This window comes from Micromys minutus (genome assembly GCF_963924665.1).
Source record: "Micromys minutus genome assembly, chromosome: 6".
NCBI classification, from domain to species: domain Eukaryota; kingdom Metazoa; phylum Chordata; class Mammalia; order Rodentia; family Muridae; genus Micromys; species Micromys minutus.
Genome location: NC_137975.1, coordinates 24,194,191 through 24,255,138, shown reverse-complemented (window position 1 = coordinate 24,255,138; position 60,948 = coordinate 24,194,191). Strand labels below are relative to the sequence as shown.

General features: G+C 49.4%; 2 protein-coding genes across 6 annotated transcripts in view; one reads left to right on the top strand and one right to left on the bottom strand.

The window, feature by feature from the left end:
- Positions 1-2,279: 2,279 nt before the first annotated feature.
- Positions 2,280-37,557, top strand: TMCC2 (transmembrane and coiled-coil domain family 2). Of its 5 annotated transcripts, none has more exons than XM_080917811.1 (5): positions 2,280-3,045; positions 12,700-13,215; positions 32,853-33,793; positions 35,149-35,284; positions 36,065-37,557. In XM_080917811.1, the coding sequence occupies exons 1-5, from the start codon at positions 2,839-2,841 to the stop codon at positions 36,374-36,376; spliced, it is 2,112 nt and encodes a 703-aa protein (XP_080773937.1). In that variant the 5' UTR covers positions 2,280-2,838; the 3' UTR covers positions 36,377-37,557. The 5 variants fall into 5 exon arrangements, with proteins under 5 accessions (XP_080773937.1, XP_080773936.1, XP_080773939.1 ...); XM_080917810.1 differs by having other exon boundaries at positions 12,691-13,215; XM_080917813.1 differs by lacking the exon at positions 2,280-3,045 and adding an exon at positions 3,998-4,134 and having other exon boundaries at positions 12,691-13,215.
- Positions 37,558-60,380: 22,823 nt separating this feature from the next.
- NUAK2 (NUAK family kinase 2) overlaps positions 60,381-60,948 on the bottom strand; it is a gene marked incomplete at its 5' end in the record, with an annotated part of 15,866 nt that continues 15,298 nt past the window's right edge. Inside the window, one exon of the mRNA XM_080917828.1 lies at positions 60,381-60,948. This exon is cut by the window's right edge and continues 511 nt beyond it. Within this exon, the coding sequence (XP_080773954.1) occupies positions 60,411-60,948 (538 nt within the window). The 3' untranslated portion in view covers positions 60,381-60,410.

The following is a 60,948-nucleotide window of genomic DNA, read 5'->3' as shown; positions in this document are numbered from 1 at the left end:
TGCTTGCACTGACTTGCCAGCACATCTATTGGAACCTACTTCTTCAAGATTCTAGCTTATGCAGAAGACCAGTGGAAGCAACTAGCCTCATGGAACTGAGCAACTACTAAATTCCCATTCACAGCTGACCCACTGTTGGGTTAGTTGATGTGTAGACTGTACATCATTACAATAAATTCCCTTAATATACAGAGACATTCCAAAAGTTCTGTGACTTCAGAGAACCCTGACTAATACAGACATAATAAATATATAATACTGTAAAAATCAAACTTAAGAAGCCAGATGCTTCTAATTTCAACCCTCAAAGGCTGATCAGTTTAGAAGGTAGCCTGAGCTACATAATGAAGCAGTGCCTCAAAATCAAACCTGGATGATCATTGATTTGTTAGAGAAATGAAGCATAAATAAAAAGTATGATGTTTTCTGCTTCCTGGGGGTATTTAAGTTTTGATTATGTATTTATTTACTGTATTTTCATCTATAAAGTGCTTTGCCTGCATGTATGACTACATACCACATGTGTGCCTGATGCTTGTAGCCCAGGCAGGCCAGAAGAAATGGCCAGAGAAACTGTTGGGTCCTTTGGGATATAAGTTGTTAGCTGCTGTTTGGGCTCAGAGAATCGAACCCAGGTTCTCTGGGGGAGGGCCCAGTGCTCCTAACTGCTGAGTCACATCTTCAGCCCCATTCTTGAAGGATTCTTGAAGAACCCTTTCTGGTTTTCTTCAGCTTAGAGTGAAGGAGGACCCACTGTGTGTTCCAAACTCCTGCCACCCAAGACTTGCCCAGGATTTCGGTGCCCCGACATGTCTCCCAGCTCAGGCAGAGAGGAATGTGCGCCTCTCCTCTGCACCATGTACCAAGGGAATCTGCCCCCCACCGGCTGTCGAGTCCTACCCAGGATCTGTTCTGGCCCTCTGCCATTCCTTACCATTGAAAATTTGAAAGGCTTATAGTTTTGCATTCCCAAATGATGCCTGATACCATGTAGTGGATGTGGGGGGGTGGCTTTTTTTTTTTTTTTTTTTTTTTTTTTTGTGCATTCCCAGCCCATTCTAAATTCCTGTCTTCTAAAAACAGAGCAGCTTAGTTTAGAAAGTGGTTCCTTAAATATAGTAAATTCTTAACAACTTGGTCTCTTGTAGGATACACATCAAAATAAGGGATTGGGGTGCGGGGGAGGGGGGGAGGCTTAACAGGAAACTCACAGACTAGTGGGACCGAAGTGAGGCTAGAATGGTTTGGTGAGTGTGAAAGAGATTGATAAACTGTAAAATCCTTCAGGAAAAGCTCTGTGACTCACAGGGGAAGGCTCCGCCTTTCACTGGAGCCCAGGCCAGTATTTCTCAGATGCGTGAGAATTATCAGAAAGGCTTGTGAAACACGGATCTTTGGGTCTATAACTTTTGACTTAGTAGTATCCAGGAATTTGTATTTCTGTCTGGTTCCCTGGTGGTGGTGATGGTGGTGATGGCGATGATGATGATGGTGGTGGTGGTGGTGGTGGTGGTGCGGGTGTCAGTCTACGCCTTGAGAACTACTGGCTGCTGACTAAGAGCAACCCATCAATGCCAAAGAAGGCATACGGTTTGCAGAAAGAATGGGAATTAATATAGTAGAAAACTACCACTCTCCATTTTTTTGGTAACCCCAACATCTGCTCTCCTCTTCCAAAACTGCTCAGCGATAGTATGGGGCAAACGTAACGTTCCTTTTCTACTCGGCAGCACGTATCATTAATACCTAACTATTAATGCCCATTCCTGTTGTAAAGCTGCTTTCGGTGAGCAGGGGACTCTCGCGTGTATTTTGGCACCTAATTTCTGAACTTAAAGCCCACGTTCTTAAGAGATGTGTATTTAAAACAGAGAAAGGGGCGATGTGGCAGAACACTCCCTCTCCTTTGCTTTTGTAGCTAAGAAGGTAGGCATGGGTTTGTGACTCAAACCACGTAATCTAGGAGGGACCAGCCTGTCCTTACCTGAAGGGATGCATATAACATAAGGTGCAAAGTTAGGGGAGTGATGACAAACACCTTAATGTGCCCCCAACAAAGCGAATGGGCGGGGTGATCGTGAAGGCCTAGCCTGGGAAAGGTCGCTCCAAAGCCGGCCCAGCGCTGAGCTCCTACACAGCCCAGACCCTCCCGGGGGACGCGCGGTGCAACCAAGCCTAGAGCGGTGTCCGCGCGCCGTCGCGCAGCCCTCCGGCCTTCCCATTGGCGGGCGGCGCCATCGGCGCTCGCCTCGCCCTGGCGCCAGCGGGCGGAGGCCCGGGCGGGGTAGGCCGCGCTCGCGGCGGGCTGTGGCCGCAGCCTTGCGCCGCGGCTGGCGAGGAGCGGGGCGGGAGGAGGCAGGCCCATGTGGGGCGGCGGCGGGCGGCGGGGCCCGGTGCCCAGGGCGGCCCTATGGGACCCGCCCGGCCGGCTCCCGCGTGCCCTGCCTGGCCCAGCAGTCCGGCCTGCGGGCGGGGATGCGCGGTGTGGTCCAGCTCCCCGCCACCCCGCGGGGCCCTGAGGCAGAAAGTTTGGGGGGGTTCGGGAGCGGCCCACCTCCCGCGCCAGTGACTGTCTAAGGACCGCTGCAGCCCGGCTTCGCCCGCGACCTGCCTCCGCTCCCCAGGTCGGAATGAACTATCCCAAGGCTCCCCCTCTTTGCCCCTCCCTCGTCCTCCTTTAAAAAAAAAGATAATTTCTTAAATTCAAGAACTCGTGATCTGCCTACTCCCCTCGTCCATAATTTAAACCCCAGGTCTTTTGAGTGCAAGAGGGGGTGCGGTCTCTCCCCAAGATAGCACGCTAGAAGGACAGATTCCCCTTGCCGACCCACTTACACCATGAAGAGGTGCAAATCGGACGAGCTGCAGCAACAGCAGGGCGAGGAGGATGGGGCTGGGATGGAAGACGCGGCTTGCCTTCTGCCAGGCACGGACCTCCGGCATGGGGAGGCCTCGAGTGCTAACTCCGCTGGCGGGCCAACTTCAGATGCTGGCGCTGCGGTGGCACCCAACCCGGGTCCCCGAAGCAAGCCTCCTGATTTAAAGGTGAGCGCAGACCGTCTCCAGGCAAGCCCAGCCCGCCACGTTGCTTCCCCCCACCCCTCGCAGAAGTGTCTTAGCCGAGTAAAAGTGACGGGGAAGCTCGCAGAGGTCAGAGAGGATGAATGATGTTCAGCTAGGTCCGGAGGGGAAAGCTAGGTACCATTTGTTCCTGTCTATCAGCTCCATCTCAGGCCTCTGTGTTCTTCATTATTCAGCAAACGTTCTAATGACTCACTCATCTGAGATTGTTTGAAGAACGTGTGTGAAACGCTATTTGCAGACAAAGGGCTGGAGAGATCTAAGATGCTAACTTAGAAAGTTCTCAGTACTCTCCCTTCTGTAGGAAGGTTAGAGAAGAAGATTGTAGCTTGGGAAGCTAAATAGGTGACCGTTACCTTCCTATGCCAATTAGCCACCTCCGAGTGCGATTTTTTTTTTTTTTTTTTTTTTTTGAGCACCTTACTGAACGAAGCTCAGTTTGTTCATCTATGAAAGGGGGGTGTAGATGTCTTGCCGTTAGGTGGAGCCAGAGGTTAAGCTAGTGCTTGGAGATCCCTCTCTGCCTCCTGAACCAACCCCCAGGGTGGAGAACTGACAGGTGGCAGGGCAGAGCCTGGGCTGATTGGGGCCTCGGTTCAAGTTGCACACATGCTGAGCCGGCAGCTAGAAACAGAATTGGAAAGGGCCGTTCACATGGAGCTGTTTATTTTCCAGCCCGAGTTCTTCTAGACAATTGGCGAGCTGTATTGAATACATCTCTGTATCAATTACAGCAGCAGCCAGGATAAATAATGCGCCTTTGCTGGAGTTACCACCGGGGCTGCCAGCTCAGGCCCCTCAGGCCAGCTCACAACAGGGCCGAGAGAGATGTCAGCCCCAGGAAGGAACGTAAATGCCTTGGGGATTGATGCCTTGGCAGTTTTCTCCAGAAAGGGTGCAGGGTCTGGGATAGGGGAGAAGAAAGGACTCCCGTTAGGTTAAAGCCTGTGTACGAATGGATGTGGGCAGTTTGCTGTGGGCCCTGAGGAGCTCACTAGAATAAGCTAATGACATTCCTCCTTTGGCCTGAGCAGCTCAGAGTCAGGAAGCCAGGTGAGTGCATGTGTGATTTTTATGTGCGTGCGTGCCGTTTTGTCCCTTGGGGGAAGGGAGCCCACTCACTCCTTGTGTGGACTTGTACATTTTGGCAGAAGTTTTGCAAACCTGACCTCTTTCCATCCACCTTATACCTAATGATGGGTTCTGTTGGACACCTAGGCTTTCTTCACAAAGCTTGTGAAGAAAAGCTTCGTTAGGCTCTGAGAAGTGTTGCTCCCTCCCCCAAGTGACATGTTTTCTGTTTTAAATGAGGTGGCAAGCACAAAGAGGTGCCTTTAATGCTGCTGAGAGGATCAGGGGGTGATCCTTTGGCCTCGCTCTGCTGGCTGTAGTAAGGGGGCTTTAGCTTTTCAGTGTCTATAAAGCTGCTGAGGCTCCTTGTCTGTACCCTCCCGTGTCATCTTTTTTGTTGACATTCATTTTGGTCAGGAGCAGATAGAGCAACAGCTCTACACTTGATTACAATATGTTAACTGCTGAACGGTCCTGAAGAAGAATTGAGACCCTCACCTACACACACACACACACACACACACACACTTCTATTCAACCCAGGCAATGTGGACCCAACCTCATGCAAGCACAGGGAGACATACAGAGGGCTTGCCTGTTTATCTCTGTCTGCCTCATCACATGTTTACTACAGGACATGACTCGGGGGGCCACCAAAATGTGACGTGTCACTTAACTTTTCTGAAGAAAGGAACAAGGCGTATTGGAGTATGGCCATACTTGTTTTCCAGTGCTGGACAAGTTTTCCATGTCTGACAGTTTAGTGGGGGGAAAAAATATCATCACTGTCTCTGGAACTGGGTGGGAGTTGACTTGTTCTAAATTTGATAATGGTACGAAGAGGATGTGTTTACTTTTTAATCTGTAATACCCTTTTCCCAATCCCATGCTTAGTTGCTGCTGTTCAGGAGCTTCGGCTTGCTTTTGCTTTCATTTTGAGTTGGAGATAGGAACTTCCAGTCTCTTAGTCCCATTTCTATTTTCTTGTGACAGCTCCAGGCATGGTGACTGATTGCATGTCATGAGACAATCATCTTGATTGTTGAGCAAGGAGCAAAGGCATGTAAAGCTCTGTCTAAAGCACCTCCACAGTAGGAGAGAAAGAGGAGAATTCAGTCTTTGCTACAGATCTGAATGATGCTTCCCTACTAATGGCCAACAGCGTCAGGGGCTTCTGCTGTCTCTGGTCCTTCAGGGAGGACCATGTTGTGTGCTGTGCATTTCTTGGTTTATTCTGTGTGGAGTTTGGGGTGGGGGTGGACGTCCTGAGATCATAACCAGAGTTTTGAGCTTGCTAGACAAGCCCTCTATGGCTGTGGTAGCTTGGAATCTGTGATTATGAAGGGGGTGGTGGTCTTGGAAATAGTTACATAGTAACATTTTAAAACGGTAACTATAACAGAAAAGCAACCTGCAAATGAGCCTGGTCCCACAGGAGGCTTGTGTAAACACTTCTGAGCCTTTGCCGAGCTTCGTATAAGCATGAATCCTCCAGGGGAGAGATCTCAGCAGACAGTTTGTAAGGGGAGCCTGATAGTTTAGCATGGATTCCTTTAACCACCCCAGCTCATGTCTCCATTCATTTGATCTCATGATCCCCTCCTTTGCTGCTATCCGAGTGCCTGCTTGTAGAGGAGAGTCTGCTGGCTAACCCTAAGTATAACGGAATTCTCTGGCGTGGAGACTGGCTGTAGTGAGAAGGGTGTGGGGAGGAGCTTAGGACAACTCTGCACACAGAGATCCTGTTCAGAATACAGCCTGGAGCTGAGGCCTGGGAGAATGGCTGAGCTTAGTGTGCGGCTCTGTCCTGAACACTGGAGAAACCTGTGGTTGGGGGAAGGCATTGCCCACCTCCCATCATAACAATCCCACTGTACCGTACAGGAACAGAGCCTTTCCTGAGAGGAAAAGCCTGGGGATGCTGGCCAGGGAAAGGTCCCAGCCATGCTCTGTCCCCTGAGAAAAGCTGGATTTTCCCCGGGGTTTCAGAACAGTATCATGATCATTCCTTAAAGAAAACAGGGGAGTTCCACCTTCTGTTGTTCCTATCTGGTTGGAAGCACTCTGACTCCAGGCTCAGCTCCTGCTCCTCTGTTCCTAGCATGTTCTGTTCTCTCTTCCTACTGAGTGAGGGGCAGGGAAGACAACAGACACTAAAGGAAATTAGAGCTCAGCCCTAGGTGGTTTTCCTGTATCTCAGTGTCCTGTGAATGGCTCCTGTTCCTTCCCTGTTCTTTACTGTATTGACAAGAGGGTAGGTTTGTGTTAATATGTTGACTAACAGATAACTGGATACTTTAAGAAGGAGAGATTTTTTTTTATAAATGCTAAAATGGGATATGCATATAAAGGTGTCCACAGAGAGACATTTGTGCAGTTTAATAAAAGCAAAAATAGACAAGTTATCTATTCACAAAATAATATTGGCATTCCCAACCCTCTGTGTTTCTATTCTATTGTTTAATTTTATTTTTTAAGGGCTAGGAGTTGGTTAAAATGTGTGGTATCTGTCTTCAAATAAAAGAGAAGAGTAGCTACTTTGTGTGTGTGTGTGTGTGTGTGTGTGTGTGTGTGTGTGTGTGAAGGCCTGTATGTGTCCTGGGACTTTGGATGTTTCAGTGACTTTAGTATGGCTGTCCTGGGATATAGTATCTCTGCTATCTGTGGGTCATGGGGTAGATTTCACCAGGGGAAACAGGATTGAGGGGGACCTAACCCAGAAAATGGAAACTTAGTTCTTCAGCAAGGCAATGCCTTCATTTTCAGGGAAGCCTTTAGGGGCCCCCAGAATGAAACACTTGCAAGAAACCCGTCCCCAGGACACCCAGGCTTCAGTGTGCTTGTGGCACATGCACTGGAATACGAGACATGGGTTCATCAGGGAGGATGCTTGAAGAGGAGATGGCTTGAGATCAGAATAGTAAAGAAAGGGCAGAACTTTAATTAACAAATGAGAACATCTAGCTAGGACATGTAAGAGGACAAGAACCTAGACCTCAGTATAGTGTTCACCCTGTTCTCTTTCCCTGTCAGTGCCGGCGACCAGAGAGCTCCGAGCGTGCTCAGGTTGCTAGTTTCGACCCATCTTTACCTTAGGAGGACACTGGCTCCTGAGGCCCAGGACTGCCCCACCCCCAGCCTACAGCAATATTTCAAGCAGCCCTGTGTGTGGGCTCAGGAGGAACTGGGGCCTGCAGGGAGCATGTGGCAAATGAAGCTCTCTGTTCTGCCACATATTGGGTTCTAGATTCACTCCCAGCTGCCCTAGTCGAAATTCAGTGTTTACAGAACATGCTTGTGTGTGTGTGTGTGTGTGTGTGTGTGTGTCCAATTGTAGATTAGCTGCCAATCACATTAAGAATGTCTTCCTCTACAAGGAACTGAAGTATTCGATGAGTTATGAATTTGGAGGTAAGGTTAAATGCTGCTGTGGATAGGAAGAGGCTTGAAGGTGCTCAGGGCGTGGTTGGTGGTCTTGCTTACAACCCCAAATCACCTGTGTTTACCTTTTCCGTGAGACTTGACATCTCCCTTGGAAATCCCCATCTAATAGGATGGTGAGTCCTTGGACCCAGGCTCTGGCTAAACAAGAGTCCATAAAGAAGGGTCTGCTCTTGTGTTAAGAAATTAAAACTGGAAGAGAACAGGAAGGTTGTAGATTTGACTTCTCAAACCAAACTAGCCAAGGTTTCCCCATTCCAGCCTCCTGAGCTAAGAGATAGCCACTGCAGGAACCGAAGCTGGCTGCGAGGGCATGACTCCCCAGCAAACCCTCCCTGAGCCATCTGCGAGGACAGCAAGATCATTCTCCTTCCAAGCCAACACATTCTTGGCAGTTACTAGGATGTGATAGATGGAGACAGGGGTTCGAGCCATAGCAGGAGGGATCTGGGTTAGAAACAAGCAAAAAAAAAAAAAAAAAAAAAAAAAAGAAAAAAGAAAGAAAGAAAAAAAGAAAACCTGCTCAACTGAGCATTTTAAAATTTTGAAAAAGAATAAGCCTGTGGAGAAGGTGGTTCTCTAAGCATCACATCACATTTTAGGATCGTTTTGTAAACTGGGATAAATAAATAAATTGTCACAGCCAGGTTTGCAGCGAGGTCTCTGCCAGGTAATAGGTGAGACAGCTGTGGCTCAGCAGTCACTCGTCCTGTCAAGGATTCTACAAACTGGCAGTGGGTTGGGGGAAAGGTTGGAGAGCCCTTGCAGAACGATGTAGAGTCCAAGGCACAAGGCAGCAGGTGATTGATTGCAGTGAATGATGCAGATAATGAGCCTTCATGGGTTCAGCATAGAGGGACGCCATGTGTGCTGGCAAGACCAGGGAGAGGGTAGAGGGGAATGGCTGCGGCGGCGGCGGCTGCGGCGGGGAGAGGCAGAGAGAGGGCACATCGCAGTGGCAACTTTAATAAAAGTCCCCTGTGCTGTGGGTACATGAGTTAGTTCTGTGCAGAGACCACATTGGGTGAGGTGACCTTTCCTGGCTGACCTTCGCTAGTCCCAGCCAGACTGTTCTAAGTACAAAAGGCACAAGAGTTCAAATGGGGGTCAGACTGGGACTCAACTGCTCTTGGTTTAAGTAAGGCCTGCTTTTGTTTTGTTGCTTTGGATGTGAACTGATCCTGGAAAAGAAGAATGAATCCAGAAATCTCCCATCACTGTGTTTCCAATAGAAACCCCAAGCCGACTGGGAACCAGCAGCTGCTGTCTCTCTACCATTCTGTGGTCAGCAGCATGAAGCCTGGGGGGACAGACCCTGCCCTGCACCCCCTTTGTAGTCTGCCTTGACTGTTTGGGGGACAGTGGAGACTTCACAATCCCCTCGGGATCTTGACAGTCTCTGTGGGTTTTCCCAGTGACTCCTTCTCTAAAGCTGGCCCTGTTTCCATAGAGACCCTATAAATAGAGAAAACGTTGGCGACCTAGGCTTATAAAGGCTCAGGGTGACCCAGGCACCCCTGAGTCCTCACAGCCATGTCTGTGATAAGGCAGAAGGAATGCCAGACCAGGTGGAGGAAGGCTAAACAAACAGCCTATACCAGAGAATCATTAGTTCTGGGTTAATTGTGCCTTCCAATGACCCTTTCAGTGATTCAGGGATTTTGATGAGACCTTAGGGACCTGCAGGTATTGGAAACTGCTTTAGGTCATGTTGTTTCAGCCAAATGGTGCCAAGGACACCACACCCTGAAGCCTTTTCCTTTTTGGCATCTTTAAGCTGTCTTTGCAGAATCTGGAGCAAACTTCCCTTTGTTGGACCCACACCCAGGGAGGAGAACGGCTGAAGCCTGCTGTTTAGAAACCACAGGGTTCGCAGGAAAGAGCACCATTCTTCCTGAGAATACAGTGCTGCCCAGAGAGCTCGGGGTTCCTCCTTACCCTTAAAGACAGTTCTAGGGGAGGCGCATTAGGACTCCCCCACCCCCACCCCAGTGAGATACCTCCTCCTGAAAGCTGCCCCTTCCAGCTACCCCCTGGCCAGCCTGGGGAATCCACTGTACTGTCCATGGGTAGAGAGCTTGTGTCCCATCCCTGACTCTACTGCCTTGCAGGTCTCTTCTTGACACATGGTTTCATCTGGTCATGGCAGTGGCTTTTGGCAGCTGGAGGAAAGCAAAAGTCAATGTGGAGTGCAAGTGACATTTAGAAGCTGGAACCTGTTAGTCAGAGCAGGTGGCGCTTTCTGCTGCGTTGGTGGCTAAGTTCCCTCCAGCTAGTCGCCATGGTTTTCCTCACTTCTGAAACTTGGGGCTGGGTATGTATATGAACTGAGGTTTTTTTTTCCCCCCCATCATGTTATGTCAAAACCCTAACCATCTTGCTGACACCCACAGGTAGAAGTAGCTGGCCTCTGTGTCACCTTGCTATTCTTGCTTCTTGCTCCCCCTGCCCCACATTGTTCTGTGACTTACTTTTTTGTTCCTTTTCTTCATATCTTCCGTGGACTTTGAGAGTCCTGGGTACTGCTGGTGCAAAGATCCTTCACCTGCAGAGCACCTGGGGAAGGCAGAGATGAAGATTTGACCTAAAGACCTTGGCTAAAGGCTTGCCCAGGTCCCGTGATGAGGCCTGAGCAGAATCCCCCGCCCCTACAGTTCAGTGGCCCTCCCTCCAGACTCTGAGATTTTTGCAGTATTTTGAACCTGCCTTAGGTGTCGTCTCGGGAGACATACAACTTGACATCTACCTTAGTCTCATGCCAGGTGTGGGCCAGGAAAGGTAAATTAGACTAGAGGTTGGAGGCTCATCTCTGTGGTTTGGATTAGTCACCTAACAATTGTGTGCCTTAGTTTTTTTCATCTGCAAAATGGGACATGGCTACTATGACCTGTCTGTTGTTAACTCCTGGGTTAAGGCAAGGGTTGGATTAGGCTGACAGCAAAAGTTGAAAACAATTTGTATTATTTTAAAAGCAAACTAGACAAGGGTTGTAGGGGCCAAGAGGCTATGGCTGGTGGGTAACTGAGATTCTGCAACGCCACTGCCCCATGATGCATTCAGGATGTACCCAGGAACTCAACTGAAGTCTTTTAGGGAAAATACTGTCACCCTGAGTGGGTGGGGAAGAGGGGCTTCTGTGTTGGAGAAGCAAGTTAGGAATGGGGTATGGAGGAAGGGCCTGGAATAGAATGTAAGAAAGTTCAGAGGATGTGGTGTATTTAGCAGGAACAGTTAGGCAAAAGCCAAGGCCAGGAGGCCCCATCTGGGGTGCCTTGTTGGAAGCCTTGTGTCATCTTGGGCCTGGTCATGTGAGGAAGAGAGTTGGTAACTCAGCTCTAATCAGAAGGTCAGGGATCTGTCTGGCTTACGCTGTGCACGGTGACAGTGTGCTACCGGCCACTCTACCTTGGACATCTTGGTTCTGCCCAGTTAAAATTCAAATGAGCTTGGGGTACTCTCTCTGAAGGAAGAACAACCCTGGGAGCACCTGGCATAGGAGAGCTGTTCCTAGGGCTTCTCCAAACCTCAGCTCTTCAGAAGGAATCATTTCCCTATCTGTGGGTGCCAGTGCGGGTTTGTTGCTTTTGTGGGAATCTGGGGAAACAAAGAGATTATTTGGGAGGAAACAGAGCTCAAAACTCAGCTCATGGAGGGGTGTGAGGATGGACAGATATGACTTGTGAGGTTCCAGGCACCAGTGGTGGACTGTAGGGCTTGAATGAGGATCTTTCTGTTTGTGCTAATGAGGGTCCTGTAGTCCCACGGGAGCATAGGTGAGCTAGCCACAGAGAGCACTGAGTGGACAGCACTCAAAAGCTGAAGATGTATGCTTTCCTACTTTTTTCATGCTCTGTCTGTTAAGAAAGAGAAAGAAAGAAAGAAAGAAAGAAAGAAAGAAAGAAAGAAAGAAAGGGAATCTAGCATGTCTAATTTTTTGGATTATTAAAAATTTATTTTAATGATGGAGATTGCTTATACGATGTTGGCACAGACAAAAACTTGCTATGGCTCCTGAGCCCCAGGTAACTTGGCTCTGTTTCCCTCTTAGAGGATAAAGTATGTTTCCCCTGGTCTTCTGAGTCCCACCCTGCCTCCCACAGCTCTGGAGCTCTTCGGAAGACGTGGCCCACACAGATAAGCCATCTCTTCATGGGGAAGCTGCCTGCCATTACATGGCAGTTGCCCTGGCAGCCCATCCCCAGCCGTTTGTCCCGGGCAGTGCTGCGGTTAGGGGAAGCAGCTGGAGTCTCTTGGGGCAGTGCCGCAGCGGGGCAGCAGCAGGCTCCAGGGCTTCGGCTTGGTTCTAGTCTGGGGGGAAATGAAAGCCTCTTGTGTGGACAGCAGTAGCTACCCTAGGCTCAGAAAAATAATGTTTATTTCATTGTCGGCTGTGTCAGATCTTAAGTGGCTGCAAGTAACAAAGTCATAGTAGAGACCTGTGGACAGAGGTAGCTTTTGTAGACTCTTGTAGACTCTTCTGTCATTGGCTACGTCATCTCACGGTTGCAGTGCGGCTACCACATCCAAAGACACTACTTTGGAATCCCAGATGGGAGAACCAGCCCCTTTACGGAGAAAGTGAAGCAGGAAGTTTTAGCAAGGTACATTAACACCTTACAGTTTGCTTGGTGAGAAAGGCAGAAAGGTGCTGGGTGCAGAGTTAGCAGAGTCTGCTCCGGAGACGTAGAACCTGGTTTTATGGACTGTCACAATGAGATCTCTGTGGGAAGGGATGTTTGGTGGTCTCAGTGCCCCAGTGCAGCCTGAAGAACAGTTTAACATGAAAGAAAGGAGGTGATGAGGCTGGGGAGAGCAGTTGAGAAGGATATGGCCCCAGCAATGCCTGTGCACTACTTATGTGCTACTAAGCCACAGGCTACAGCCTGAGAACATCCTGTTTAGAAATCTGAACTTAACTTTAAGAACCAAAGGGTAGATGACCTTGTAGGCATGGCAGGCCACCCATAGGGATCCCGGCGTTCAGAAGTCTGTACTAGCTGCTCTGTTCTCTTATGAACAGACCCACCTTCAACCCCAACTGACAAGGCATCCAGGGGCTTTCCATTAACCAGGGCTTTTCATCTCTTCCCCCTTAAGAAAATCCAGCAGCTCTCAGAGGGCTCCATGTTTGGCCACGGCCTGAAGCACCTGTTTCACAGCCGCCGCAGGTCACGGGAGAGGGAGCACCAGGCGTCTCAGGAGGCCCAGCAACAGCAGCAACAGCAGGGCCTATCCGATCAGGACTCCCCAGATGAGAAGGAACGCTCCCCGGAGATGCACCGCGTCTCCTATGCTGTGTCCCTGCACGACCTGCCTGCCCGACCTACCGCTTTCAACCGGGTGTTACAGCAAATCCGTTCCAGGCCCTCCATCAAGCGGGGTGCCAGCCTGCACAGCAGTGGCGGGAGCGGTGGCCGCCGTGCCAAGAGCAGCTCCCTGGAGCCACAGCGTGGCAGTCCTCACTTGCTTCGTAAGGCCCCCCAGGACAGCAGCCTGGCCGCCATCCTGCACCAGCACCAGGGCCGACCCCGTTCCTCCTCTACCACCGACACCGCCTTGCTCCTGGCTGACGGCAGTAACGCTTACCTCCTAGCTGAGGAGGCAGAGAGCGTCGGGGACAAGGTAAGTCTGGGTGGAAGGAGAACCACAATGAAACCTCTGAGGCAGAACGGGTGCCCTTACTGGCACTGATGATGCTCCTACCCTATCATCTGTCCTGAGAGAAGTCAGAATATGACCAAGCCAAACACCAGAGTTCATTATAAACCAAGGCGCTAATTTTTGTTTGTTTAGGGGATTGCTTTTTCAAAAATGGCCGTTTACCCAGGCTGATAGTAATTTCGGTTTGTCTTCCTTAGATATGTTTTGAGAAGACTGAAGCCTAGTTATTCTTCTTACTAGAAGCATTAACCAGCCACCATATCTCTTTGCTCTTGTGTATTGCCATTTGAAAATGGGGACAGTGAGAGTGAAGAGTTAGCATAGGTAACTTCCTGGACTGGAACCTGGCATAGTATCTTTACTGTGATTATTACCAACTGAAAAAGAAGAGGAGCAATCTATGAAGTGTTATTTGGCACTTCATGAATGCATCCAAACTCATTTGTTTATTCGTGCAGCAAATATTAAGCAAGTGTCCATTGGATGTTACAGGAGCAAACAAACCAGTGTGGTTGATCATATGCCAACCAGTGTCTAGAAACACTGGTGGATGAGTGGAAAGGCTTTGATGAATGCCTTGGAGCTTGGAAACACCGTAGGCAGGTGGAGAGGAATTGGCCAGAGACTTTCTGGAAGATTCTATTGAACTAAATCTTGAAGGAGGCAGGGAAGGTTGGTATGCAGCAGAGCTAGGGAGCTGGTGGCATGTGCTTCCTGCTTGTGGAGACTCTGGAAGGCAGAAGCTAGAACACAACAGGTCATGCCATGTCCAGTTTGGGAGTCAAGTGAAGCTATGGGAGGCTGTTAGGCAGGGAAGGGGACGCAGAGAACTACTGGGACTGCAGGCAGTAGATTAGAAAGGGGAATGGGGAGGAGCCAAGGAAACCATCTTTGAAGTTACTGCAGCCATGAGAATGGAAAGGAGAGAGAATCAGTGGGGAGAGAGGCTAAGGGAAATGAAGAAAATGAAGGGGAGAGGAAGCGGGGTCTGAGAGAGGGGCTGTACTGGCAGTGGGCCTGGGAGTGGGCTAGCAGGTGAAAGCAAGGTGGATCTTCAAGGGGACATTTTGAGTGAAGAGAAGACTAAGGCCAGATCTAGATGTAGAAGGGACAGGCGGCCACTCTAACCTGCTGCTTGTGCCACATCAGTTTCTCCCCTCCTTCCCTCCTTCCTGTGCCACAGCTATGTCTCTCTGCAGGTTTGCACCCCCACACCTGGGTGCCCCTCCAAGGCTCCAGGGCTGTAAGTCATTTTCCCTCTCATGGACTCTTATCAGCAAAAGGAGAGAAGGAGCTGAAGGATTGATGGGAGAAATGCTAAAGGCAAAGACGGCAGAGCTAGCACAAAATCTTGGCTTGCAAAGGAGGTAAAGAAAGCTGATGTGGAGAAGAGGAGATGGGGGATGTTCAGGGGTTAAAGAGCAAATGCATTGAAAGAGCATAAAGAGGAGCTGGAGACAGATGCCTGCCATTGGTGTTTAAGAACTGAAAACTGGTGAGGTGTGAATGTACATACCTATAATCCCAACATTAGTGAGGCTAAGGCAGGAGCATCATGAGTTCAAGACCAAGCCGAGTTACATGGTGAGACTCTCAATAAAACAAGAACTAGGGATATAGTTCACTGGTGGAGTATGTTAGCATGTACCAGGCCCTAGATTTGATCCTTAGAAGAATAAATGATTTAGTATCTTGGAAAATGGGAGATATGGCCCAGACAAGGAAGGAATGAAAAGAGATTTAATTTGATGTGTCAGGAGCTCAGGGGTTAGGAGGTCTGCTTGGTAGAGGGGGAGCTTTGGGCCTGGCTTTGTTTGGTGAATGACGGTGGAGTCAGAGAGACATAAAGGCAGCCTGATGTGTGGAGGGCAGAAGGAGAAACATTGCTACAGCAGGGAGCTCAAAGCTGAGCGCTGGTCTGCCCATGAGAGCTGGAAGAGGTAGATGGTCCTACTTCTAGAGCACAGGAGCTATGGGGAACAGGGCTGCCCTGGGAAGAGGAGCTGCAGGGAGAGCCTGTTGACGGACCACAGAGGATGGGCACAGTGGAGAGAGGAAAGGAGGAGAAATGCTGGGTGACTGTGGGGTTCCATTTGGGAGTGACAGGTCAGTGGGATCTCTAGCAACATAATTCCAAGGACACTCTGCCTCAGTGTTGTTTCAACTATAGATGGTCACCTGCACAGACTCAATTCCGCATACAAAACCCAGAGGTTTTTAACATCGGCTGTGACTTCTTGTGCATGTCAACTCCTAAAATTATTTGGGAATTAGTGCATTCAGCCATCACTGCCCACCTGCACTGGGTGGACAGTAGCTTAGGTTTGGCTTGATGCTCTTCCAATATAGACAATTCTTTTTGTGGATTCCTTAAAATACCAGGTACTATTTTGATCATTAGGGAAACTTCGGTGAATGAAAGAAAACGTTTCTGCAACCACTGGTGACTACTGGTGTATTTGGTAGTAAGAGTGCTGAGAAGCAAACCAGGGGCGGAGCATGAAGGCAGAGGATGTGGGTGGGCATACTATTTTGTTGGGTTGGTCAGAAAAGCCTCTCTGACAATGTTCGGATATAGAGTGGAGGCAGCAAAGCAGAGACAAGCTGGGCTGGGGGCTGGGGAGGGGCAGGAAACACTACAGATGACCAATATGCCAGGAAAGGACTTGTGATTATTTTTTCCCTTAAGTGATAGAGGAAGTGCTAGAAAATTTGATACAAGATCACTGGTGCTAGCCTGTGAGAACTGACCCTGATAGTGTGACGGGGGGGGGAGCCAGGGCTCTGGTAGGAAGCTGGTGTGTATTCCAGAGGGGCTGATGTTTAGCGTGGAGTAGTTGTAGAAAACATGTTGGCTGAACTCTCGATTTGCTTCAGATGTCAAGGCCAGGGATATCTGATGGACTGGGTATGGGGTCACGACAATGGGAAAAGTCATAGATGGCTCATGGTTTTGGGTCTGGCTGTAGTTCTGTGAACTGAACAGCAAGAAAGGTGGCAAACTGAACATCAGTCCCTTAGGTGGGATGGATGCAGGCAGAGCTAGCTTTTGGCTGTGTTAAGTTTGAGGCAGCTATTAAACACCCCTGTAGAAATGCCAAATAAGCAGCAGGATGAACAAGTCTGGAGTCCTGGGGAGAGATCCAGCCTAGAGGCATAAATTTGGGAGGTGTCAGCATATAGATAGCATTTAAAACGACGGGACTGCGTTTGCAAGCCTGGCTTCTGCTGGGAGAAGTGTGCAGTAAGGGGAAGGGAGGTCTGATGCACTTGGCTGCAAGGCTGTGCCCCCTTGAACCCACGAGCTGGTGGGACGCACCAGCTGGAACCAGGTTGTTCAGCCCTAATGAGAAAGCTCTGTCTGTACGGCAGCAGCCGGGCCCACCTCTCCTGGGTGAGTCACTGAGTGTGTTTCAAATTTTATTTAGAAAAATCCTGTCACATGAGGGGCTTGAAATTTGCAGGGTGGGGGAGGTAATCCTTGGAGCCTCCAGTTAAATAGGGTTCCCCTAGAGTTTTCTAGCTGCCACAGAAACTAGGTGAACAGTAGGGACCTTCAGAAACCGGTGATGATTGTGGCTTTGGAAGGCAGGGACCAGGGGTACTTTGGGCAGGTTGCCATCTGGACAGCTTTCTGGGGGTTTTCCCACCCTACTGTTGATCTTGACAGTGTGTCTGGATGATGTGTGGGAAAAGAATTCCTTTTTGCTGAATATGGACGGTCAGACCCAAAGCCTTGGGTAACCTCACTGGGAGATGGTTGCTTGTTATTAATTGCCATGTAGGTGCTAGGAATTGAACCAGGGTTCTCTGGAAGGGCAGCCCAATGCTCTTAATCTCTGAGCCATCTCTCCAGCCCACTCTTCTCTGTTCTTTTTCTTTAAGATCTAACGTTTGTTTGTTCGTTTGTTTATAGGCAGGGTCTCACTGTGTAGCCTTGGCTGGAACTTGCTATGTAAACCAGGCTACCTCTTACAGATCCACCTGCCTGTGCCTCCCAAGTCCTGGAATTAAAGGTACGTGCCGCCAAGCCTGGCTTCTTATCTCTGCTCTGATTTGCAACTGTGAGCTCTGGTGCTGTTTGCCTGGTCCACCTCCTTCATGAACCGTGAGGCTAGCAAAGCAGATGTCATTGCTTCCATTTCCTTTAGAAAGAGAGGGGATGCTTGTTCAGATTATCCAGCTAGGTCCTGACAAAGAGGCACTGTTTTTTCCTAAGGTATAGACTTGCTGGACCTGGGGTTGTCCCTCTAGAGATGGGTGTGGCTTTGGGTGGGGGTGAGGAGAGAGAATTGCCTTCCTGTCCTTGGAAGAAGGATCTTCTAGCTACCTCGAAGCTTTAAGCACCATCATCTGATTGTGCAGACCCAGAGGCCATTGGCTGGCATGAGAAGCGTGTGGTCTGGGTATGAATAGGAAGCATTCTTCTCTCTAGTAAACACAACCCACATGCTCTCTTGTAGGCTCCCTGGCGATTACTAGCATCTATTTTTAATTCATAAGCCTCCCCCAGTCCCCACACCCCTCACCATTGTTTGCAACTCACCAGCTGGCTTTTAGACCAGAGCACCCTGGTAAGGCTTGAGTTACCAAAACACCCCAAGGCATCTAGGGTTCCTGACTGGCCCTACAAGGGCTCACACAGAACCCACTCAGAGAAAGTCAGGGATCTGGAGCCCTTACTTGAAGGAGCAGGGTGTGGCAGAGACAAATGAGGTCTCACAGGACAGCAAATTAGTCCTGTTGGTGGGAGCTGGGCTATGATTTGTTCCTTCAGATCCAACTAAGCTCAGTTATTTCCCTCTTACAAGCAACAGCATTCTCCATTAACCCCTCCCTTCTACTTGGAGAAGGACGCTCTAGCTTGGTTAGGCTTTGAAAGTAAAGGAGACATATTCCATACCCCCCTTTTCTTTCATTTCCTTTTTCTCTTTTCAAAAGGAACTCCTGGAAAATGTGGATCCAGAGGCTTCTGTTCTCTTTGTTTCCTCTCTTGGTGTGTGGTTGGGTATCCCTCGGAACCTCTCCTCTCCAGCAGCTGTCTCTCCACACCCCACCCAGCTTTGCCCGTCCTGGACCAGTGCAAGGCATATCATGCTGGAGGCTAGCGAGAGGAGAATGACATGGAAGCCAGCTATGTGGCTAACTTCTGACCTTGGCTTGGTCCTGCCTTCCCTCCTATCTTCTGTGGCTGAGGAAACATGAAGGCTAGAGTCTGTATAACTTTGAGAAAATCCTTCAGCCAGTGAACTCCGCCCTGATGCCCCCAGGCGTCAGCTAGGGTGAAGGAGTAGGGTCTCCCTAGTCACACAGGGGTGAGGGGGTGAGGGTCAAGGTTGTCCTACATGGAAAGTTTGCTATAACTTGCAGGTGTTATCTCTAGTGACAGATGGCAGAGGTGCAGCTCATCTCCCAGCCCAGGACAGATAGAGGACATCCTGTGCACTTCCCAAGGATTTGTCCATCAACAAAATTTCCCTACCCCATGTAAATAAGTTCCCTGTTTACTTTCAGGACGGTGAGGGAAGGGGCCCACCCTTAGCCCCACCTCTTGCCAAGAAGACTGAATCTTTGGCAGACGCCCAGTGGGCCCTGGTTTATTTATGTCTAGCAGTCTGCTGGCTCAGTGGTAGGCAGGGCTGATTGCTGAGAGAGGTTTCCAAACACATCCCCTAGGCACTGGGAGCCCACAGACTACTCCTCCAAAAGGCCCCTGCCTTCCTAGGCCTGACTGTACAGGAACTATAGTAACTGTTTCAGGATCAGACTAGATGTTCAGCTGATTCACACAAATACTGCAACTTCCCATAAGCCCTGCCACCTTCTAAGTGATTGCATGGCCACTCACATGGTTACCTAGGTTTCTGAGGAGCACAGCTACCATCTCTCTCTGCTCCACTACTCCATCTCTTCTCTTTCCCCCCACCCCAGTTCTTTTTCTCTGTATGGAAGGTCCCTTTGCACAGAGGCATCTGCCCTGCTCCTTGGAGGACCTTCCTAGACTATGAAGTGCTTCCAGGCACCCACCAAGCCAAGGCTGGGTGCCTTTGATTTACCTTAAACCACTGTGCTCCCCAGCTCAGTAAACCTTGAGCCCCTGTCACCCTGTAGATCCTGTTGTGACTGGAGAGCCAAGATCTACTTTTGTGTGATTTTATTCCTCGTGTTCGGATGAAGCCCTTTACCTTATTGCAGGTCTGTTCAGATGTGAGAGGGGCCCCGAAGAATAAATATTGCCCTTGACGCCAGATGTCATAAGCAACAGGAGCCCCATTTCTTTCAGAGCTAAAGCTGGAACTACTTGCCCCAGTACACTCCTGGTCTCTAAAGCAGCCTTCTTTTGTGTTTTCCCTACCCCACTGATCTCTCTGGGTGGAAATACTCTGCCTTCCTGATTAGCTCTGGATTCTGGAGTGCACAATTGCTCAAGATACTGTGTACAAGTTGGACAATGCCACTGTTACCTAACCCTTGTTGCTAAGCTCAGGCCAGGGCCTATGGGAGATGAGCTCTTTGTCTATAGCCCATGGGGCTGAGATGATGCCAGTCTAGACACAGGTAGGACACTATAGCCAAGGCTCCATCTCTACCTCTCTCAGCCTTGGCTCCCTCAGCCATACTGTGCCCAAGAAGGTGTGTTCTGAGTTTGGGTGTGAGCTCCCAGCCAGGGCTAGTAACAGTGAGCAGTAAGCAGAGCTCTGTCATCGGGCTCCAGACTGTGTGGAGCCAGCCTGGGATATGGGCATGGGTCACGGGAGTTGGCACACATCTCCCAGCTACCGAGAACGTTCTTCCCTGCATCTGCCACATCCCTGAGATGAGAAACGTGACCCTGGTCCCTCTGTGCCAGGTGAGGCAATGGAAACACAGTACCATTAACCTGATCCCTGCATCTGTGTCTTGTTCCCGATGCTGTTTGTACTTTCTGGCTTTATCCGTGTGGGGCAGAGGACTCTGGAATAAAAACAGGTACAGAACATACACCACTGCAGCCCTTTGAGGATTCTCAGAGAACTGGGAGCTCTCCTGAGCTACAGTGGAGAGGCTAGGGTAAGGCCTTCTCCCACCTCTTCTTTTCCTCTGGGGACAGGTGCCAGGATGTCACAAACATGTCATCAGACATATCTTAGTGGCCCTTGCTCCTCAAATATTGTACAGGTCCTCTCTGTTCCCTTTCCCCCTGACCCCCACTGCCAGTCTAGTTTCCAGTATAGTCCTTTCTCTTCCTTACAGCTCTCCTGATACCCCGACCCCTACTGCAGAGCTGGCTTGCTATCCATAGCTAGTGAATAATTCAGCATGATCAGCAAAAGCTAAATCAGATCCATAGTGATACTAAGATCAAGGGGCCCCCTTGAGGGCAGCCGGAAAGGCGAACCTTGCCCTGGATAGACAAGTGCCCTGTAATATTAACTTCATTACATAAGGTTTCTTCACCTCCTGAGAAGGCAACTTCAAATGTTACAAGGGCCCTATTCCTGTCTACTTACCTTTGGGGGACTCACTGGCCTGTAGGCATACCTCTGGGACATGCTGGTACCAACAATCAGTCAAACAGCGTGCTACAGTTTGCAGCGTGCTTTTGTGCATATTTTTTGTTTAATCATATCAGCTTCTGGTAAGCTCGGAGCCCTTGAGTCAGCAGGAGCCTACAGGAATTGTGTTTCAGTCCCCTGCTTCACGGAAAAAAAAAAAAGTTCTCAATTATTTGTGGCAAATGGGGCCGGGTAGAGGCTATTTCGTGTCCTAAAAATCGTGCAGAAAGAAGATACCATTTCCTCTGGGTCACTTTCTTCAGGGCCTGCTCCCAGTAAGTCCTCCTCTGGGGAGCAAAGTACCATAAAGAAGCGAATTTGGTTTTCCCAACCATGATCCAGGTATTTCCCAACCATGGTTGTTTCCATGACCAGGTTCCTATGCCTAGGAATGACAACCCTGCCCCAACACTCCAGAGGATCTGAGACAGCTCAGCAAAGGCCCTGCAGGGAGATGAGATGCCTCTTCCCTTCCTGAAAGCAGCTGAGGGGTCTCATGATGTATGCAGGCCGATGCTGTGTCGTGGCATCTCCCCGTCCCCCACAGACCTGATTGCTCCAGCTCCTGGGCCGTGTCTCTCCACATACTCCTCGGGTACATGCCTGCCTTGATTTCTGCAGCACAGTGAACAATATAAACTATCCTCCTGTCTTCCCAGGGGAAAGCAGAACCCAATGGGGACCTGGTTAGGTCTGAAAGTAAATGTGGGGCAATGACTTCCCTGGCCCCCATTTCCAGTGTGAGCAGCAAGGAAGCTGCTAACCTCCCGAGAGGCCTCCCTGAAGCTTTGCTTGTCACACAACGTGTGCAGCCCAGGATTCTTTGTTTAAGGCCTTACCTCGCCTTCTAAGGTACTAAATTTAGCTGCTTCTCAATCTGTAGAAGGTGTGGATGCTGCTGATTGAGTTCTTAATTTTATTTGTGTTCCCTGGTACTAGGGAATCAAACCCTGGGCTTTGTGTATCCTAAGCAAGTACTATTCCACTGGGCTGTGTCCAAACCTGTTTATTATATTTTTAAGAGAGAGAAAAATAAATAGCATAATTTGTTTCTTTTAAAGATTTATTTATTTAATTTATTTGAGTATGCTCTATCTGTCTTCAGACACACCAGAAGAGGGCATCGCATCCCATCACAGATGGTTGTGAGCCACCATGTGGTTGCTGGGAATTGAACTCAGGACCTCTGGAAGAACAGTCAGTGCTCTTAACCACTGAGCCATCTCTCCAGTCCATGATTTGTCTTTTTTAAGGAGGGATAGAATAGTATAACAAGGCAGAGGAGAATACAAAGATTAAAGAAATAAGGGCCTGATATCAAAATGAAGTGAAGAGGAAGTATATGTAAGGAGAAGCTAAATGAGGAAGAACCAGTGTGAGAGAGCTGAGCCCTGCCGAGTGTGCAGAGGACTGTGGGCCCAGGACCCAGGCTTCTTCAGCTTCCAGCCCTAGGACCGTGTGAGCCCCTCTATTGCCCCCAGACTTAGCTCTGTGTGGCTAAGGTGAGGCCAGAGGCTCATCTGCCAGACAGAGGCTCATCTGCCTAAGCCTGTAGAGTGGTGACCAGCTAGCTGCTTCTACCATGCTGCTGCCAAGTCCTCAGCCAGAGCATGGAGGAAGTAACCAAGAGGGATGGCCAGCACTTACCAGGAAGTATGCGTGCCATTTACCCAGCAGCACGTTTTCTTTGCAAGGAAAGTTGCCTGGTGGCTCATGTCCTTTCAGCGCCATCACTTGAATACTCAGGGCAGCTCACCCCATGTCTTCCTGCCACTCCCTCAGCTTCACTTCAGATGACAGCCACTTTTATGTCCCAGGCTAAGTCATCAAAAACTGTGGCATGTCCATGGGTGTACACATGTGCATGTGGCGAGGGGGTCTCGGTCCAATAACATACTTCAGGAAGGCCTACAGTGTGTCAGGCTCCGTGTCCCACTGGCAGCTGGCAAGGCTGAGGCACAGCTGTAGAGCCTTTAAGACTCAGCTTACACAGTCTCTCCGTGCCCCTGCCCAGTCTGGTTCACTGCCCTCGCCCTGCAGGCTGCAGAGCTTATGACTTGTGGGTAGCAGGGTAAGGATGCCTATCAGCCGTTCTGACTGCCAGGCTCCTGGAAAGTTAATCACAGAGCCCATTCTCTGTATATCTTCCTGACAGACACATTCACTGTTAACTCTGCCCTTTCACATGGCCCCCGCCGCACCTGTGGATGCTTTCAGCCTATGTTCTGAAGCAACTGTAGGCCCACACTAGAAACTCAAGGTCCTGCAAATGATCCCTGCAGCTCACTGTGGCAGACTGAGGGTCTCTGCTCATGGACATAGACAAGGACAACCTCATAGAGAAAGGGGCCCTGCCCTAATCATTATTTGTTATTTGTTCTTTTTCTCTAAGAGACTGGTCCATCCCTTGAGCTCTTCCCTCCCTCTTCCTGTCTACCATTGTGATGAGCTGCTCTAGGAGTCAAATTGAAATGTCCTTTTAGGGGCCAGTTTTCTCCATGGCCATCTTAATGCCATGCAACCTAACAAAACCCTTTTACTGCTCCTCTGAGCTTTCTAGATCAGGAAGTGAAGCAAGGAAGCCCTGCCAGTCAGAGACAGCTCCACAGTAAAAAAAGCCATTGGGGGTGGTAGGAGAGAACCCCAGGTCTTAGCCCTCCCTGACCTCTGATCTCCTGTGGTCACTGCAACTGCCTCCTCTTCCTCAGGTTATGTGCTAGTGAGATGGTTCAGTGGGTAAAGTACCTACTGCCAAGCTTGCTAGCCTAAGTTATAGAAAGAGAGCACCAACACCAGCAAGACACCCTCTGTTCTCCATATGTGGCATGTATACCCACACACATACATACTCTGCACACATGGATGGATGGATGGATGGATGGATGGATGGATGGATGGATGGATGGATGGATGGGTGGGTGGATGGGTGGGTGGGTGGATGGGTGGATGGATGGATGGATGGATAGATGGATGGGTGAGTGGGTGGATGGGTGGGTGGGTGGGTGGATGGATGGATGGATGGATGGATGGGTGGATGGGTGGGTGGATGGATGGGTGATAATGAAATAAATGTACTGTTAAAAAAAAGAAAAAGGCTGTTTAGAAAGAGACAAACAAGGGAGTGCCTTAGAGGATATGGGAAAACACCATGTTGGTGTGCACTCTGAACCTGGTACAACACCCAGCCCCCAGCTCACTGGATCCCTGGTGGTCCAACATCAGCTCTTATGCCTGTGAGTAAGCTGCCCTGTGGGTCTAGGTGCTCTGGTACTTTTGTACACTCATATACTGTTCTGGTCAATTCTCATACTCTTATCTTTCACCGTGGAGAGATGAGGTCCACTGACGATAAAGCCTGAAAGTGTAAACCCAACTATTTGCAAGGAAGAGCACGGTGAGACCTATCAAGTATTTGCAGAATTTTTATTACACATTAAAGTTGTGAATTTAAAGTCATTTGGCCAATAAATATATACTTATATGTATGTAACAATGAAATTTGTAAGGAGAGTTATCTGAGAAGGTTTGGAGAGAGGAAAAGGAAGGGGGAAATTGTGTAATTATATTACCATCTCAAAAATAAAAGAAATAATTTAAAAAAATCTTAGCTCTGGGACTGAAGAGGTAGTTTAGAGGTTAAGAGTATTTTGCTCTTCCAAAGGACCTGAACTTGGTTCCCAGCACCCATATCGGGTGGCTCATAACCACCTGTAACTCCATCTTCAGGGACACCAATGCCTCTGGCTTCCACAGGCACCTGCCCCCCCCCCACACACATAATTTAGATTTTTTTTTTTTTTTACTTAAAAATCTTAACTTGGTGAGGCTCAAAAGGAAGGGACAGGGAAGGGTTAAGAATTGAGGTTAGGAATTTCAAGCCCTAGTGTTTCCAGCTAGGATGGGTCTGCTGCAGAGAACTTCCATTCCAGCTCACTGAGATAGTCAGCATTCATTGTCAAGGGAGGTCTGCCTCATGATGGCCACAGGAAGGGGCCCAGATAAACAGAAGGTCTACTCCTTTCCTTCCTTTAGTTTAATAGGGACAACAAGACTTTTTATTAATAACTGTATACAAAAGAAACAGTACTTGTCAAAACATAAAGGGGGTTATTTATGAAAGTAGGAACTGCTTAGCGTTTTTCCAGGCCCTATAGATCAGAGATGGATCCAGACATGGAGACCTGTGTAATGTGCCTTGCCAGCCTCCTCACAAAAACTAAGCCATCAGCTGACACATGTTTGTATAGTTTCCACGACCCTGGGTGGGGGATTCCTGGCCTCGGTGATTTTGGCTGCAAACCTTGGCACTGGCTCCTAGAGATAGCACTGGGCCCTTCTTATCTCGTGGGACCTTCTTGAACTTGGGACTGCTGCATCAGTATGATCCACATTAGCCCTCAGTATTTAAGCCCCGTGTGCTTCTTGAGGCTCAAATGCATGCAGAGTCTCTGAATGGGTATTCTGCTTTGGGAAGCAGCTCAAAGAGACAGGTGGACCTAGGACTCTGCAGGCTAAGAAGCTCCTTCCTCACCGCTCGACTGCAGCTCTCTGGCCCCCTCTGCTGACCAATAGGATTTCCTACTGGAACTGTACAGATGAAGTCCAGGGAAAAAGAGACTGCTGTGAGTTGGCCATCTCTGTTGTATCTTGGGTGGTGTCTGTCTGGGCAGTGCTGGGGGACAGAAAGCAGAGTGTAGGAAGCAGAAGCCGGGTGGTAGCCACGGTGTCCAGAGCAGAATGGGTTCCTGAGGCGAAGTCTCAGAACAGAGAAATTCCCTTCTTGAGACCGGCTCCAGGCTCCTCCAGGCCATTATTTGGGAATCTGGGGTGGGGGTGACCACGCATTTAGTCACTGATCAGGGAAAGAGGAGGACTCTGGGTGGGACCCCCTTCTGGGAGACTCACTTCTATAATGAGCTCAAGTGAGGAATTGGTGCAGTCGAGCTGCCGTGAGAGGGTTTCTGGTTACTGGGTACATTTTGGGCATGAGAGGAACTGGTAAGTGCCTGTCTGGTGGATGAACAGTTTCTTGTCCTATATTTCTATGTGGCTTCCCAGCCACACTACCACATCCTCCTACACTCTGGGTTGGAGAGAGGTCCCTAATCACCACTCCATCCTCTGGCTGGATAGACCTCCATATATCCTGCCAGATGGGAAAGAACAGCCATGTGCCCTGGGGGAGGAGAAAATCTAGAGCAATCCGTCCCTAATCCCTGGCTGGGCCTCACTCAGACTGGAGATGGCGGCTTTAGAGGCTGGGAGTTTTGGCACGCCTGTTCAAAGACCCCGGCTCCCAACAGCCAGTCCAGTGCTGTCCAGGGACTGTGAGTCTGGGAGCCTGGCACTGTCCTCAGACAGCTGGGGCCTTAAAGCTCCTGGTACCTCATCGCCAGCACGGCTTTGGGAAACGGTATCCACACAGGTGAGGCTCTGGGTAGGGGTGGAAAGACCTTCACGTGGGAGATGGAGAAGGGTTGTAGAATGAAGGAGAGCCATTTCTTAAGTTTGTCAAACAGAAAGCTCCCTCTCTGGCTCCTCAGAACCAACCTTTCTCCTGTCCAGCTATAGAGAACGCTGGATACAGGGAGCTGGCATGAAATTAAATGCAAAGGGTGCTTTCTGGCCGCTTCCATATTCAGAAGAAGTGGCAGGGAGAAAGAAAAGGAGAGGTTCCCAGGAGCATTGACCCCCATGGACCAGAGAGAGCCCAGGTCCCTAGTGTTTGAATGTTTGGGAATTAAAGAGACTCTGAAATGAAAGAGCAGCTCCAGAGTCTCAGCCAAGAGCCTATGCCTCCACTTCGAAGGAAGAACAGTGGGCATTTATGTGGACAAAAGGGCTTTGTTCTCAGGAGGGCCAGGGCTGAAGGGAGAATGTAGTGACTGCAGCCATGAAGTAGCCTTAACAGGGCCAGAAACCAAGGTGTAGATAAGAGCTTCCACCTGACCAGAGAGTGATCCTTATGGGCAGAGCAAGCCTTATGGCTGCAGGAGGCGCAGTGATGAAAGGCAGGTAGCTACATGGCCTTGGGATGGATGGGTGCCACATCTCTGTGCACCTAGTAATCCCCCTGTAGATGAAATAAAGGGCTTACAAAGCCACTGGGGACATACTCTGTCTCCTCATGGTGCTAGAGCCATTGCTATGGGGATCTTTTTAACCTCGCTCTCCACATATACATATGCCCTTTGGGTGGCCTACTGAGTATCTGACATCTGACCTCCTACCCTCTGGAGAAAGGGCCCTTAGGCTTCCTGGGTATTTCCCCCATATAGCCCCCCTGGAAGTGCTTGGATTGGTATGATGACCCATCCAGAGCTGGAGCTAACATTTCCATGGGGCCCCATATGTTCCCACTGGGAAGAGAGAGCCACCAGTCTAATAAGGTAGCTCCTGCTGCAGTGGAGCAGGAACAGCCCCTGACTTCAGGTCCTCGGGCTGGAGTAGACTTCCTGTCTCCCCCTCTCAGTTTTCCTATTGGCCAAACTGCCTCTTTGAGGCTGGAAGAGTTTTAGTTGGCCATGGGTTTTTCTCTTCATCTTGGTCTAGATTTACCCCCTTACCCTCTGAGACTTAATTTTAAAAAGCAAAGTAAATCAGTGTTCACTATCCCAAAAGAGTTGATAGAATCAGAGTCTCCCCAGGTCAGAGCATCTCTGCTGAGTCATTGCTGAGTCACTTGTCCTGACAGATTTCCCCCACCTTCAACCTGCACACTCACTTATTGAGCTCTGATGCAGGGGAAGCCAGACCCCGCCCTCAGGAGCAGCATCCTGCATGGTCCCACTGTGTGGTCAAGCACATAGACAGATGAGAGTAAACACTTCACCTAAAGAGAAACCTAGGAGACCAAAAGACTTGTTTTTTTCCTCTTCTTTCTCCTCCTCCTCCTATTTCTCCTCCTCCCCCTCCTCTTGAGAGTAACCTTACTGTTGTCTTTCTAACTAGACATGGCATCCCACTGTGGGTACCCTGGTCTTCCTGCCCCAAGTTGGTAGAAGGTTATGGGTCTACTTGGGAACACAAGCACAGAAGCATGAACTCCTCACAAGCAGTGGTTATTTCTATGGCCCGGGTACATATGTTGTTAAAGAAAGGAAATGAGAATTCACATAGCTGCCACCTTTCTGTCCCTTGTTAAAGCATGACTTAAGCTACCTGATAGTCTACCATTTGCCTGCCATCTTCCAGGACGCTGGGCAGTCATGCAGTGGGGAGGGCAAGTGTCCCTTGGTCAGGTTAATGCAAGGACACTGAACTCAGGTCCTGGAGGAGGTGAGAACCCCAGAGGGTGATGGGAACCAGGACTGGGAAAGTCCCGAGCCAGCAGCCTCTGTAATTTGGCAGTGTACCTAATCCAGTTTCAGTTTGTGTTGCTGAAGTGGGGTAGGGAGACAAGTCTGTGGCACTGCCAAAGCTATGTAGACAACGTGCCCAGGTATTCATGAACTGTGGGCAGATCTCACTGAAGCCAAGACAGAAACAGGAAAAACTGGCCCCAGAGACTCAGAAATCCTTCCAGCTCTGCTTTAGCCAGAACATTCATCAGTGTGCCTTAAACTTCAGTATAGCTGCAGCCCTGGCTAGTAAGCTCTCTAAGTAGGAGCATTCCACAGACTTCCCATTGCCTAGCATCTGCCTTGCCAGATCTCACCTTAGAGTCGGCTCAGCCTATTCATGGGTATTTATCTCAAGTCAAGCAGCTATAGAGTGGACCAGCCTTTCTCAGTCAGGCAAGTAGGGTAAGGGGACCATACCATGGAGGCTTCAGCTCCAGTTGCAGTACTGGGAGCTGGTGGAATGAACTGAGCTAGGCTCTGCACCATTTGGAGAGAGAAGCTGTCTTTGCTGTCAGGCCCTGCTCCAAGCTGGGAGCCCAGAGTTTCCACCTGCTGATGACAGGCACTGAGTCACCAAGCTGTTCCTCTCTCAGTGCAAGAGAGAGGTGTTCTGGTGGGGGATTCTTCTCTGCTGGTCATGAGGCAGTGAGAAGGTCAAGACACCCTCTGGCGGGCTGCTCTGAGATGGTGGATCCTGCCCTTCCATGCTCATGTAGTACAGCTTGCCCTCCTCCTCGTTCTAGATCATCTTTATAATCCTCAGGGAGACCCCATTCCCACTAGGCACCCATTTCCCATTCCTTCACTCCCCCAGCCTTGGCAACTACTAACCTGTCATCTCTGTCTCTGTAGATCTAGTGCTCTGGAAATCTCAGAGTGGAACCATTCAGCATGTAGCCTCTACTTAGCAAACTGGTTTTTAGATTCATCTATGTTCTGGCATTATCAGAATGTCTTTTCTTGTTGTGAGCAAACAGTAGACCATTATATGGACTGTCTTACTTCGATAGCCCATTCGTTGGTTTAAACGCCATCTGTGAGTTGTGCCTACCATTTGGCTATTGTGAAGTGTGCCACTGTGAACTTGGACCAGTATCTATTTGAATGTGACTTTCAGTTCCTCTTGGTATTGTCATAGTTAGCTTCAGCTGTCAACTCGACACAGCCCAGTGACCCTTGGAACTGGGAACTTCAACTGAGGAATTACCTAGGTCCGATTAGCCTGTGGTTATGTTTCTGAGGAGTATTTGTTTCTTTGTAGTGTTTTTGTTTTGTTTTGTTTTGAGACATGGTTTCTCTGTCTAGCCCTGGCTGTCTTGGAACTTGCTCTGTAGACAAGGATGGCTTCAATCTTAGAGATTTGCCTGCCTCTGCCTTCCAAGTATTGGGATTAAAGGCATGCACTACCGCTGCCTGGCTGAGGTATTTTCTTAGTTGCTAATTCATGTAGGAGCACCCAGTCCACTGTGGGCAGTGCCATCCCTAGGCAGGTAAGCCTGGGCAATATAAGAAAGGTAGCTGAGCATGGCAAAGGCTCCTGCATTTTGAAAGCATTTCCCCATTGGTTTCTGCTTTAAGCTCTTGCCTGACCTACCTCAATGATGGACTGAAACCATAAGGTGAAATAAACCCTTTCTTTTCCTCGAGTTGCTTTTGGTCATAGGATTTATCACAGCATCAGAAGGCAAACTAGAACAGGGGCACACCTCAGAGTTGAATTGGACAGTTATGAAATAATTCTGTATGGAACTTGGTGAGGACCAATCATGCTGTTTCCCTCCCCTGGCTGTACCATCTCATCTGCTTACCAGAAAAACGAGGCTTCCAACTCCATGAATTCTCTCTCCTTTCTTAAGACACACTGAGCCCATTTAGTGCTGTGTGAATGTAAGACCATCAACTGGAACATGGGGAACCTTTCAAGGACCACGTCCTAAAGAATACAGCAACTCAGTGGCCAATAGCTTATGAGTTAGGAGCAGGAGTTCATGAGCCCCTCCCCCATGCATGCTGGGACTTTGGCTGGCTTCACAGGTCTTGTGCATGCTGTCACAGCCACTGAGTTCATGCATGCCATGGCCCTGTCTCGTCCAGAAAATAATGTTTCCCTGCAGATGTCCACTACCTGTGGCTCTTACTTCCCACCCCCTCTTCCAGAATTCTCTCTGAACCTTTGGGGTTGGAGGAGTGGTATAGATGTCCCACTGAAGAGCTGTTTGTGGCTGAGCATTCCTTAGCTTCTTATTGGGCAGTTGTGGTCTTTGTATTAATCTCTGTCTACTGCGCAAAGAAGCTCCTCTGATAAGAGATCAGAGATATACCAAATCATATTCAGGGCTGGTCCACATCCTGGGTCTGCAGTTTCCACTGAAGCTTCTGGGAGATCTGTATTTATTTTTAACTAATTGTCTTATGCCCCTTATTCAGTATCTCATTTTATCCTCTGAGAACCCCTTGAAATATGTAGAATTACTCCCCCTTCTTCCAGGTGAGAAAAGCAAGTCTCAGGTGATGATACATACAAAGGAACATATCTGACCAAGCCAGGGTTCCAAACTGGTCTCAGACTACAAACCGGGGCCTGTTTCATTGCCCGACACAGACTTATATCCTATCCTGTTGCTGTTTATTTTCTGTAGTGAGTGTTCACCTACATGTGTGTATGGATACATGTATACCTGGTGCACCCAGAGGTCCAAAGAGGACATCAGATCCCCTAGAACTGGAGTTACGGTGGTTGTAAACCATCATGAGGGTGTTGGGAACCAAACCCTGGTCTCTTGCAAGAGCAACAAGTGCTCTTAACCACTAGGCATCACAGTAGCCCCAGCTCCCTTTTTTAGGTGCTAGTATTTGAAGCCAAGGTCTTGTGTGTCCTGGGCAAGTGCTGAGCTGCTGAGCCACATCCCAGCTTCCTTTGCAGTCTTCTATGGCAAATTCTATTTACGTGCTTTTTCACCACTTGAAAGACTCTCCTCTTTTCCTCTCTTAACATTTTTTTTCCTTATCAAAATATGATTCTTTGTGGCTGGAGTGTTGGCTCAGTGGTTAAGAGCACTGGCTGCTCTTTTGGAGGTCCTGAGTTCGAATCCCACCACCCACATGGTGGCTCTCAACCATCTGTAATGGGATTTGGTGCCCTCTTTAGGCAAAGACACAGAGGGAAGTGACGGGTGCAGGAGGGTTATGTCCAACAAGGTGAGGCACACCTTGGGAGACATGAGTTGGGTTTCAAAGGCCAGAGTCTGAGAAGGAGAATTTCAGGCAGAAACACCTGCTGGGAAGGTAAAGGGGACAGAAACGGACAAAGCCATGCCAGGAGGAACGCCCTTACTTCAGAAGATTGTCCTCTTAGCATACTTAGAGTATCCAAGACTTGAGAAAGCCTCAGAGGTTCCCCCACCCCGCTTCCTGCGTCCTGAGTATGCCAGCACTGTTGTTATGGGTGACGTTTTCCAATAATGTCTGCCTATACTTAGAGTTAGAACCTGTTTCCGGTTCCTGTGTATGAGGGACTAGGCTGCTCTCTCTTGTTTAATCCCTTTCAAAGCGTAAATTTACCTCACCTCTGCCCCTCAGTGATCTAACCTGGCCTCGCCTTGCTTCCGATGTGTAGTGGTAACAGGACTCAGCTGCGGACCCTGGGGTTAGTGGGTTCCCAGCCTTCCCACACATCTGTCCTGCATTCATGTCTTCTCTACTCTTTCCTTCTGCTCTCTCCTTCCCCCTCATTCTCCTTCAGGCCTCTCCTCTTGTTCCTCTGAGTTTGAGCCACACGGATGTACTCAGGAAGCCTGCCTATCTGATGGGATGGGAGAGGGTCTTGCCTTCCTTCCTGCACATTTTCCTTCTTCTTTTATTTTTTAAGATTTATTTATTTTAGTTAGTTATGAGTACACTGTTGCTATCTTCAGACACACCAGAAGAGGGCATCAGATCTCATTACAGATGGTTGTGAGCCACCATGTGGAAGACCTCTGGAAGAGCAGTCAGTGTTCTTAACCACTGAGCCATCTCTCCAGCCCACATTCTCCCCTTCTTGACTCTTCCAGAGTCCCAGCTTCTCTTGATCTGTGAATTGCCTCTGGGATTTATACTTCAAGGAGTTGCCCAGCAGAGTGGGTGGGCGCACTCTCTTCTTGCAATATTCCCACCATCATGAATCAGAGGAGATTTCTGATGCCTTCAGAGAGGGTAACAGAAGGCCCTAGGAGGACAGGGCCAGGGACCCATGCAGATTGTTAGTAAAAACACAGTACAAGGGCTGGAGGGCAGGAGCTGACATTTAGACTTTCATGGCTCTGAAGGAGAGGAATGCTTAAGGCAGCAGCCTAATTAGGAGAATCCAAAGAGACAGCTCATCTCATCTCTGGTCACAGGATAAGAGGTTCTGTCTTTTGTAGCTGTGTGTCCCCAAGTCACTAGCTAGAACACCCTGATCTGCTTAGACTTCATTTCAGGGAAGAAAAAAACAAAAACAAAAACAAAAACAAAAAACCAAACCAAAACAAAAAAAAAAAACTCCTTATAAAGGTCATGCTGGCATGCAGCTCTGGAGGCCTGCTGTAGAGCTTTAGGTTTTTCCACTAAAGCTATACTTCACCCTGCATGCATTGTCTAGATGGAGAAGCCACACCCAGAGGTGTCCTGGACTGTGTGGAGAACCCTTCCCAGACTCTTCCCATGTCTCATGGTTTATTTGTGCTTGCCTCCTTCCCAGGGTGACAAGGGAGACCTTGTGGCCCTGAGCCTCCCTTCTGGCCCTGGTCATGGTGACACTGATGCACCCATCAGCCTGGATGTGCCAGAGGGAGCACCGGACCCCCAGCGGACCAAGGCTGCCATTGAGCACCTGCACCAAAAGATCCTGAAGATCACTGAGCAGATCAAGATCGAGCAGGAGGCACGGGATGACAACGTGGCAGAGTACCTGAAGCTGGCCAACAATGCGGACAAGCAGCAGGTGTCGCGCATCAAGCAGGTGTTTGAAAAGAAGAACCAGAAGTCAGCCCAGACCATCGCCCAGCTGCACAAGAAGCTGGAGCACTACCGTCGGCGCCTGAAGGAGATAGAGCAGAATGGGCCCTCGCGGCAGCCCAAGGATGTGCTCCGCGATATGCAGCAAGGGCTGAAGGATGTGGGGGCCAACATGCGGGCCGGCATCAGTGGCTTCGGGGGTGGTGTGGTGGAGGGTGTCAAGGGCAGTCTCTCAGGCCTCTCGCAAGCCACCCACACGGCAGTGGTGTCCAAGCCCCGGGAGTTCGCCAGCCTCATTCGCAACAAGTTCGGCAGTGCCGACAACATCGCGCACCTGAAGGACCCTATGGAAGATGGACCCCCTGAAGAGGCAGCCCGGGCGCTGAGTGGCAGCGCCACATTGGTGTCCAGCCCCAAGTACGGCAGTGACGATGAATGCTCGAGTGCCAGTGCCAGCTCAGCTGGAGCAGGCAGCAACTCTGGGGCTGGGCCAGGAGGCGCACTGGGGAGCCCGAGATCCAACACTCTTTATGGTGCCCCTGGAAGCCTGGACACTCTGCTGGAGGAGCTGCGGGAGATAAAGGAGGGCCAGTCACACCTGGAGGACTCCATGGAGGACTTGAAGACTCAGCTGCAGAGGGACTATACCTACATGACCCAGTGCCTGCAAGAAGAGCGCTACAGGTGGGTATTCCTGGCTTCCCAGCTGCGTTTGGGCCCAGCGGGAAGTAAGGAAGCACCGCTGAGCTACGGAGGCCACTGGCCACTGGAGAAGGGTCCAGAAGGTTCCTTCCAAGAGGAACCGCTGAGAAACTTTCTCCATAATGGAAGAGGGGTTGGTCTCAAGATGCTTTAGGGTGTTCTGTGCTTAGTTCACAAAGGAGAAACTAAGGAAAAGACCAACACCGTAGCCTATGCTCCTCTGCAGAGTCTGTTGTTCAGGCAGCTTCTTGGGTTCAAATCCCAGATCTTGCTTTTAGTACCTTAAACAAGCAGCTAGCACACCTGGTTTCCCTGCTGTGAAGTGAGGGTAGCACTAACTGAGTGGGTGAGGGCTGGAGAGATGGCTCAGTGGTTAGGAGCACTGACTGCTCTTCCAGAGGTCCAGAGTCCAAATCCCAGCAACCACATGGTGGCTCACAACCATCTGTAATGGGATCTGATGCCCTCTTCTGGTGTGTCTGAAGACAGCTACAGTGTACTCATATATAATTAATAAATAAATAATTTTCTGAGGTGAATGAGTTGGCTAGGTGTGATGGTCCACGCCTTTAATCCCAGCACTCAGGAGGCAGAGGCAGCCAGAGCTCTGAACTGAGGCCAGCTTGGTCTATATAGCAAGTTCTAGGCCAGTCAGAGCTGCATTGTAACCCTGTTTTGTTTTTACTGGTTTTGTTTTTGTTGTTTTTGTTTTTCAAAAGAAAAGACTGAAGAAGTCAGCCCACAGATGTAGGATGGAGATGGGTATGTAGCATGGACAGCTGGAATGCCTCAGAGACTCCTGAGGTCAGGAATGGACTGTAGTCTAGTTCTCCCCCACCTCCCCCTCTCTGGGATCGGGGAACCTTGCCCTTAGCACTTCTTTCTAGATGGATTGTAAAATTGAGAGGAGCCCTACCTAAAAACTAACCACTCTCGGTTTACAGTCACCTTTTGATACTTGGTGCTTTTCAGAGCAGAAAATCACCTCCTCTAGACCCCAGGATCTCTGATACCCAAACAGCAACTTAGCCAAGGGTTGGGAGTCTACCCATCCAGAGCCACGAGGTCCCACACAGGTCCCTTAGTCTCCGTCTCATTCTCCCACCTGTCAATATGGTAACCTCCTCCTGCCTCATGAGGCTGTGTGAGAACCCTCTGAGGCGATGCCAGTCAATGCTTGGCACAGAGAAATGCCATGCTGTCACTGGGGTTAAGTTGAGAGAGGGCTGGATACACGAGTGGGCTGCCTGTCGCTACTGAGAGTGGCGCCTTGATCCTGGGGAGAAAACAACTTATTAGCCAAAGAAGTGGTGTTACCCGCCCCCTTTTCCTACTAGGTATGAGAGGCTGGAGGAGCAGCTGAACGACCTGACTGAGCTTCATCAGAATGAGATGACCAACCTAAAGCAGGAGCTTGCCAGCATGGAGGAGAAGGTGGCCTACCAGTCCTACGAGAGGGCCCGGGATATCCAGGTATGGCTGGGGCCACCCTGGGGGGTCCTGATATGCTGATAGAACCAACAGAAACTACCCTATCCATAGGCACAGAACACAGGTGACAGTATGGCGCTGGACATATCACATGGGACAGGAGGAGGAGAAGCGTATCCATGGGGCCAGTATGTACAGGAAGCCAAAGAGGGGAGTGTTTGTGGGGTAGAGATAAGAGCAAGGCAAGTCTTTGCCCAAGTTTGTGCACTCTACAAAGGCAAACCAGTGGGCAAAGGCCACTTTCATTTGCCATACCTTTGGTGACAGGTTTACAGATGAGTACTTGATGTTCCCAGGCATTTCCTTGCTTCAATGCAGAGCTGGTATCAATAAGCCATACTTCATTTCCTTAGGTCCGCCTCAAACAATCATCGATAGAGTTCTGTTCCCAATCGCAGCTAACCCAAAGAGACCCTGGAGTATGGAGTCAACCTCTCAGAGCTGGCAAGGACCTCATAGTTAGTCTCCGCAGGGCAGGGACTGTCACATGGTGAGACAGAGAGATTGGGGGTCAGACTTTTTCCTCACAGGAACGAACTCAGACAGCAGCAATACCACCAGTGACTTAATTTCTTTACAGCAGTGATACACACACACACACACACACACACACACACACACACACTTTATAGTTTACTACCCTAACATTTCCATGCAAAGAACAACCTTCCCCTGGAGCCCTATTGGAATCAGCACAGGTGGACTAGGCTCAGTCCAAGCTCTCTCCCCTGAGCTCCCACATACCACCTCTGTCCCCTGCAGGAGGCCGTGGAGTCCTGCCTGACCCGCGTCACCAAGCTGGAGCTGCAGCAGCAGCAGCAGCAGGTGGTGCAGTTAGAAGGTGTAGAGAACGCCAACGCACGCGCTCTGCTGGGCAAGTTCATCAATGTGATCCTGGCACTCATGGCCGTGCTGCTGGTGTTTGTGTCCACCATTGCCAACTTCATCACGCCCCTCATGAAGACACGCCTCCGGATCACCAGCACCGCCCTCCTGCTCCTCGTCCTCTTCCTGCTCTGGAAGCACTGGGACTCGCTCACCTACCTCCTGGAGCATGCGCTGCTGCCCAGCTGAGCGGCTGCGGTTCACCCCGTACTCTCCAGATTCCACTGGCCACGCCCATCTCCAGGAGGGCCCGGGGCTCCTGAGTCCCTTGGGCTTTGTCATGTGACCTGTCTGGCCCCTAACTGTCCCTTCTCCGCACTGCTTCTGTCTGACACCGTCTCCCTTTCGGCCTGAAGGTTGCAGAGAGGGTGCTCTGGGCTGGAGGGAGCAGGGACACTTCCAGCCAGATGGAGAGTGGGGAAACACCAGGGCTGCATTATTTGAATTGTATGCAGTCACATGGGACTTTTCTGGGCTGACCGGAGAAAGCCACTAAGATAGAAGGCCAGTCTCCGTTTCCATAGGAAGAGCCCATCCTGGAGGCAGCCACAGTTTCCTACCTTTGGAGACAGTCTGGATAAAAGCCAGTGGGAAGCTGTGCTGAGCCCAAAGAGTGCAGAAAGGAGAGGGTCCCCAGCCATGGGGCCAGATGGCAGGCTTGGCACAGCCACTGGGAGCTCAGACTTCCCTTCCCCTGCTTCTCTTCCCACTTGAGCTGGTTTGGGACTGGTTTCTGGAGGCTGGGTGGGGTGTGGCTTTGGGTTTGTGTTTTCTCTGCTCATCTTTCTGCCTGTCAGCAGGCATACTGTTTTTTTCTGGAAGAAAAAAAAAAACAGGCCCCAAGGGCACTGTGCCTCCAGCCCAAACCCTTAGATGTCTGGGATCACGTTGAGTTCTATTTATTTATTTACTTATTTATTTATTTGGTCCTCCCCTTCCCTTGCTTCTGCCCAGTTGGGGTCCAGAGAGAGGACCCTTCCTATCCTCCCTCTGAAGGCGGGGCTTCTTGGTTTGTCATACTCCAGCCCGTGTGTCCTCTGATGTTCTGGCTGGAAGAAGGGGCATGTGGCTATGCAGCCCGCTCTCCACGCCGCCCCAGCAGATGGGCAGGAGGGGCGTGGCCTCTTTTATATATATATATCTATTTATTTTATACGTGTGTCTTTGTGAGAAAGAGGATGTTTGTCATTTCCTTAAGGTTCTGGAGTGTTGTGTTTGAGTCTGCATAGCCCAGCCTCCCCAAGGGCCCTTCCAAGTACAGTGGGGATTTCTCAGAATAGGAGAGAGGAATCCATGAAGCAGGAGAAGCGGTGCCTACCAGCTGTGGTGGACCTTCCTAAGAAATAAATATCCTCTATGTTTTCAAACCATCCTGTCTGGTGTCGGCTGATTACCCTGTCTCTGAAAAAAATCACAGGATTTCTTCCCACACTCAAGCATTCTGGGTATCATATGCTGGCGTCATCTGTTGGCCAGATGTTGTCTTCCATACCGAATGAGGAATATCCACCCCCCTGCCTTGCTCTGAGCAACTTAAATGATATGACTATCCTTCCATAGAGCTCCACCTTGCTGGAGCACTTTCCAGGAGAGACACGAAGAAGCTCCCATAGGTGCTATGACCAGTTTTAGCCACAAGGGGTCAGCAGAGTCCGTACTCCAAAACCTCTCTCAAAATCTAGTCTAGAAAAAGGCTATACTGGTGTTAGCTTGGCTTTGTCACAGTTGTCCTGCTGAGGAAGGGAATAACTACTTTCCAGGTGTGGTGGGTCGTGGTCCCCTTACATGAAGGCCTAGCACTTAGTACCTGCCCTGTGGTTGTACCACCTACACCTAACAGCCTCAAAGCACTTCCCAGCAGGAACTTAGTGGATACTTGCAATAGGCCCTTTGCAGGAGTAGGCTGGGACAGGGGTGGGGGGGCTATGATTAAAGAGAACAAAAAGAACCAAAAAACAACCAACTTCCAGCCCTTCTCTTGGCCTCGGTTTCCACATCAGAAAAGCAGGATAGATGTGACCACTGTGCGTGTCAATTCTGTGCTGGCACTCTGGTCCTGTGAGTCTCACAAGCAAACATTGTAGCTGTGTCTGTAGCCTCAGGCTCCAGGGGATGCAAAGAATGGCGAGGGCACAGTGCCGCCACCACAGGAGAGCAGCATTGGTGATCTGAATTTGCCCCCTGCGCTACGTAGGAGTTTTGCCAGACAGCCTTCCAGCTATTCCATTCTTGGACCTTGCACTCCCTTTCTGTGCCAACCGAGTGTGTACGTGTGTCTCTCTTGGGGGCCACGGGTGGCTCAGAGCCCACATTCCTGGGCCACAGGTAGGGGGTGGCTGCTCCTAGCTAGACATTTCCTACATTCCTCCCAAGGTCAGATGCCTTCCCAGAGTTGGCTCTGAATGTCACTGCCTGCTGCGGCCCACACTGACAGGGAGCAGGGAGGAAGGAGAGGTCATTTTTGGTCAGTTCTGAGGCTGCAAAGCAAACAGCCTAAGGGGAGGTGGCAGGCCCCCAGCTGCCATCTTTGTAGAAGAAAACATTGGCTGGCTTCCCTCATCCATGAGACAATGGAACACCTAACAAAACCCTGCCATCCTGGGGCTGGAGGCTGCCATGTTTGTGTCTATTCATGTCCCTCTGTTTTTGTTTTTGTTTTTTTTTTAAGGAGGTTGAGTAACCCCCACCTTTTTCTCTTCCCCCGAGGTCCAGAGAGTGAGACACTGAGTCAGGGTTACCAATTGTAGTCTGCCTCCTTCAGACTAGGAGACCTAGAGGCAGGCCCTTCTCAGAGCATCTGTCCCACAAGTGTAGGTCTCACCCCCAGGGTACTAGAGAGCTTAGTCTGACTGGCAGACTCCCACTGCCTGGATCCCTCAGAGTAGGAGGCGGATAAGAAGACTTGGTGCCTTCTCTCTCCTTGGCAAGTAGCTGTCCCGGAGCACTTGTGCTTTGTGCCTTGCAGAGCCAGACCACTCGATAACCTCATGGGTTATGAAGCCTCCGAAAGTGCAAGCTCTGCAAGCCCAGAAGGCAGCCCAGACCTCTGGTGCGGTACAGCTGATTTGTCTGCACTGCAGAGCGTGGGGGGAGAGGAGACACTGGGGAATTATAACCAATCTTTCCGGCAGGCTAACCTCCCCCAGCAGGGGCAAGCCCTGGAGTCAATCCCAGGTCTGGGCTCAAAGTCAACATTGCCACTTACTTGCCTTAGACCTGTCGCACCCAGCTGTTCTCAACATCTGCCAGTAAGAATGGTGTCTCCGGGACACAGGTGTGGCAGCGGGAGACCTGCGTGACACTGCATGTCTAAACTTGATGGCGCACTCACTGGAACTTAGAGAAATAATCCGAAGGGCGACCACTCCACCTCCACACTGTCAGTGGGTGGCCAGGCCCAGAACCGCTTAGAGGAGTTGAGGTGGACTCTGTAGAGACACACAGGGTGACACGGGTAATGCCTCTGACCTGAAGACCCCGGATCCCTTTCCTCCAGACTAAAAGCCTGCTTATTTGCCTAAGTTTCTCCCCTAGAAGACAAGATGAGACCCACCTCTGCTGAGCCACCATGAAAACCTTACGAACGTATCTGTGTGGGGACCTCCCTCCTCTAACAGGTGTAGTGTCTGGGAAAGAGTGAGAAACCGAAGTCAAGATGTGTGGGTATGAGTTAAGACTGTCACTTGAGTAGAAACGATGTCTACACCACTCATCTAGTAGGATTTGCCAAGGCACAGAGATGTCAGGAGTGAGTGTTGTCCCCAGGGCTCCCAAATGTCCCCCTCAGGAGCTGTTTCCAGGAGACTTCCCGGCCATGTGGGACTCCAACGGGGACTCTGGTCTGCTATCAGGGTTGGGCAAAGATGTAACCAGAGCAAAGTGGCTTGAAAGCTTCTAGACCAGCTTCAGAAGAACATGGGAAGAGGCCGTGGGCCCCACCAAGACCTGCTGGGATGGTGTCAAGGGAGGAGAGGGGGTGGGGTTTGCCACAGCATATCCAGACGTGTTGGTAAGTCCTGAGTCACCGAAGGGCAGTCTGGGTGGGGACAGTAGTGCTGCCTCTTATACACAGAGCCTCCAGGAGGGTGCTCCCACGCTGGCGACCCAGCCCTGACATAGTTCCCTGAGTGACCTGAGTGACTGTCTGGATGAAGCATCCTGGACCCTTCACTTCTGAAAAGTTGACCTCTGCCATATTCCTGCCTATAGGAAGGACACATCAAGTTGACTCTGGCTCTAAAAAGACCCCAAGGCTCTTCCCCAGTCTGTCATGTGGGACCCAGGCTCTGTGGCCTGTTAGGTTCCTCATCTGAAGCTTCTTGATTGTCTCTTTCCTTATCCTTATGGGAATTTCAGCTCACTGGATAGAAGCCAAAAGTCACTAAATGCCCCTAGCCAGACCCTGTCTCAGCTACAGGAGGGTGCCACTGAGCAAGAAGCCACTAGCTGTGTCTAGAAAGGTCTTGAGCTATACTTAGGGGTGGTCCTCTGACTATTCAGCAGACACCCAAAGGGTGGAGGCAGGAAGAGAAAGTTTAACTTCCCATGAGATGGATTTCCAATTGAATTCATTCCAGAAACAGGTCCCCATTACAAACCTGCTGCAACCAGCAGACTTTGACCCATCTTCCCCTCACCGTCTCAGTCCTGAAAGGTGAGGTGCTAAGAGGGGTCTCAATATTTTCCCACTTCTCACGCTGTGGCTCTTAGGGTTCCCCTCAAGTAAGGCAAATGACCTTAAACCTAGCTTTAGGTTCATTCAATCTCAGAAATATGGTTTTGAGTACCTGGGCACGCATGAAGAGAGATACAATCATACAGGAGAATGTATGCATACAGGTCCACATACAGACACAAGAACACATACACATGGGCAACATTTACATCCTGTGAACACACAAACATGTGCACACATACATTCAGACACACAGTGATGTATGCAAGCATACACATACATACACCTGTGCACACACACATGTGTAGACACAGAAACATGCACTCACATACACACATATACAAATGCATAAACATACAAACACAACTACATGCATGAACGCATGTATGCATGGGAATACATATGCATGCAGTTATACATACATAGGTGCATTCACACACAAGAACACCAGCACAAACATCCAAGCACACACAGTGTACTGGTTAGTTTTGTCAACTTGACACAAGCTAGAATTTCACTGAGGAGGTAATTGCCACCATCAGATTGGCCCGTGAGCTGTCTGTGGGCATTTTCTTGATTAGCGATTGATAATGACATTAGTGTTACACGTGGGCAGAGTTGTGCCTGAGCTGGTGGGCTGGTTATATAGGAGAGCAGGCTGAGGTGCTAAAAAGTCCATTCAGGGGTTATGAATGCTGGCTACTCTTCAGAGAGCCCATGTCTGATTCCCAGGACCCATGTGGCAACTCACAGCTGTAATTCCAGTTCCAGAGTATCCGATGTCTCTTCTAGCCTTCACTCAGACATGTACACATAAACACACACACCATCACATGCATGTATACAAGAACGCTCTTATACAAACACGTATCTGGGTGTACACACACACACACACACACACACACACACACACAATCATTACATCATTTCTCTGGAATTCTAAGTTTCATTGGAGAACTTGACAGAGAGAAACAGGTACAGCTAATGAGTTATCAGGCTCTGGAGGCCCAGACAAGATAGGATGAGGTGCGGTGTGAAGCCTACTCAAGGAAGTATTCCATCACATGGGGGGGGGGGGGGTGCTGATCAGGATCCTGCTTCTTTGGGATGCTGAGGGGTGGGGTGTCTGGGACCATCAGGCAGGTCCTCACTGCCTGAAATCCCTGGCTGGGAGTTCTGGAGGCTGGATTTGAGTCGGTGGTTCTTTTTTCCTCACATCCTTCCACATGTCCATCAAATTTCTTGATGACAACATTCTGACTGGAGTGAGGAGCGATCTTAAAGTAGTTTTAATTTGCATTTCCCTGATGATAAGAGACGTTGAACACATTTAAAAACAGCTATTGGCTTTTTGTGGTTCTTCTTTTGAATACTGTCTGCTTGTTTCATTAGCCTATTTGTTGATTGGCAGTTTAATTTCCTTGGTATTTAATTTCTGCAGTTATTCCTACATTCTAATGTCAACCCCTGTCTGAAATACGGCTGATAAAGATGGTCTCCCATTCTGTGGGCTGGCTGTCTGCTCTGCTGATAGCTTCTTAATAATAATGATTTTAAAACACTTTTTAAAATGAATTATTGTTTATTTTATCAGCATGAGCATTTTTCCTGACCATATATGTACATGCACCACCTGTGTGCAGTTCCTGGGGAGGCCAGAAGGGGGCACCAGAGCCCCCAGAACTGAAATTACAGGTGGTTGTATGCCACTGGGTGGGTGCTCGGAACTGAAATTGAGCTTTATGTAAGAACATCAGATGCTCTTAACATGTGAGCCATCTTTACAGCTCTTAAACAAGCAAACAACAACAAAAATCTATTAAAAAGAGAGAAAGTGAAGACAGACTTCCATGAGTTTCACTGACTTACTATTCCAAGCCTGGCTCCTTAAACCGCTAAGCTCATGTTCCATGCCAGAGGTCAAAGCTAAGTTTCCAAGGAAACCATGTGTCCATCTGTTCATCAAAGTGGTGCAAATGTCTGAGTGAGAGATGGCAGACACAGAAACCCAAATGTTCTCTGAAACAGGCAGAAAGAAGCCAATGAGCACGTGCCTTTGGACCAACCACTAAGGTACCAGTGGGCAGCTGACGTCTCATCTCTCCCCCATGAATACACCCACCCCAGGCCTTACACCTGGAAGTCCTTTTGGTCATCTCACTTGTCCCCTTTGTCCAGGTACTGAAATATCCCTGGTTGCACCCACTGACCCTACCTATGCCTGAAAAACATGGAGACTGTCTACAGCTTCTGGCCCATGTCTACACTGAACACACGAGGAACTGCCTCAGAAAGGGAACTATCACCAAGTTTACCACAAGATCTGCTTGCCTGGACCCTGTCATCTGGCATTATCCCACCATGGCGAACATAGAGTCACCTGACCGGGGACCTTGCTGACCGCATATGCTTGGAGAAGGACATGGGGACCTGGCAGGTGGGCAGATGGGCAGATAGTGCCAGAGGGAAGCTTGGCCGCCAACCCAGCTTCTTTATCTCCGTCTCTTGGGCCTGCTCAAGGCAGGGCTATCTAAATTGAAAGTAGTCGAAACGAAATAAAGGATGTGTGCACTAGCAGCCCGTAGGGTACTCAGCAGGATGCCCTGGCTGGTGGCATTCCACCGTGGCAGGACAATCCAGTCAGACAGAGACTTTACACAGATAAGCTCACTTTAAAACAAGTCTTGAGGGCTGGAAGGATGGCTCAGTGGCTAAGAGCACCCCGGCTGCTCTTCCAGAGGTCACAGGCTCAGTTTCCGGAACCCACACAATGAATGGCTCAGAACTGTTCTAATCCCAGTCCCAGAGCATCCACCATTCTCTTAGGCAAAGGCGTGGATTTGGCACTCAAACATTCATGAAGGCAAAACACCTATATTCAAATGATATATCTAATTTATTTACTTATTTTATATTTATAAGTTTAATTCATTAATACATATTTATCTTTAAAGTATTCTTAAGGAAAAATTAAAATAAATTATTCATATTAACATTTACTATAAATACCAAAATATACTATCTTATATGTGTATATATGCATATGTATAGGAATGTGTATATATTTCTGTGTGTGTATATGTCTGTATATACACATGTACATAGTTTTATTATAAATACTTTTTTTTTCTTGAGTTTTCCTAATACTTTGCTGTAGAAAGTCAGGCAAGGGAACTCAAGTCACAGATGGTGCTGAACACCCGGCACTGGCATAGGTCCCTGGTTTCCAGTCTTTCCTTAAAAGAATTACAAGCTTGTCACGCATGGCATGACGTCTAATCATACCTTACAGAAGGCTGAGACGGAAGGATTGTTAAAAGTTCAAGACAGCCAGCGCTGGGTAGTAAGACTGTCTCAAGAAAGCAAAGAGGGGAGGGGAGAGGAGGGAGCGAGTAGGGTTGGTAAAAATGTATTTGTTTTGCTTTTGAGACAGGGTCTCACTCTGTAGCCCTGGCTGGCTTTGAACTCACAGGGACCCACCTGCGTCTGTCTGCTTCTTAAGCGTTGGGGCTAAAAGCGTGCCACACCACACCTGGCTGCACTGGTAACAATGTGGACATCACAGGAGTGGGAGTCCGGCGAAATGGATTCAACACCAGCCCGGGAGGATGCAGGGCCGCAGCTTGCCACATATCCATGCTACGTCCCCTGCTGCCCTTCCTCCCACCTCCACGTGCGGGCACCTCGACCACGGAACTTTTTACCTCTAAGTGTCACACTTGTTGCTCAAAACGATCCCCTCGTCCAATGTCCCAGCAAGCATCGCATGCATGCACGCAGCAAGTCCTTAGTCTGGTTCCTTATTGTAAGCCTCCAGCCACCTTTCCTTTTGGACCCTCCAGAAGTTCTCCTGTCCTGGCTCCGCCCACCTGCGCTCCCTCCGAAATGGAGTATCCATGGATGGTCCAGGGAACGATCACGTCATTGTTACCTTTGTCATTGTGACAGTCACTGGACATTGAAAAGAAGGAAGGCTTGCTCAGCCCATGGTTTTGGGGATTTCGCTCAGTGATGGGCTGGCGACCCCAGGCTGGCTGGTGCGTGGTGGTGAGACAGAGCAGCTCTGTAGTGTCCTGAACATGTGGCGGGCTGCAGAGTGCAGAGAGGGCGTCAACCGAACAAGCTAGAGCCACCAGGGATACACCTCAAAGACTGATCTTCCCCAACGAGGCCCCACCTTCAGCATGTGAGCTTCTCAAACCACAGCTCGCCCTGTGGCCCTTCGGACCATCTCTGCGCTTTTGCAGCTGCCCCTAGACAGCAGCAATTCCCCACGAGCAGTTCCTGGGATCAGTCCCAATGACTTTACCTCTGGCCTGGCACAGTGGCACACACCTTTAATTCCAGCACTGGGGAGGGAAGCAGAGGCAGGGGGATCTCTGAGTTCAAGGTCAGCCTGGTCTACAGAGTTACTTCCAGGACAGTGAGGCCTACACAGAAAAACCGAGTCTGGAGGGGGGAAATTCAACAATGTCACCTCTGTTTTTCCATTAAGAATGGCACAGCAGGATCTGTCTGAGGTGCTGCTCTGAGTGGTAGGGAGGGGCACTGTGCCCCTGCCTTTGTATAGACTTCAGCTGGATGGGAGATGGCAGCTATATCAGACCAGCAGGAGAAACATACAGATTTTATTTTACATGTACATAAAAAAAAATTAAGAACCCAAAATAACCCCCTCCAAATCTTCACATGGTAGTGACATGTATTGATAATAAAAGTGTGCCCAGAGGTAGGGAGTGGGGGTGTCTTTTTAATATATGTGAAGAATCTATAAAGAACCCAAGCTGACCTAAAAGTCACCATAGAGACCAGATTGGCCTTAATTTTGTTGTGATCCTTCCCCCTCTTTCTCAAAGTGTTAGAAAGACAGACATGTGTAACTGTAGCTGGATGAAGGGAGAAGAGAGCTAGCTGTCTTAACAAGGTTGGTTTGTAGAGATATTTTCCAGCCTCAAGCCTGTTTCTTGTAACAGGAATGTTTCTTCTCTTCCATATAAGGAGAAAAGGTGACCTCAGAGGTCCTTCCGTATCTGCAGGCGTTCAAGTACCCTTTGTTCCAGAAAACCCTCAGCCAAAGTGGCATTTTTAGGGCTGCCTGCTTCTGCTGCCCCTCAATTAAATTAGATAATATGCCTTGCTTCAGGAGACAGTTGTGACTGTCATTTTACAGATGGAGAAATTGAGGCTCAGAGACCTAGGCACATCTGCAGCACCTGCTGGCAGGAGCTTCAGGAACTGAAATTCCAGTTCTCATCTAACTGCTGCCTGCCCAGGGCAATTGTCCCCACCCTCTACTGTCTGTATCTGTCCCGATTACAAAGAGGTAAGAGGCCATTCTAGAAGAGCCATTCTAGAAGAGCTGCACCGTGGTCCCAAACTGTCCCCAGAGAGGAGGCCTGCCAGGGTTTGGCAACACACCCCTACTGTGTTTTCCCCCCTCCTGCAAACTGGGCTTTCCTCTAATGACTCAGTTTCCCAGACAAATAACAACCTTGCCCTTCTGTGATCTACTCCAGAAGACATCTGGGGCCCAGCATCAGGCTTACAGGGGCAGGATGGAGGGTAGGTTTAGCCTCAACCCAAAGTCACTCCTACTGTCCCCAAGGCTTCCCTGGGAGTCTAGGAGAGGGTGTGGTGTGGATAGGCCTGCTGGGTGAGAACAGATTTGGAAGGAGGCTCAGGAAGGGTGTGAAGGAGGGTGGGCCTCTCGGGCTCAGCTGTGATCTCACAGGAAAAATGTAAGCAACTTCTGCAGAATGCCAGTCAGGGCCCGGCAGTCTCTCCGAAGGCCACAGCATGGCCACCTTAGCCATGTGAGTAGGCAGCTAGGCTTTGGATGGAGCCTTCCACCCTGATCAGATAGCTTACCAACTCTGGGTCCTGGGTGTCAGACAAGGAGCTTAAAGAAGCCAGCCCCCCAATTGTTCACCGAACTGGGAGGATCTGGTGGCCAAACTGCCTTTACAAACCCAGCTGACTACAGCTTGCCTCCCCAGCTTCCCTCCCCCAAGGAAGAAGGGGCAGACAGAGACCCGGTGACTCATCCAGGAGCCATCCTCTCATCCCACCCCCAGGCCTGGCCCAGCCCAGTTCAACTTCTATACTACGGGCTAATGACCAGCCTCTCATGGCGTGGGAGGGAAGGGTCTCGGCTTCCTTTCCCAAGCCCTGCTCTAGTCTGCCTGCTCAGTGGTAAGTCACAACCCTGTCTTTATGGAGTGGGGCTGGGGCTGGAGAAGTGAGCAGCACCCTTCCTGAAGGCAGATGGCCACAGGAGACCAGAGTTCATTCTCCTGTTCATAAGGAGGCACCTGCTCTCTCCCAGTCTCAGGGCAATGGCACTGTTCTTTCTGTATTCCCTCCTCGGACAGTTTGAATCCTGCCTACGACTCTTCACTCCTACAAAGACCAAGTGAGGCACTGGCAAATCCCATTCCACTTCATACTAGTCAGGACGTTGTTTTTTTCTTTCTTCTTCTTCTTCTTCTTCTTCTTCTTCTTCTTCTTCTTCTTCTTCTTCTTCTTCTTCTTCTTCTTCTTCTTCTTCTTCTTCTTCTTCTTCTTCTTCTCCTTCTTCTTCTTCTTCTTCTTTTTTAAAAGATTTATTTATTTATATGGGTACACTGTAGCTGTCTTCAGACACACCAGAAGAGGGCATCAGATCCCATTACAGATGGTTGTGAGCCACCATGTGGTTGCTGGGAATTGAACTCAGGACCTCTGAGCAGTCAGTGCTCTTAACCACTGAGCCATCTCTCCAGCCCCAGGACTTAGTTCTTTTGCTCAGTTATCAATACCTTCCTGTAGAATCCACCAGTCAGCACTTCAAGAATTTAATGTTCACTCCCAGTGCCCACCAACCCTAGGTTCTCTTCACCCAGTAAGGCTTTTGACAGACTTGGGGGGTGGTGGTAGCTCAAGCAGAGTGTGTTAAGGGCTGGGCATTGGGCTTTCCCTCCCCCCTCCAGGAGCTCACACATTAAAAAACAATAGCCCTTTAAGGGTTAGGCCAGTGACTTCTGAGAACATTTCCATCCCTTTGTTCTTATGCATAGAAGCGAACCCATTGCTCCAAGGAAGCCAGGCCAATTGGAAGATGACATTGAAACCTTACCCTGAGGGCTTGGTCATCTTATCACCTGAACACAAGGTGAAGTCCCTCAGGAGGAGACTTGCTCTGGTCACCAGCCTGCAGGGTAAAGCCTCCCTTATCAGGAGCCTTCAATTCAGTGTTCAGTCCCCAAATCCTTTGAGGGTCTGTGGTCCCTGCATTCACTCTCTCCTCTGAAAATTCCATCATCCTGAGTGACACCAGTATCCCTAACAATAGTCCATGTCCACGAGCCACAGGCTAGACCGTCTGAAAGCTGTTAGGAAAACAACCTAGACCACTTTCCTGTTCAAATGGGTCTTCACACCAGCTGTAAGGCACATGCTTACCTCATTTCCACCCTCACCTGGGACAGAACCTGGAGCAGAGGCTGTCTCAAACACGCACTAAGCCAAGGTCCAGAAAAGAGCAGTGACTTCCCCAGGGTCCCAGAGCCAGTCTGGTCCCTCCCCCTTTAGGGCCCCCAAAAGGCCTAAATGTGTAGCCTGAATCCCAGAATCTCAGGGAAAAGAAGCTGGCTTCTGGCCGTGGCCTGTCCAAAGAATGCAGACTCCATACTTGGCAAGAGCATACACCCCAGGACAGCATGTTGCCTGGGGTAGAGGGCAGCAGCGTGTAGAACCCATTACATACAGGCTCAGACTTGTCCATTTTAAGGTTTCCAAAGAATTCCTGCTCCCTAAAAACCTTTGGACTTGTTTTGGGGCACTGACTCCCTTCCTTGGTGAGAGTTCAGATGTCATTCCTGAAGTGTCCTTCCTTGCAGCTCCATGTTTAGACCCTACTGGGTGCTGTCTGCTTCTCAGTGAACTCATGACTGTGTGAATCTCAGGCTGGAGCTGTGAACTCAACGTAACCACTTACCCAGCCCTCCATGGTAAGACTTCCTTCCTTCTGGTCCACACACAGAAGCCATGATCTGTGCTTTGCCTCCAGTTGTGTTGTGTGGTTTCCTGACGTCCCACCATCTCAAACCTCTGTGGCCAAAGGGAATCCGACATTCTTGTTACCACCTAAGGGTCTTGACAGTGTTCATTTTCTCTGCCAGTTAAAGGATTCATTTGCAGTGACATTTTGTACTAAATGTTTTCATTCAAATGTCACCCCTGTGTCATGGTTTGCAGTGGTCCTAATGTCTGATGATACCATAATACTGCAGCAGTATCGAGAGGAAATGTCCTTGGAAACTGGGCTACTCGTCACACTCATAACTAAATAAATAAAATAAAAAGTCAAAAAAAAAAAAAAAAAAGAAAAGAAAGAAAGAAAGAAAGAAAGAAAGAAAGAATAGGCAGGAAATCTCAATCTAGGACACAACAGACTAACCAGCTAAGAAAGGCTTTTATTAGGGGTGAGGACACACACACACACACACAGAGAGAGAGAGAGAGAGAGAGAGAGAGAGAGAGAGAGAGAGAGAGAGAGAGGGAGAGGGAGGGAGGGAGGGAGAGGGAGAAAGGGAGGGGAGGGAATGAAGGAGAGAGGGAGGGAGGGAGGGAGAGAGAAGGGAAGGGAGGGGAGGGAATGAAGGAGAGAGGAAGGGAGGAAGAGAGAGAGACCCTCTGCTTAGCTTAGGGGGGATTCTGAAGTGAAACTGGGTCTCTCCTTGATGGCTGGGAGTTTTGAAGGTCTTTGAGAGGTCATCCTCTCCTAAGGAGATCAGTTTGCCATCTTTATCTTTATTTTGGGCCTGTCTGTCTGGGAATTCATTTAACTCCTAGTGCACCTGTCCCCCATTCCCAGTGTTGGCTTCTAGGAATCACCCAAGGAGCCTGGTGTGGTAGGGAACACCTGTAAACCCTGTCCAGGGGGATCTAGAGTTCCAGACCAGCCTGGCCGCACCCAACAGCTTCTCCCAGCTTGTGATAAGTAAGGGGGCAGAGATAAAATATAGAAACTAGGTTGGGCATGGTAGCACATGTCTTTAATGCTAGTACTTGGGAGGCAGAGGCAGGCAGATCTCATAAAAACAACCCAACAACAATAAGAAAGCTATCATTTTAAGTCATTACCCAAACCAGATAACTTGTTTTGTTTTATTTTTTGAGGCACGGTTTCTCTGTATAGCCCTGGTTGTCCTAGAACTCCATCTGTAGACCAGGTTAGCCTCGAATTCAGAGACCTGCCTGCCTCTGCCTCCGAAGTGCTGGGATTGAAGGTGAGCGCCACCATACCCAGCTTAGGGCAGTTAATTTTACTTTACTCCACAGAGCAAGCAAGTAGTGTGGGTAGGGACAGAGCCAGCAGCTGGAGAAGTGCATTGGGGTCAGGTGGTGACCTTTGACTCCTGTGCAGGCTGGCCCAGGCTGAGGGCTCACTCTGTGGAAGCAGAAGTGAGAGGATGGTGGCAAATTCAAGTCCAGCCTGGGGCTGTTATTCAGTTGTTAGAATGTTTTCCTATCCAGACAAAGGTCTGGATCTGGTCCTTAGCTGCATAAACCTGGTATGATTGGTGAATGCCTCCCAGTGCAGGAGAGCTGGAGAGGATAAAGAATTCAAGGTCATTCTCAGTTACAGAATAAAGTCAAGGTCAACCCTATCTACAAAAAAAGAAAGAAAAAGAGAAAGTCTTATAAGTTACAAATTCACAAGGGCTTACTTACCTCTCCTCCCCTGTACTTCCAGGCTTTGAAGGGAACATATTCTGTCTAGTTCTGGACTCCCGGGGGTCAGCACCACACTCAGTACACACTAGAGGAGGAAGAAAACAAAGCATGCTTGACAGCTCTACTGCCAACCTGACTTCTCAGACACACCTGTCTCTCTTACTAGACTGCGTGCCCCAGAGCTCGATACACTAAAGACCCACATCAGCCCCTCCTCTGATAGTTTTCCTGGGACCATCTTTCTCTGTGGGGCTCATTTCTACCCCCAAATACATATCTTAAGATTTTTTTTCTCCCCAGGCCTGAAATCCTGCTGCCCCAGCTATCTTTGCGGAGGCTCACCCGACCCTCCAGATGCACCCTGTTCAACCCTCTTCTCCTGCTGGGCCCAAAGTGAGGGGGGTGGGGTAGCCGGATGATCTCAGCACCTCCTGGTCTGACATCCTCCCCGGGGACTTCAGGCGTCCCCTGCCTCCGCCCAGTATCACTTCCTCATTTTGGCAGGAACTCCACTGATAATCTTGTTCACTTTCCACCACTTCCTGTGTTTTATGTGAATCTTCCTGAGCCCAGCTGCTCAAGATGAGTCTCTTGGCTATAAAGATAGCCCTAAATGTCTAAAGACTACCCACCAGTTCCTGGGCACACTCAGTTTGGTTTGGTTTGGTGGTGTTTTGTTTTGTTTTGTGTTTCAAGGCAGGGTGTTATTGTGTCACCCCCCCAACAACAGTTCTACACTCCTGGAACTCTAAATCTTTAGACCAGGCTGGCCTCAAACTCAGAGATCTGCCTCCCTCTGCCTCCCTAGTGCTGGCATCAAAAGTGTGTGCCGCTATCTCTCAGTCTGCCACACTCACCTTTTTAAAGCTGTCCAGAATGGGAGATTCTCTCCTCCTGTGGGTTAGAAGCCCATCGCCTGGTCCAAGATCTTTCTATTGTCTAGGCTCACTCTTCCTACTGTTAGGATTTTCAGACTGGGAATACAAAATTACAAGATACTCAGTTTTGAGTTTGAGGGAAACACTGGGCAAAAATTCTAGTTAAACACTTCCCCTTCTATAGCAGAACAAAAGTCATTTGGACTTAAGTGTAGCTTGGTAGAAGTATAGCATAGCTTAGTGTGTAGGTTAGATCCCCAGCAACCATCAAAAGTAGATTTAGGGTCTGGGGAAACAGCTCAGATGGTCAGAGTGCTTGCTTTGCAAGTTCCAATGCCAAGCCCTCACGTAAAAAGCTGGGTGTGCCTGTGGCCCTGTAAAACCAGGACTGTGGGAGGAAGATGGAGAATCACTGAAGCTCTCTGCCTGCCAGCCTAACTTCGGGTTCAGTGAAAACCCTGTCTTAAGGAAACAGGGAAGAGAGCAATAGTCAAAGCACCAATGTGCTCCTCAGGTCTCCTCTCTCTCTCTCTCTCTCTCTCTCTCTCTCTCTCTCTCTCTCTCTCAGCCCCCCTCTCTCCCCTCTCCCCCATGTGTGTGTGTTCGTGCATATGTGTGTATGTATATGTACCGTGTGAGTGCCTGGTGCCCTTGGAGGCCAGGAGAGGGTATCAGAGTTCAGATTGCCTGAAAATGGAGTCATAGGCAGTTGTGAACCACCGAGTAGGTCCTGGGAACAGAACCTGGGTCTGATGTAAAAACAAGAGAGCTCTTAGTGGTTGCACCACCCCTCCACTCTCTTATTCTGCATAATCATGTGGATATTCTCTTTCTTTTTATAAACAGGCTCTCACTCTGTAGGCCAAGTTGTCCTCAAACTTGTGATCTTCCTGCCTGTTCCTCTCAGATTTTAGGATTACAAGCATGTACCATTATGTCAGGCTTCATTTAAAGTATTTTTTTTCCTTCTGGTTTTTCAAAGCAGGGTTTCCCAGAGTAGCCATGGCTGTCCTAGAACTCGATTTGTTTACCAGGCTGGATTTGAACTTACAGAGATCCACCTGCTTCTGCCTCCTGAGTTCTGGTATTAAAGGTTTGTGCCACTTCTGCCCAGTGTATTTTTTATATCATAGGGAAAGAATCTCGGACTACGTACACTCTGAGAGATTCCCAAAGCCACGGTTGGAAAGCAATAGTAACATAAAACCAGTGACTTACTTGCTGATCAGTATCTTTTTTTTTTTTCCTTCAGTCAATTTGAAATGGGGATGACATGATTACACACACACACACACACACACACACACACACACACACACTTTAACACAAGGAAAAAGGGGCACATTTCTGACGTGGCTATTGAGGACTTGGAGAGGCTGAGGCTGGATCTTGCTTACAGCCACAGTGGAAGGGAGGGAGAGACTGACCTAAGGAGACAGGGGCCTGGTCATGGGACACAGATGGTAAGGTGGTCCAATTTGACTCAGCCGAGGTGCAGGAGTAGGGTCTGTAGTAAAGATGTATTGCCTGCTAAGCATCTTTATGTGCTGTGACCTTTAATTCTTACAGCAACAGGTGAATGTGAGGGGACTGTGGAAGTGGCTTTAAGGTGTCATAGCAAGCTTTGTGGAAGATATAAGGGGTGCTGAAGATAGTCAGGTTCTCTGGGCAGCAAGAACAAAAGAGAACAGCAAGAACAACAGAGCTTGCTGCTTGCTGCCCACCTCAAATGTCTGGCAAGGAAGGAACTAGCCTACTCTACCCACCCATATCTGACAGGGGCATGCCCTACAATAGCAATAGCCAAGGGAAAGCAAGGTGATACTGTTTGTGAGGAAGGGTACAGGACTATGAAGTGCCACCTGTCACCTGCTAGGCTGTGGAGCCTAGTATCCAGATAGGCCGGCTCATTCCTTGGCTGACCTATGCAGCACTTCATCTACACAGTGGTCCCCTTACCAAAACAGATCTGAACATCTTACCACATGCTCTGTCCCTGGTCCCCTCCCTTAGCACCCCCATCTCTGTGTTGTTAACTATCAGCCTGTAGGTGTTGGTTTATAGCTTCAATTCTATTCCACATAAATTCATGACCACTCTGGGTTTTCTATGGCGCCAAGAACAATAGTCTGGTCTCAGTAAATGTTGATGGATTTATTAGGTAACGAGCTGTCTCTTGTTTCACTCTCAGGTTCCCTTTTATAAGGGGCTGGGCTGGCTGGTGGAGGAGGCCCTTCGCCGCTGCCTTACTGAGTACCTGTTCTCACTCCTTTGGCTGGCTGGCCAGCTGTGATGTCTTGCTTACAAAGCACTCTCACGTGCTGTCTCCCTTAATCCTTGCAATAACTCCCGATGGGTGTGAAGGGGACTCTGAAAGTGACTCTGAGTCACTGTGACATGCTTTGTAGAAGAAAGGATGTGCTAACAAAGAAGTTTCTGTGGTGGCACTTAACAGCATGGAGTGAACCTAATGGCTGTACTGGTGCTTAGAGTGACACCCCCTAGGATAGGAGCTGGAACCACCACCCAGGGCAGTTCTTGTCACCCAGTTTCCCCACTGTCCTGGTGACACTTTCTTATTGCATTTTAGTCTCCTTTGAATGTTCCTGGCAGTGGGCACGGCTTACAGTAGCTTCAAGTATAGAGTTTTGGCTGCAGTTATGTTGTTCATGCTAAATCAGTGGAATGGTTTCTTGGCACATCTGCTCATGACCTAAAGTTTTTTGAGTAGGCCCAAGTCTGTTCCCAAGGCCTATTGGCAAGCCCGGTTGTTGATGAGTAAAATTTCAAGGTGTGTGCAGACACTGTCTTGAATCATCCATAGCTTTGCCAAGTCCACAGAGGTGGTCACAAGGATGGGAAGCGGGGCAAGCTGGAGGGACTCCTGGCAGAGGATGGGCTGCTTCGGAGCGTGAGGCTGCACCAAGCAGAGATGGTGGTGAATAATTGCAGCCAGAAGTCCCAAGGTGAGCTGTATGGGGCAAGTTCAGACTCCAGCCCCAGAGCTCCCTTGGCCTGGCCTGCTTGGTCAGCTCTGCTCAGCACCCACAATCCAAAGTCCAGGCAGTGCAGCCTAGAGACAGACAGGGGCAGGGGGAGAGGGAGATGGGAGGAGGGAGGAGGATTCAGCTTGTTGGATTCCCAACCTCTATAGACAGACTATTGAGCACTTCCACCAGGAAATGGGGGCTTAGCATGTGGAGCTGGGAAAACCCTATGTTTACAAGGAAAGCTGAGTCAGACTGGTCTATCTTTTAAAACATTCAGCTATTTCTAGAATCTCATACTGTCAAAGCCAATCCCTTCCTCTTCCCAGGAACTCCCCGGCAGGGAGGGAGCAGAAGGCCAAGACTGCCCTTTTCTGAAGACTAAAACCTAAAGAGTTAGTATCCATTTATAGACTAGACGTCCCCTCCCCCATTAAGGTGACTCATTCTCCCAGTTTGTCCAAAATGCCCTAGACAGGATGGAGAAGAATTCTTGAAATGGGGTTAGCCTAGGAAGGAAGCAGGATGCTGGGAAAGAAGATTGAGGAGGAGATGTGTTCAGACCCAAAGGGAGCTAGAGAAAGCTTGTGTCTTCAAGAAAACTGTGATTCCAGCTCCTCCAGAGGCCCTCACCTGAGTACTTGTTAGTATCATGACCCTTGTGAACACTCAGCCTTTCAGTCTTTTTCTGGACAGCAGTCTGTGAGCAGCCTCCCCAGAGGACTGAAACAGAGAATTCTAAAATGCAGCTATAACCAAAGATGACCCAAAATTACTAGGTCCCAGCCCCTGCTGTGTACAGCAGCATCTGTCCCTACTGTAAGGACCAAGGCTAGAGGCAGAGCCTGGAGACATTTAAGTTCTTAGGGAATTTAAAGGCCTTTGAAAATGTGGGAATTTCAGGCTTGAGAATAAAAAAATGCTAGTATATCCCTCACTGTATAGATAAAGAAGCCAAGTCTTGGGAAAGTTGAACTACACAAAGACCATACACTTTCCCAACTTTCTCCTCCTATCTTTCAGAAAGAGCCTTTCAAGGTTTATCTGGACTGTGCTGACACCACCCTTGTCTCCAGCTCAGTACTGCCAGCCTCCCCAGAACAGAACAGTATAGGCAGCTTAGCTTTGGAAAGATCTGTCTTCCAGTTTAATACAGTCCTAAAATCGTAGAGTGGAGAGGGGCATCAGACAACCGTAGTCTACTTTCTTACTTCCTGGACTGAGAGGTCTACAGGCCCCCACTCCAGCCCAGGTTTACCCCACTCCTTTTCTATCTGCCAGAAAAACTGTTGGTTCCCCCTTCAGACTATATCCCCAAATGTGTGCAAGTCTGGTCCAAGCACCCCCATATTCTCTTAAAAGTGGTCTTTTACCCCATCCAGCCTACCACTGCTCTCTTCATTAGTCAGCTAGAATTGTTACATCTATTTGTGTGTGTGTGTGTGTGTGTGTGTGTGTGAGAGAGAGAGAGAGAGAGAGAGAGAGAGAGAGAGAGAGAGAGAGACAGAGAGTTGCAGCTCACATGTAGAGATCAGAAGACAACTTTCAAGGGTCATTTCTCTCTTTTCTACCACATGGACCCTGAGGATTCTTCTCAAGTGGTCAGGCTTTTACTTGATGAGCCATCTTGCCGACTGGAAGTCTGTTAGGTTATTTCAGTCTTTGGCTCAGTACCTTCCAACGGTCTCTATTTCCCCCAGAATAAAAGCCACAGACTTGGGATGGCCCATAAGGTGCCATAGATTCCCTCCTGTGGCTTCTCTTGGTCCCCTTTCTTGCTAATTTTCCATACCCTTTGTTTCAGCTTCACTGTCAATTCAAACGTGCATGAGGGCATAGATTGCTGTCAGTTTTGTTCATAAATGTATCCCCAAAGCTGGGCGTGGTGAAGGAATATACCAGGCTAAGAGAGAGCCTTTCAAGGTTTATCAAGACGATGCTGACACTCCCCTTGTCTACAGCTCAGCACTGCTGGCCTCCCCAGAACTGGAGCCTGCCTTAGAAACAAAACCAAGCCCGAACCAAACCAAAACACAAATGTACTAGAAGGCACTCAGTAGATTAAAAAAAATAAAGAAAAAAGTTTTTGTTGAGGTCCAGAAGATGGAACCCAGGGCCTTGCTCAGGCCAGGCAAGTGTTATATGACAGACAGATGTACAGTCCCAGTTTCAATAACTGGTAATACAATAAATGCCAATCAATTGACCAAGTGACTGAGACACAGTATGTAAGATAACTGAGACACAGTATGTAAGATATTATCGAGTTATATCTCACATTCGGAGGACCAGCCATTGGCTTTGGTCCTGCCCAGGCTCCACGTCTTAGCCCGTACATCCGTCCTCTTCCAGAAAACTAGCCTGCCATTCATTACATGGTTCCCAACACTTCCCTTCTTCTGTTTTAAAACCACCCATGCCACTCAGACCAGACAAATCTTTATTCATCCTGTTCTTTAAAGTTGCAGTTCAGCTGGCAGGCGGAGTTCAGATTCCCACTCCTGAAGTCTGCAGATTTTCTTCTGGGGGAGTGGGGTCTGCTTCTTACACTTCTACTGTTTCTTCCCTTCGGGAAGGGGCAGGGGGATGGAAGGGTCATTGGACCTTGAGCCTGGGAGCCAGGCCAATGTGTCATGGGAGTTTCCCTCCCACAGTCCTACCCCACAAGGGGATGTCCACTCAAGAACATTGTGATCCCGTCTGTGCCTCGGGAAAGGGCCAGAAACAGGGAGCATTCAAAAAGCCTTTCTGATCTCCTCAAGCTGCCTCCCCCATCTCTGTCTAGGTTGTTCACATTCCGGAAGCGCTGATGTGGCACTAAAGATTCCTGCAGCTCCAGCCTTGTCCCTCAGCCTCCCCACCCCCACCCCCAGGCGTCTTCGATGAGCCTGCCTTCTGGAATGCCTTTGGTATGAAGTGTCCTGGCAGGTGAGAAGCTGTATATGGGCAGATGAAATCTACAATCCAAGGCTAGATTTTTGGGGTTCATCTCTACCTCCCCACATTGACCCCTTCATCCCATCAATGACTTAGCTCCCGGGGTATTAAACAGACTACAGGAACTCCTCCAATTCAGAAGCCCTTGAGGCTTTCAGCTCCTGCTCAGATAGTGAGGAGCTTCTGTCCCATTAGGCTCAACCTTCTCCTTGGTCTTCCTGTTTCCTGCTTCCCCCCTTCTCCATTTCCTTTCTTGGGCCTTGTGGAGGCCAGGGGAGGTGTTTCCAGGAAAGACAATTTCTCCAGATCTTGACTAAGGGGTAACACATCACAGATATTCCCTGGTAGGCTTAGCTGTTGCTTTTTTTTTTTTCCAGCCATACCAGCTCTAGTGGGACTTCTTGCTCCCAAGATCTAGGTTCCAAGTTTGTGTTCCCACAGTGTAAATTAATGTCTCGAATTTCTGTTTCTTTGCAACATGAGAATAAATAACAAACTCCAGAGGACGTAAGGAAGAGAGCACGGAGCTAGGCATCTACATGAAGTCCCATGCAGGAGGCTGCCACAAGACTGGGATGCTGGTTCTTCTTGTTTCTTTTTTTAAGATTTATTTCTTTATTATATATAAGTACACTGTAGCTGTCTTCAGACACACCAGAAGAGAGCATCAGATCCCACTACAGATGGCTGTGAGCCACCATGTGGTTGCTGGGAACTGAACTCAGGACCTCTGGAAGAGCAATCAGTGCTCCTAACCACTGAGCCATCTCTCCAGCCCCAGAATGCTGGTTCTGACACAGGAGGATAAAGATTTATGCTGAGACCTTATCTTGACTCACCAAGAATCGGAGTTTGCAGCTCAGTGACATAAAGTTCGCCTCACATGGCTCCAAGTTTAATCCCAAACAGCAAAAATACGTAAATAAGAATAAATGGTAGCCTCGATTATCTCCCAGGATGCGCTCCCCTGCATCTAAACCTCCCATCAGTGTTTCCTGGACAGTTCTCACTGAGTTTAAGTCTTCTATGCTCCCATGTGCTGCCTGACCACAACCCACGTTGTCTGCCACAGTTCAGCACACCAAAGGCTTGCTGCAGGCCCAAAGGGAAGGAAGCACCCAGTCTTTCACACTCAGCTGCAGGATGAAGGCCCAGCCTGTGACTTTCTAGCATTTAAACAAGCCTAGCCCAGATCCTGGGACCTCAGGCTCATCTGTGGTCACTCAAGCAACTTATTTTATGAACTGTGTAGTCTTAACCCCCCAGCAGCCTGGCCTTGCCCGTGTCAGCTCCAGGCTGTGACCTTTCTAAGTCTCTAGGTATAATGAGGGAGGCCCAAGTCTCCATCCCGCAATGCCCCCATCTGGGAGGACAGGTGGGGTGTATATCTGGGGAACAGAAGCTAAGCCAGAACTGGGCAATTAGGAGGTGAATACCAGACTAGGTCAGGAGTGGGGGTGGGGAGAGGGCCTGCTTGGAACCAAAGGCAACCGGCCACTTGCCTGCACTTTGTCCTTGTCCTCCCTCTTATCCAGGCCCAGAGTCCAGCAGTTTCTCAATGGAACAGGCTGCAGGGACAGCTCTGCAGGGGGCTGAGGGGCAGGCCAGGGAGGGTGGACATTCCAAACATTCTTGACTTCCTCCCAGAGTCGGTAGCTAGGGCCCAGGGAGAAGCTGTCCAGCCGGGAAAGAAAGGGAATTTTTTTTCAGAGGGAATAAAGACTGTGGGAGAGTCTTTTGGCTGCAGGGGGCAGGGCACAGGCCAGTGGGGGAGGGGAGACACAGGGGAGGGGCCGGTGGGTAAGGGAATCAACTGGAGAAATCCACCTGATCCACTTCTTCCTTGAGTACTAGAGAAGGAGGGAAGAATCCAGGACTCTGGGTCAAGGCTTTTTCTTCCAGAATGATTAACTGGTCAGACTCAACAGCAGGTGGAACTGGGTGTTTGGAAGGGTTTGTTTGTTTGGTTGGTTTTGTTCTTTTACAGTGCTGGGGATTGAGAGTACACATTAAACAGCATTCTGACCACCCAGCTGCACCTCCTAACCCCTTGCCTTATTCTGATGAAATAAAACCTGTGATTGCAGAGTATCAAAAGGCTCAAACATGTGAACCCAAGTCCCCAAAGAGAACAAGAGACTGTTTTTCCAGTTACCAGTGCTGGTTTTAATGAGGTTGGACTTTTTTTTTTTTTTGGCCATGGATGAGGAAAACTGGACAGCCTCAGTGTGAAGGGACTGGAGACCCAATCCAGATAGTGCACAAGACATATATTTGAAAAAGCATCTCCCCTTGACTAGAGGGACATCACTGCCAAATACTTCTCTGCACATAAACTTCAATGGTGCAGTGGCTTTCCCCAGAACACAGCATTCACATTACTGAAAGCAGCAAAGTTTACTTAAAAAAACAAAACAAAACAGAAGTAAGAATCACAAAAATAAATAAGTCAGCACACTCTAGGTCCTGCTGGCCTGAAAAACAGACACATCATCCAATAGTCCGGATTTCAGGAACAGCTTCAAGGCTTAAGTCTCTGAGGTCTAAGCTGGGGTCCAGAGGCATCTGGTCCCCTTGAGATGAAGTCAAACAGCAGTCGGAGTCTCTCCAGGTCTTTGAGACGCACAACAGCAGAGGTGGAAACCAGAGGCTGTTTCCTCTTTAAATAAGGGAGCTTACTCCACCTTACCTCTGGGGATGTCAGGGTTCTACCCCTGCTGGTTGATTTGAACAGGAATTTATGTGAAGGTACACCCGGACACTGGCAGAGAACAGGGGGGAAATGCCATGGGTAACACAGCATAAAGGAGGTAGGCACTTTCAGGTCTCTGTGGCCCAACTACAACATTCTGACAGCCAGGGCTCCATAGGTCCTTCCCAGTCCTTTCCACATCTGCGCTGTTCTTCCATGTTCAATCAGGCTGAAGATGTAGAGCCCTTGATGTACTCTACTCCCCCGGGGGAATCCTACCCAGGGTTCCTCTGCAAACCCTCTCCAAGCTGACCCCATACTGGGGTACTGCCTCTCCTCAGCTGAGCTTCGAGCAGATTCCTAGGGCTTGTCTGTAGGCTGCTGTCACCTCTTGGCAGTCTGTCAGAGAAAAGCAGCTATCCCCCAAGGATTCCTGCCACCATCGCTTTAGGCCTTCTGAGGGAGGCTGCTCAAGCCTCCTCAGGTTGTCCACAGACACACAGCCCCTCAGTGGGGTTTCAGGTAGCCGCTCAGGCAAGTCCAATTGGTCGAAGGACTCGGAGGACAGGATACTGTCCTCACTCACAGCCCCCGAGGGGCGGCTGGCTCGGGCTGTAGGATGAGGGTTGACCAGATGGTCCAGCGAGCCGAAGGTGCTAGGGGTAGTGCCTTCTAAGGCCGTTCGGGAGAACTTGCCATTGAGTTTGAGAATGCCCTTGCGGTGGAGGAGCCCTGAAGGTTGCAGAGACTTCTGCTCCACAGGGTCCCCACTCACAAACACATCACCTGCATCTAAGAGTTCCCCAGACTCACTGGGCTCTGGAGAGGAGTAGTAACCAGACTCACGCTGCCGAGACTTCTTAAGGATGCCCTTC

Bases quoted from the DNA above. Each gene is read 5' to 3' on its own strand.
- TMCC2 (XM_080917810.1), top strand. From the start codon at position 2,839: ATGAAGAGGTGCAAATCGGACGAGCTGCAGCAACAGCAGGGCGAGGAG. The intron at 13,216-32,852 runs GTAAGTCTGGGT...CCTCCTTCCCAG, and splicing joins CAGAGAGCGTCGGGGACAAG to GGTGACAAGGGAGACCTTGT. The intron at 35,285-36,064 runs GTATGGCTGGGG...TGTCCCCTGCAG, and splicing joins AGAGGGCCCGGGATATCCAG to GAGGCCGTGGAGTCCTGCCT.